At 49.5% G+C, this 66,194-nt stretch overlaps 7 protein-coding genes and 1 non-coding gene across 19 annotated transcripts; 5 read left to right on the plus strand and 3 right to left on the minus strand.

Moving 5' to 3' along the window:
• The first annotated feature begins 5,504 nt into the window (after positions 1–5,504).
• Fosl1 (FOS like 1, AP-1 transcription factor subunit) lies at positions 5,505–11,049 on the plus strand. Of its 5 annotated transcripts, XM_026396616.2 has the most exons (4): positions 5,505–5,606; positions 7,573–7,767; positions 10,166–10,273; positions 10,630–11,049. In XM_026396616.2, exons 1-4 carry the CDS (start codon positions 5,505–5,507, stop codon positions 11,047–11,049), a joined length of 825 nt encoding a protein of 274 aa, XP_026252401.1. The 5 variants fall into 5 exon arrangements, with proteins under 5 accessions (XP_026252401.1, XP_026252402.1, XP_026252403.1 ...); XM_026396617.2 differs by lacking the exon at positions 10,166–10,273; XM_026396618.2 differs by lacking the exon at positions 7,573–7,767.
• A 1,077-nt stretch (positions 11,050–12,126) lies between these two features.
• Ccdc85b (coiled-coil domain containing 85B) lies at positions 12,127–13,219 on the minus strand. 2 transcript variants are annotated; one of them, XM_077797431.1, is made up of 2 exons: positions 13,067–13,219; positions 12,630–12,911 (listed from the first exon to the last, which is right to left on the minus strand). In XM_077797431.1, exons 1-2 carry the CDS (start codon positions 13,122–13,124, stop codon positions 12,712–12,714), a joined length of 258 nt encoding a protein of 85 aa, XP_077653557.1. In that variant the 5' UTR covers positions 13,125–13,219; the 3' UTR covers positions 12,630–12,711. The 2 variants fall into 2 exon arrangements, with proteins under 2 accessions (XP_026252294.1, XP_077653557.1); XM_026396509.2 differs by having other exon boundaries at positions 12,127–13,219.
• A 2,565-nt stretch (positions 13,220–15,784) lies between these two features.
• On the plus strand, positions 15,785–20,055 carry Fibp (FGF1 intracellular binding protein). The gene is made up of 10 exons (XM_026396488.2): positions 15,785–15,953; positions 16,156–16,354; positions 16,552–16,678; positions 17,580–17,680; positions 18,219–18,352; positions 18,689–18,797; positions 18,874–18,937; positions 19,202–19,288; positions 19,375–19,472; positions 19,934–20,055. Exons 1-10 carry the CDS (start codon positions 15,869–15,871, stop codon positions 20,001–20,003), a joined length of 1,074 nt encoding a protein of 357 aa, XP_026252273.1. The 5' UTR covers positions 15,785–15,868; the 3' UTR covers positions 20,004–20,055.
• A 269-nt stretch (positions 20,056–20,324) lies between these two features.
• Positions 20,325–25,952, minus strand: Ctsw (cathepsin W). Of its 2 annotated transcripts, none has more exons than XM_026396625.2 (10): positions 25,819–25,952; positions 23,220–23,304; positions 22,336–22,449; positions 21,783–21,934; positions 21,433–21,529; positions 21,273–21,353; positions 21,064–21,189; positions 20,824–20,888; positions 20,546–20,749; positions 20,325–20,462 (listed from the first exon to the last, which is right to left on the minus strand). In XM_026396625.2, exons 1-10 carry the CDS (start codon positions 25,840–25,842, stop codon positions 20,352–20,354), a joined length of 1,059 nt encoding a protein of 352 aa, XP_026252410.2. In that variant the 5' UTR covers positions 25,843–25,952; the 3' UTR covers positions 20,325–20,351. The 2 variants fall into 2 exon arrangements, with proteins under 2 accessions (XP_026252410.2, XP_026252408.1); XM_026396623.1 differs by lacking the exon at positions 25,819–25,952 and adding an exon at positions 23,756–23,842.
• A 106-nt stretch (positions 25,953–26,058) lies between these two features.
• On the plus strand, positions 26,059–32,825 carry Efemp2 (EGF-like fibulin extracellular matrix protein 2). 4 transcript variants are annotated; one of them, XM_077797388.1, is made up of 11 exons: positions 26,059–26,100; positions 27,214–27,331; positions 27,559–27,607; positions 28,244–28,450; positions 28,990–29,112; positions 29,392–29,508; positions 29,651–29,770; positions 30,996–31,115; positions 31,204–31,330; positions 31,558–31,753; positions 32,523–32,825. In XM_077797388.1, the coding sequence occupies exons 2-11, from the start codon at positions 27,221–27,223 to the stop codon at positions 32,682–32,684; spliced, it is 1,332 nt and encodes a 443-aa protein (XP_077653514.1). In that variant the 5' UTR covers positions 26,059–26,100; positions 27,214–27,220; the 3' UTR covers positions 32,685–32,825. The 4 variants fall into 4 exon arrangements, with proteins under 4 accessions (XP_077653514.1, XP_077653515.1, XP_077653513.1 ...); XM_077797389.1 differs by lacking the exon at positions 26,059–26,100 and adding an exon at positions 26,178–26,551; XM_077797387.1 differs by lacking the exon at positions 26,059–26,100 and adding an exon at positions 26,786–26,910.
• Positions 32,826–33,536: 711 nt separating this feature from the next.
• Mus81 (MUS81 structure-specific endonuclease subunit) lies at positions 33,537–40,177 on the minus strand. Of its 3 annotated transcripts, none has more exons than XM_077797963.1 (17): positions 40,104–40,177; positions 39,025–39,988; positions 38,762–38,936; positions 38,505–38,590; positions 37,933–38,031; positions 37,701–37,769; positions 37,467–37,552; positions 36,265–36,405; positions 36,024–36,119; positions 35,808–35,929; positions 35,621–35,718; positions 34,951–35,067; positions 34,763–34,858; positions 34,482–34,610; positions 34,305–34,408; positions 33,789–33,872; positions 33,537–33,706 (listed from the first exon to the last, which is right to left on the minus strand). In XM_077797963.1, the coding sequence occupies exons 2-17, from the start codon at positions 39,157–39,159 to the stop codon at positions 33,640–33,642; spliced, it is 1,704 nt and encodes a 567-aa protein (XP_077654089.1). In that variant the 5' UTR covers positions 39,160–39,988; positions 40,104–40,177; the 3' UTR covers positions 33,537–33,639. The 3 variants fall into 3 exon arrangements, with proteins under 3 accessions (XP_077654089.1, XP_077654090.1, XP_077654091.1); XM_077797964.1 differs by lacking the exon at positions 36,265–36,405 and adding an exon at positions 36,451–36,501; XM_077797965.1 differs by lacking the exon at positions 34,482–34,610.
• A 353-nt stretch (positions 40,178–40,530) lies between these two features.
• Positions 40,531–45,042, plus strand: Cfl1 (cofilin 1). The gene is made up of 5 exons (XM_077797966.1): positions 40,531–40,608; positions 41,398–41,677; positions 43,574–43,881; positions 44,107–44,183; positions 44,393–45,042. The coding sequence occupies exons 2-5, from the start codon at positions 41,675–41,677 to the stop codon at positions 44,503–44,505; spliced, it is 501 nt and encodes a 166-aa protein (XP_077654092.1). The 5' UTR covers positions 40,531–40,608; positions 41,398–41,674; the 3' UTR covers positions 44,506–45,042.
• A 13,182-nt stretch (positions 45,043–58,224) lies between these two features.
• LOC113188407 (U6 spliceosomal RNA) lies at positions 58,225–58,326 on the plus strand. The gene has a single exon (XR_003301541.1). It is a non-coding gene; the product is annotated as a U6 spliceosomal RNA (small nuclear RNA).
• The last annotated feature ends 7,868 nt before the right edge of the window (positions 58,327–66,194 follow it).

Below are 66,194 nucleotides of genomic sequence, written 5' to 3' on the forward strand. Positions count from 1 at the left end.
CTCTGCCACTGAGCCACAACCCCAGCCCTCAACACCTTGATTTTAAGAGATAAAACATGGGGCTGGGGCTGTAACTCAGTGGTGGAGCACCTTCTCTGCACATGTGAGGCACTGGGTTCGATCCTCAGCTCCACATAAAAAAAAAAGAAATAAAAAATAAAAATAAACATTAAAAAAATAGATAAAACATAGGGATAAATCTTTTTTTTTTTTTAAATATTTATTTTTTAGTTTTCGGCGGACACAACATCTTTGTTGGTATGTGGTGCTGAGGATCGAACCCGGGCTGCACGCATGCCAGGAGAGCGCGCTACCGCTTGAGCCACATCCCCAGCCCCATGGGATAAATCTTCATTATTTTGGACTTGGTAATCAATCATTAGATTTTTCTACTGGAAGCACAAACAACAAAGGGGAAAGTAGATAAATTTGGCTTCACAAAAAATTTTAAACATTGGGGCTGGAGATATAGCTCAGTGGAGCACTTGTCTAGCAGGCCCAAGGCCCTGGGTTCGATCCCAGGCACCAAAAAAAAAAAAAAAAAAAAAGAAAGAAATTAAAAAAAGTTAAACTTTGGCCACATGCAGGTGGTACACACCTGTAATACCAGTGACTTGAGAGGTTGAGGTAGGAGTATTCCAAGTTCAAGGCCAACCTCAGCAATTTAACAAGGCCCTAAACAATTTAGCTAGACCCTGTCTCAAAAAGGGCTGGAGATGCGGCTCATTGATGGAGTGTCCCTGGGTTCAGTTCCTAGCACCAAAAAAAAAAAAAAAAAAAAAAAAAAATTACAAATGGGCAAAAAACTTGAGTAAACATCTGTCCAAAAATATACTGTATACGGGAGACCATGTAACACATGAAGGGCTGGGGTTGTGGCTCAGCGGTAGAGCACTCACCTAGCATGTGCGCACCCTGGGTTTGATCCTCAGCACCACATAGAAAATAAATAAAGGTATTGTGTCCATCTACAACTAACAAATATTTTTTTTTTAAAAAAAAAGAAACACATGAAAAGATGGTAACTGCTAATTCTAGCTTCTCAGGAGGCTGAGCAGGGAGGATTTTGAGTTCAAGGCCAGCCTGAGTAACATAGTGAGATCTCATTCCCCAAATTAAAGTAAAGATATTCACTGATCATTAAGGGAATGTAAATCAAAACACAATGAGCAAAAAAAAAAAAAAACATAATAAGTTGGGTGCGGTTATGCACTTCTGTAATCACAGTGGCTCAGGAGACTGAGACAGGAGAATCAAGAGTTCAAAGCCAGCCTCCGCAACTTCAAGGCATTAAGCAACTCAGTGAGACCCTGTCTCTGAATAAAATACAAAATAGGGCTAGGGATATGGCTCAGTGTGCAAGTGCCCTGAGTTCAATCCCCAGTACAAAAAAAAACCCAAAAACTTCACAGCTCTAGAATGTTTTTAATTTTCTTAGATGTCTTTAATTTAAAAAACTAGGAACCAATAAGGATAGGCAAATATTTGGAGAAATCATAACTCTCAAACACTGATGGTGGAAAAGTAAAATGGTACAGCTACCTTGGGAAATAGTCTGGCAGCTTCTCAGACTGTTAGCTTATGACCCAGCAACTTAGGTAAATACTTAAGAAAAGTGAAAATGTATGTCCACACAAAAACTTGTATACTAAGGTCCATGGCAGAATTGCTCATGCTAGCCAAAAAGTGGAAATAAGCCAATGTCCATCAACTTACAAATATATAAACTATGGTATATTCATACCAGTGAACATGTGTATGTGTGGGTGTGTGGGTGTGTATGTGTATCACACACACACCAGGAATTGAACAGGTGTGCTTAGCCACTGAGCCACATCCCCAGCCCTTTTTTCATATTTCATTTAGAGACATGGTCTTGCTGAATTGCTTAGGGCCTCACTAAGTTGCTGAGACCGGCTTTGAACTAGCGATCCTCCTACCTCAGCCTCCCAAACCGCTGGGATTACAGATGTGTGCCACCACGCCTGGCAAAGAATATTATTCATCTATAAAAAGGAACAAAGTATTGACCCATGCTACAACATGAATGAACCTTGAAAACATTACACTAAGTGAAAAAAAGCCAAAAATGATAGGTCATATATTGTTATGATTCCATTTACAGAAATGTCCAGAATAGGCAAAGCCATAGACACAGAAAATAGATTAAAGGTTACCAGAGGGTGGAGGAGGGGAGAAATTGGGAGTGATTACTTAATGGGAATGGGGTGTTTTTCTGGAGTGATAAAGTTTTGAAACCAGAGAGGTGCTTGCACAATATGGTGAACGCACTAAATGCCACGAAGTGTACCCTTTAAAATGGTTAATTGTATGTTACAAGAATTTCATCTCAATTAAAAAGTACACTTCAATTTAAAAAGAGAATGGAAACTGAAAAACATAAACATCACCTCCAACGCGCCCTTGACCCTGAGAACCTACAAGATGCCTGGCACACACCTCTATTATTTCTTTGGCCTCACTGCAGCCCTGGGAGCAGGGGATTCTCTGGGCTCAGAGAGGAGAAGAGATGGAGCCAGGATCAAGGGGCAGCTGCAGGGTCTTTCAACTCCCCGTGTCCCAGACTCACAGCAACCTCGAGGCCCCCTGGGCTTCTCTTCTGGCTCCCTGGGTAAGAGTTGGTGAGGTCAGGCACCAGGAACGCCTGTGTGGCCACAAAGCAGGAGTTAATGACTGAGGAGCTTGGAATGTGCTGCCTCTGAAAGGGCCTCCTTGTGGCTCCACTGACGGTTAGAGCAGGAAGGGACTTTCAAAGTCATGTAATCACACACACACACACACACACACACACACACACACAATTTGAGACAAGAGCCCTGCTCAGCCAGCCATCCCAGACTACTTGGGGAGGGGCCAGGGTGATATTCCTGTGGCAGGTGGGTAGGTACTGTCAAGGCTGACCCTCTATGACAAGCCTCACATGTGTCAGTGACTGGCTGCCTGTGTCACCCCTGACCTGTTCAGCTTGGGCTCAGCCAAGGAGTCCAGATATCCATATGAGCATGTAGGTGTATATGTGTGGAAACACACATGTGATCAGAGTCCCAAAGGCTGCTCCTGCTGGGGTTTTTTATTCATATATGAATTTATTTTCATAATTATTTGTCAAACTCTTACTATAAACTGTCCTAAGCATTTGACACTATTTTGTTTTTATCCCATGTCTTCATTTTATTTATTTATTTATTGGAGGGGGTGTGCCAGGGACTGAACTCAGGAACACTCGACCACTGAGCCACATCCCCAGCCCTATTTTGTATTCTATTTAGAGACAGGGTCTCACTGAGCTGCTTAGTGCCTCACTTTTGCTGAGGCTGGCTTTGAACTCGAGATCCTCCTGCCTCAGGCCTCCAAGCTGCTGGGATTTCAGGTGTGCGCCACCGTGCCTGGCTCATGTCTTCATTTTACCGATGGGGAAACAGAGGCTCAGAAAGATTGAGTGCTTCATGTAGGTCATACAACCTAGCAGCCTACCCAGATTTCAAACCCAGAACCCCGAGTTCCAGAGTTGTCTGACTTCAGCATTCATGTTCTTCCCATGGGTCCCATTATCTCAAAAACACTATCTCTGTCTGTGTGCCTCTCTGTGTCATTCACACACACAAACACACACACTGTATTTCTCATTCTGGTAAACTGCTGTGTTTTCTTTTTAGAGGAAGACAAGCATTGAGTAGAACCAGGGCAAGGGAGGGGTACTAGGCTGGTAAGCACCTTCTGAGTTCACAGCACTTTACAGCTTACAAAGCACTTTCACATTTGTGATCTCATTTGATCCTACAGCAGCCCTATGAGGTCAGCAGGGAGGCCCAGATGGGACTGGGGCTCAGGGAAGGTAACCTGCCCAGGGTCACACAAACAGAAAATGGTAACCTTGAGACTAGAACCTCAGGGCCAAACTGTCCTCCTGTCTTTAAGTCTTGAGGGCACCCACAGACCCCTGGCCGCTGCTTCCCAGAAAGGCAGCCTGGGACCACCACCACCATTGCTCCCTATGGTCCCAGGCAAGACTGGAGCTGTCAACAGGAAGTATCAGTGGAAAGCAGGAAAGTTCAACTCTCTTTTTGTAGTTGTGTGACCAGGGCAGCTCCTTACTCTTTCTGGGTCTCGATTTCTTTATCTATAAAATGGGAGGAAATAGGGAGGGAGGTTAGGTTGGCCCTTTCAACACTGACATTCTGCACACGTGGAAAGCTGTCCCTGAAGCTTTGAGGGCTTTGAAAACTTGCCTGAGCCTAGGCCTGGAGCTCCCACAGCCCTGAGTTGTCCACCTTACTTAGTGAACAACTCTCAGCCTCAGTTTTCCATCTGAAAAATGGGGATAATGATGGTACCTACCTCCCAAGGATATTTGGCCAGGGCCTCTCATTCGTGCAGACTTTTGACATGCTCCAAGACTGGCTACACACAATTCCAGAATACCATTGGCAGTCAAGAAGTTGGCATTTAGGGCCGAGGTTGTGGCTCAGTGGTAAAGCACTCACTTTGCTCGAACATGCAAAGCCCCGGGTTCGATTCTCAGCACCACATAAAAATAAATAGAAAAACTAAAGGTATTGTGCCCAACTAAACTAAAAAACAAATATATTTAAAAAAATAAAATAAAAAGAAGTTGGCGTTCAGCAGACCTCAGGACTCCTGTGTCCTACTGCAGGTTCCCACTGCCTGTAGGAGCGCTGAATTAAAAAAACGATGGTTGCTCCTGAAATGAGCCTGAGTAACACAATTGTATTTCGTTGTATTTGTGAGCAGATCAGAGCATCACCTTGTTTATTGTAACCCTGGTTTTTCATTTATTCATTTTACAGTAGCTGGAGCCTTAAAACAATGCCAGTGGAGGGGCCTCAAGGTGAAACCCTGCGTGGCGATAGGGATGGTTCCTGGCATAGAAATAAACATCTAGTAAATAATCATTATCATCCATCACATTAGTAATTCACTTTACAGTTTCCAGGCAGTTTCACCTTCTCCGTCCTATTTTATGAAAGCAGAAACCGAGGCCAGCCCAGGCCGGAGCGGACTGGGGGCGCGGGCCGCGGCGCCAGCAGCCGGCTCTGGATCGGTGCTCTGGGCGGGACCCGGCGGGGCGCCAAGCTCCGGGCAGGTGCGTAAATCCGCGGGGGAATCCTCCGCTCCACCTGGGCGCGGCGAGGAAATTGCACCATGTATGGGCAGCTACGTCAGAGGGGGCGGGCCCGCCGCGGTGGCTGGGGGACGCCAAAGGCAGCCCCTTTTCCGAAGGAAAGTCGGCTGTTGACTGTAGGATGGGTGGAAAAGTTCGGTGCCGACCAGCGAAAGGCGGCGCGTCTGGAGAGGTGGGGCCCCGAGGTGACCTGCGCCGCCTCGAAACGCCCCCACCCCCCGCGGTCGAAGTGGTTCCGCCCGAGAACTTTTCATTCATAAAAAGAAAAGACTCTGCGAGGCGCGAGTGAGTCAGAACCCCTGCCGCCGACGCGGACCCCACAGAGCAGCCAGCCCAGGGCATGTACCGAGACTTCGGGGAACCCGGACCGAGCTCCGGGGCCGGCAGCGCGTACGGCGGTCCCGCGCAGCCCCCCGCCGCGGCGCAGGCAGCAGCTCAGCAGGTGAGAGGCGCCGGAACCCGCGGTCCCAGGGTGGACAACGCTTGGGACGCCGGATCGGTTCCGGTACATCCCGGGCTAAGGCCGGGACCAGGAATAGGGACGGGGTTCGGGGGCCAGAGACGAGGATCCTGCCCATTCTCTGCCTTCCAGGGGCCAATTTCCCCCAATACCCAGGGAAACGCGCGCTACGTGCGCGAAGGAGATCTGCGAACGCCCCCTTCGTTCGCCTGCCCCCTGCCCACTCGCTGCCTGTCCCTATCCCTCAGTCTTCGTTACCGTCTTTCTTTCCTCCTGTTCACCGCTATTTTTTTTTTTTTTTCCCACCTGCCTCAGCCTGCCCAACACAGGGTCAACTGAGCTCTCCATCTCAGGCTGAATTCCTGGGATCCCGGGGCTGGGCTGTGGGGATGTCCCGTCCCAGGAGGGAGACGGGGTCCATGAGAACCAGCCTGGACAGAGTGGGAATCCTTGACAGTCTGTCTAGGACCGTCCGTGTGCCTGTCCATTTGTCCGTCCTTCTCTACCGCGTTGACAAATCACTATCCCTTTCTCTGCGTAGTGGACCCCGTGGGCCTGACAGTGGAATATAATGGGTTCTGGGAGAGTGGCTTTCCACCTCTACGCCGGACCCGGCAAATAGCGCGAGGTGCTGGGACGTACACCGGGTCATGCAACTGGCAACTCCCGCGTCCCCGACTCTTGGCACCGACGGCGCCCACTGCCCACTGGAGAGACCCGGGAGGCTGCAGGTGCCCATTTCCTGTCGAGGGGCTATGAGCACGTGTCGCCAAGGGGAGGGAAGAGCTGCGTTCGTTCCGCCGACTCACGGCGGGCGGCCGAGTCACGGCATCTGAGTCACCCCGGGCGCCCCTCCCTTCCTGGCCCCTAGCGGCCCGGGCCTGGACAACCTCAGGAGCAGGAGATGCCGCTGGCGGTTCCTTGATCCCGGAACTAGGGTCACTGGCCCGCTGGGTCCGCACCTCTGAGCCAATGCCACCGTGGTCGGGACTTGCCTGGGCTTGTGGAGCGCTTCCTAGACAGCTGGGCGCCCACACCCAGGACCCAGCCACAGGGCTGGAACCCAGTTTTCTTCACAGAGCATTGAATCCCCATCCCAACCCACTCCTCAGATTTCAGGCTGAAAGGGAATGGTCACAGGCAACAGCGGGGTCGCTAATATGGGCGCCTCCTGTGGTGGTGCTCTCCACCGCATTTACCGTATTTCATAGATTCTAAAACCCCATAGTTAAACAACAACAACATTATTTTGTGCCACTAAATTTTTAAAACTTCCAATTGTGATTTCAGAGCTATTAAAGCTCTGCTGCTTCACATCAATAAAATGCTCTAATCTTTACCTATAATATTTAAAATGAGGAAACTGAGACACATTGAAATCAAATAACTTGCCCAGAATCACAGTCAGTAAATGGCTGTAGAATTGGGACCAGATGAATCCAGAACAGTGGCTATTGCCCATCACAGCCTCTCAGCATTGGACACCTGCCATCTGCCACTTACTAGACTCTGTGACATACATTCCTATAGCCACACTGGGAGCTAGGACTGTAATTCTCCTCTTTGTTCCAGTGGGTGCAGAAGTAGGTAAGAGCCCAGCCACTTGGGCTCAGATCCCGTTTCCTACTTAGTGGCTGTGTAGTTGTGGACAACTGTTCTCCTGTCTGAAAATGAAGATACTATTGTGCCAATTCTATGAGTCACTAGAACAATGCTGAGCAGTTCACGCTTGAAAATTAACTCTGATGGGGAAACAAAGGCATGGAGAGGCTGTGTGACTGCCCAAAGACACACAGCTCATGAACAAGATTTGCCACCAAGTCAGTTTCTCTGATTGCCAAACTGTGATAGTTCTAGTTTCCCAGAACCGGTATGTGCATTGACAGTGGACAGGCCCTCGATACACATAGACCTCATCCCTGAACCTGTGTTTCTTATCCCTCAGAAGTTCCACCTCGTGCCAAGCATCAATGCTCTGAGTGGCAGCCAGGAATTGCAGTGGATGGTACAGCCTCATTTCCTGGGACCCAGCAGCTACCCCAGGCCTCTGACCTACCCTCAATACAGCCCCCCACAACCCCGGCCAGGAGTCATTCGGACCCTTGGGCCACCTGCAGGGGTGCGTCGCAGGCCCTGTGAACAGGTAAGAAGCCAAGGTGTTGTGCTGGTTCTGATTGCCCACAGGAGTGATAGGGTACAGGGGACAAGCTCTTTCTAGAAAGGAGAACTCAGGTTTAGAAGAGGGAAGGCAGTGTCACTGGTGACTTCTGCCCAAGTCAGAGAGTGATAGGAGTCCAGGGGGAGGCTCAGATAGTAAAGAGATCACTTCTGGATCAGGGGATGCTCCCCATGGAGGGCAGCATGCTAGCATGAAAGGAGGGTAAGATTTGCATAGGCAGAAGCCATGCAGGAGCAAGAATGGAGGAGAAAGAGTATAAGGCTTGCCTGTGGAAAGATGGGAGGGTCTCTTCCCTGATGATATACATGAAGAGGTAGGCTAATGCAGTCTATATAGTGGGGCAGGGGGAATGGGAACAAGAAGGTTTGCTACTTTCCAGGTCTCAAGGTTTCCTATCTCATTTAATCCTCACAAAAACCCTTTGGGGGGGGTTACTTTGGTTTTATAATTTTCCAGACAAGAAAATGAAGGCACAGTGAGGTATTCACTTGCCCAAGATCATACAAGTAGTGAGTGATGAGACAGGACTGGCTTTAGCCCCAGGTCTACACAACTCTAGAGTCAGATCTGACCACTGACCCACACTGTGTCACTGGGAGCTGACAAAAGACTCCAGGAAGAGGGAACTAAGAGTTCTGGCTTCCCCAAAATAAATGAATGAGACATAAAGGGTCTTTAAGGAGGCAAATGCTCTTTTTTTCTTCCTGGGCATATGAAACAATAGTGAGGTGAGGTTTCCACATTTAAAAGTCTCCTCTGAACACTGGGTAGAGGATAGGGAGGGAGGGTGGAACCCTGGAAGATATGTGATTTGCCACGGGTGCATGTGACCACACCTTTGTAACCAACTAGGGAAGGGAACTGGAGCATGAGCCACAGAGACAGGCAAAGGTAACCACTCCTGTGCTTCCTTCTTTTGTCCCTGTCCTGAGTGTGACCCTTTGATCCTGGGTACTACTGGGTTGGGGCTGAGCTATGAGTGGGGTCTTCCTGAGGGAGGGGGCCTACATTAGTTGGCTTCTCATTCATTGCAAGTAGTGAGGAAATAGATAATAATTCCTGTTCCAGAACATAAACATATTATTCATCTTCTCTGGGCTTCAGTTCCTTACAAGGGAAATTGGATACGAATATATGTAGGGGACAGGCATAGGGACCCACACCTGTAATCTCAGCAACTAGGGAGGCTGAGACAGGAGGATCTCATATTCAAGGCCAGCATGAACGACTTAGTGAGACCCTGTCTCAGAATAAAAAATAAAAAGGGCTGAGAATGTAGCTCAGTGGTAAAAAGTGCCCCTGGGGGCTGGGCGCAGTGGTGCAGGCCTGTAATCCCAGCAGCTTGGGAGGCTGAGGCAGGCAGAACTTGAGTTCAAAGCCTCCCTCGTTGGGGAGGTGCTAGGCAACTCAACAAGACCCTGTCTCTAAATAACATATAAAAAAGTGCTGGGGATATGGCTCAGTGGTTAAGTGCCTCTGGGTTCAATCCCAGGTACTTAAAAAAAAAAAAAAAAAAAAAAAAAAAAAAAAAAAAAACCACCAACAAAACATCCCTGAGTTCAATCTCTAGTATAAAATGCATACATATCTACATATACACACACATATGCATGCATGCTGGAGGATGTCGCTCAGTGGTACAGCACTTGCCTACCATGCACTAGGCCTGGGTTCAGTCCCTAGATCCCCCCCACCGCAAAAAAAAACAAAACAAAACAAAACAAAACAACAAAAAAAAAACAAGCAAAGCCTACAAACCTAAATAAAGTGTTTAGATGGTATACAGGAAGGCTCCCAATAAAGAGCCTTCAGCAGGGGCTGGAGCTATAGCTCAGTGGTAGAGTGCTTACCTAGCACATGTGAGGCCCTGGGTTTGATCCTCAGCCCCACATACAAATGAATAAATAGAATAGAGATACTAAAAAAAAAAAAGAAAAAGCCTTCAGCAGCACTCATGAGCCCCACTAAGGCGTCACTGTTCCTGCAGGAAGAGATTTGTCCTACCAGAGATCCAAAAGGACAAGGGTCCTGGGAACAGGGATAACCCTGACCTAGGGGCTCAGAAGATAAAAGTTCACTTCTAGCTGGGCTTCATGGAGGCGAGGGCTTCTGAGTTTGGTCCTGGGAGATGAGAAGGGTTAAGTGTTGTGGGAGGCGAGGGCATTTCGGTAGAGAAGTAGGCACTGAAGCTAGGGGTGAGGAGGATTTGCGCCTGAGTACGGAGAACCAGCCCGAGGGTGGTGGTCACTAAATCACAGGTTGAGGGTTGTGACCCCGCGCTGCGGTGCCCTCCGCAGAGGGCGAGTTCCAGGCGGCCGGTGGCGCGCACCGCCTCACTGACGCCCCCATCCCCTCCCTTTAGATCAGCCCCGAGGAGGAAGAGCGGCGGCGAGTGAGGCGTGAGCGGAACAAGCTGGCCGCGGCCAAGTGCAGGAATCGCAGGAAGGAACTGACTGACTTCCTGCAGGCGGTGAGCACTGGTCGATTTAGGGACCCTGATCCCAGGAGTCCGCGGGACCCCAGTACATTAGCCCCCATGCCCCATCCTAGCTCCTTGTCCTGCGAAAAGGACGAGGACAAGGTAATTAAAAATTAGTTGCAGCACGCTTCTCAACAGAGACCAAATGAAGCCAGCTGACAATTTCCTAAGAAGCCCTGGGCCTGATGGGAGTCATGCCCGTGCCCATTTTCTCCCAGGGGCTTATGGGAGTTGCAGTCCAGATTTGCAGGGAACTTCCAAACCCCTACTTCCCCCCAACCTCCCTCCAGGGAAGGCTTTGAGGGTCTTCAGTCCTCATCTTCTCCTCTTCTCCTAACCCTCTATAGGAGACTGACAAACTGGAGGATGAGAAATCTGGACTGCAGAGAGAGATTGAAGAGCTACAGAAGCAGAAGGAGCGTCTGGAGCTGGTGCTGGAAGCTCACCGCCCCATCTGCAAAATCCCAGAGGGAGACAAGGAGAGGGACACAGGCTGTACCAGCAGTACAGGGGGCACCAGCAGCTCACCAGCCCCCTGCCGCCCTGTACCTTGCATCTCCCTTTCCCCAGGGCCTGTACTTGAACCTGAGGCCTTGCACACCCCCACACTCATGACTACACCCTCTCTGACCCCTTTTACCCCCAGTCTGGTCTTCACCTATCCCAGCACCCCTGAGCCCTGTGCCTCAGCTCATCGAAAGAGTAGCAGCAGCAGTGGAGACCCATCTTCTGACCCCCTGGGTTCTCCCACCCTCCTCGCTTTGTGAAGCACCCAGCACCATCCCCTGCAGGTGCTATCCTAGTCAACATCTCCTTTTCCCCCCATTAGTCCAGCTGGCCTGGACCATATCCCATGCCCAATACCAGCAGGTTCTTCTCCATCCTTCCAGATGAGACTGAGCATATTTTGCTTTGCAGTAGAGCCAGCCTGGGGCCACCAAAGCTGCCCACTGTTTCTCTAGAGCTGGCCTCTCCATCACAAGTTGCACTAAATCAGAAACAAAATATTTCCCATTTATGACAGAGAAATTCTGGCAGCTCCTAACCCCTTCTAGACCACACCTACTATACTCCATTATCCTGTAACCCAGCCAACCCTACCCCCTAACAGAAGGTGCTGTTTTACCAGCCTAGAACACTAATTCACCCAGCCCACTGCCAGCAGCTCCAGGTGATTGGACCAGAGCATTCTGCCAGCCCCTCCTGAATGGCACAGCTCAGGAGGTGTCAGAGGCTTCTGTGATGAGCTGACTTGCAGCCCCCAGCTCTGAGAAGCCCTTAGCTCCAGGAAATCCAAGCCTCCCAGAGAGGGCAGCTGCTATTTATTTTCCTAAAGAGAGTATTTTTATACAAACCTGCCAAAATGGAATAAAAGGCTTGAAGCTTTGGCCTGGATGCCTGGTTGGATCCAGATGCTTTTAAAGAGACAATTTGGGGTAAGAAGTTCTAGGTTCTGATCTCAGCTCCTGACTCACTGCAGTGACTTTGGTCATATTCTTGGCCCTCAACTGTCTTATCTGATAAATAGGGTTATGTATGCTCTGCCTCATCTCCAGGACCAAGAGGTGAGAATGACGTGGGGTGCAAGCTAAGATCCTAATTTCTCCCCCTGGGGGCCCACAGTGCTCCTGCGTGCGCCACAGGGGGCGCTGTTATGCCCCCTCCACTTTCCGAGGAGCCGGCCAGTGGATTCTAGGTCCCCAACACCTGCTTCCTGCCCCATTGTCTTGGACAGGAAGGAGCCGGGAAGGGAGCTGGAGCCACTTCAGGGGGCTGATTACGGCCTATCCGGGCAACCAACGGGGGGGGGGGGGGGAGACAGTGGAGTAAGACCTTTCTGCATCCCATCCCAGTGGATCCCCAGTAATGCGGGAAGTAAGCCACCTTAGTTCTGAAGCAGTCCCTCTAGAAGGGAATGATACCCCGTCTTAGCGTTCCCTCCCTCACCCCAACCCCGGCGAGTCCTAGACAGATGCTGCCCAGGCTTCAGGCTCCGCTTCCGTCCGAGTTTATTAGTCCCCACCCAACCCCCAGCAAGTCCCTCCGCTCCAGCCTCCAGTCCCCCTGCTACCCCGCCAGCGAGAGCGGGGGGCCTTCCTCAATGTCAGGGATTCTTAGTCCATGGCAGCGGCCCCTATTACACTGCCGAAGCGACCGTCGAGGTCCGGAGATCCACAGCAGTCCTGGCGCTCAGGAAGCAATTCTGGAGAGCGTCGGCGTAGAAGCAGCGCCCTCAGTCATCCGGGGAGCAGACGAGGGGCAACTGATCGGGGCTGCCCACGCTGCCGGTACTGGAACTCCCGTCGCCTAGGTCGCGGGGACCGCAAGGAGGCAGGGCTAGCTCTGGGGTCGGCCCGGCGCCGGAGCCCCCAGCGCCTCCGGGGCCGCCCCGGGGACCCCACTCTTCGCCCAGCGCCAGGCAGAGCTCCTTAAGCGCCAGGTTCTCCCGCAGCAGCTCCTCCTGTCGGCTCTCCAGCTCGGCTAGCTTCTGCCAACAGCCGCCCAGGTCCTCCCGTACCGCCCGGGATGCTTGGGTCCCGAAGAGCTGCCACTGGCGAGCGGCGCGGCGCCCGCGCTGGCGCTCCGAGTCCAGGAAGCAGCACAGATCGCGCAGCTCCCTGTTCTCGGCCTGCAGGCGCCTGTTGAGCTGCTTGAGCTCCCGAATCTCGCCCAGGTGACCCTGCAGCTGCCGATTCACCTCCTGCATGAGGCGACCGCGCTGCACCAGTGCCGCCAGGCGCGCCGCCTCCTCTCGCCGCAGTCGCCGCACCAGCTCCTCCTTGCCCAGTGCCGCCATCTCCTCGTCCGTCAGCTCCTCCAGGCCGCCTGCCTCGGCCTCCATGGCTGGTCAGGCCGCTGGGGCATCGCCCGCCCGCCGCCGCGGCCCAAGAGCCCGACGTTGGGACCGGCGCCGCTCGGGCTCGGGCTCTAGCTCCGGCTCCGGCTCCGCGGGCGGCCAGCAGTGCTAGAGGTAGCGTAGGCTGCAGCAACCACCCGGGGGTGGGCACGCGGCGGGACGCGCGCCGAGGCGGGGCTGCGTGACGGTACCAAAGGACAACCAATCCGGCAAGCCTCTTCGGAAACGGGCGGGGACTGAGCGCTGAGCGCCTCTTCCCGCCCATTCCGACTGGAGGGATCGCGACCCCTGGCGCCAGTCTTAACTCAATTTGGAGGGGCTTAGTCCTTCCAAGTTCCAGATCTCATCAATCCTGAGCCTAAGCCTCTCAGCTTCATCTGAGAACGAAGATTTGGGCCACCGCTTCTGACTCCTTCCTGCCCAATCCGCGACGGAAACCAGACGGATAGCTTTCCATTCTCTCCTATCTTCTGTGGAATTCTAGTCTTCGCTCTCTAAGCATTACTCCTAGCTCCTCCGGATCCTGAATTCAAATGTCCTGGCTTCATTATCAGTCTACCCTTCCTCCCAGGGAATTGGACATCCAAGGGATTCGTTTATTCAATAAACCTTTATTGTGTGTGAAGCTCAAGCAGAAGTAAATTTGACCAAGATCCTGATCTTGACCTCAAAGAGTCCAAAATCTGGTGAAGAAAACATGCTGAAATTAACAAGAAGCAAAATGTTGGAGGAGGGCCGGGAGTGTAGCTCAGTGATAGAGCGCTTACCAAGCATGCTTAAGATCCTGTGTTCATTTCCAATACCAAAAAGAAGAAGAAACGCTGGCTGTGGTGGCACACGTCTGGAATCTAGCATTTAGGGGGCTGAGGCAGAAGAATTGTGAATTCAAAGCCAGCCTCAGCAACTTTGCTGAGGCCTTAAGCAATTTAGCAAGACCCTGTCTCAAAATAAAAATATAAAAAAGGGCTGGGATGTGGCTCAGTGGTTAAGCACCCCTGCGTTAAATCCCCAAAACCAAGAAGGAAAAATAAAAATAAAAATAAAAAGGAGTGGGCTGGGGATGTGGCTCAAGCGGTAGCGCGCTCGCCTGGCATGCGTGCGGCCCGGGTTCGATCCTCAGCACCACATACAAACGAAGATGTTGTGTCCGCCGTAAACTAAAAAAATAAATAAATAAACATTAAAAAACTCTCTCTCTCTCTCTCTTAAAAAAAAATACATAAAAAGGAGTCCTCAAGTATAGTCTAGAGGATTCCCAAAAGATTTCTCCAAAAAGGTGATATGCAATTTGACCCTGAAAGGTGAATAGGACTTTGCCAAGTAGAGAGAAAACTATGTGAGGGAGAGAGAATAGCAGAGTGAAAGACACTGATGCTCCAAAAAGCCTAGCTGCTTTGGGAACAATGAGAGTAGCCTGATGTTTTTTCAAAGACAGAGGTGTATAGAAAGTGGTGTGGAAGAGTAGGTGGAAGCCAGATTTTTTTTTCTTGTTTTCTTTTTGCAATACTGGGGATTGAACCCAGGGGCACTTTATCTATGAACTACATCCCCAACCTCTTTTAATTTTTTTTCTTTTCTTTTTGAGACGAGGTCTAAACTTTCCCAGGCAGGCCTCCAACTTGCATTCCCCTGCCTCATCCTGAATCCCTGGGATTACAGGCATTCACTACCACATTCAGTTAAAATCCTTAAGAAATTCCAATACTAGACTGGAGAGTTTCCAAAGGCCCACAAGGATTTAAAACAGGGGAGTAAATTTTAAATTATGCACTTAAAAAAGATTGTTCAGCGACTTTGTGTGGGATGGACCCTGTGAGGAGAGAAGGGAGGCAGGGATAGGCAGGGAGATTAGTAACATTGTGTCAGTGAACAAGGAGAGCTAGGCAGACTGGGCTGGGACTGTGTCGGTGGGAGTGGAGGGGGTGAAACAGATACTAAAGATACTCAGGAGGCAAATGCAAAGAGAGGAATCTGGGCGAAAGTCCAGGTTTCTAGTGTGAGAATTGGGTGGATATTGGGGCTGTCACTGAGATAGGGAAGAGATCTGGGAAGAGCAAAACGTCTGTCTAGAATGTGTTGAGCTTTTGAGGGGCGTATGGGAAGACAATACGGAGAGACTTAGTAGACAGGCAACCCTGTGGATGCTGGCTCAAGGCATTCTGATTAGTCCAATAAGATGGTGTGAGAATGAGGATTGTGGTTAAAACCATGGTGGGAGCAGATGCCCTGTGTCCAGGGAAGGTGCTCAATTGCAGGATGATGAGAGGGATCCCCAGAAAGAGCTCTTGGAAGTAGGACCCCACACCCATTTTGCAGAGGAGAGACTTAGGGTAGAGAGAGCCCTGTGATGTTTAGGATGCAGATCAAAGTTGAGAGGCCCCAGGAGGGCAGAGATGGTGAAAGGAAGTGAGGGGAGAATTTGTGGGGCAGGAGAGATGAGCGGGAGGCACTTAGGATGCCCTGCTGAAAACAGTTCGGGTCAACAGAGTAGGGAGAGCGAGAGATCTGGAATATATCCATCTCAGTGTAGGGAGCAGCTACTCTACAGACAGGCTTCCACCTCTTTCCTAGCTGTCCCCGCCCCACCCCCTCCGTTCCGGAAGTGGTCCTTCACTGGCTCCGGGTGCTCGGAGCGTAATCTCTGCGCTCCCGGAAGTGGCCCGGCAACCGCGCGCCGGGCCCGGGCAGTGCCAGCTCCTGCTCGGGGCGCCCCGGGCCCGGGCGTCGCCATGACCAGCGAACTGGACATCTTCGTGGGGAACACGACCCTTATCGACGAGGACGTGTATCGCCTCTGGTTGGATGGTTACTCAGGTTGTGGGGGTCCTTCTGTGGGAACCAGTGGGGCTGAGCAGTTGTTTTGAATGGAACAGGGGGCGGGGCCAGGACTCAGACATCCTTTAGGGAAGTGGTCACCTGGCTTGGAATGAGGCTTGTAGAAGGGTTAGTGCTGGCGTTCCTGAAGGGACTCAGGGGTCAGGGGGGCTGGGTCTTGATGATGGCACCCACTCCCCAGTGAGCGACGCTGTGGCTCTGAGAGTGCGTTCGGGAATCTTGGAGCAGACAGGGGCCACGGCGGCGGTGCTGCAGAGCGACACTATGGACCATTACCGCACCTTCCACATGCTTGAGCGCCTGCTGCACGCGCCACCCAAGCTACTGCACCAACTCATCTTCCAGATTCCGCCCTCCCGGCAGGCGTTGCTCATTGAGAGGTGCTCACCTGGTGGATGGTGGGGACGTCAACCAGTCTGACCCTATACCTGTTTTGCAGGCTGAAACCGAGGTCTGGGAGGGACGGGACTTACTTAAGAACTAAGAAAGTTGAAAGATGAGGCCAGCCCCAGGCCCTGCCAGGACCCCTTTTCCCCTCCTTTATGAAGAGTTAGTGGTGTCTTCTTGCTTCCACAAGATACTATGCCTTTGATGAGGCCTTTGTTCGAGAGGTCTTGGGCAAGAAGCTCTCCAAGGGCACCAAGAAAGACCTGGACGACATCAGTACCAAAACAGGCATCACTCTCAAGAGCTGTCGGAGACAGGTAGGCACTGCACCCAAAGTCCATTTTCAGTCCTCTCCTTTATTCCATCCCTAGGCTACTGTCCCACCTCCAGCCTCTGATTGTGGCAGCAGCTTCATGCCTAGTCTCTTCCCCCAATCTTTTTGTTCTTTCTAAGTCATCCCCTCCCTATGGCCAGGATGACCTTTCATAGGTACACATCTGACCTTGGCTCTCCCCTGCTCATAAATTTTCATTACCTCTTGGGTAGAAACTGCACTTTTTGCCTTTAATCTTCAGCCTCTCCTGCTCCCTGCAGACCTCTCGAGGCTTTCATTTCTCAATTCCCAGGATTTCTTTTGTTCATGTTGCTTTTACCTGGAAGGTACTATTTTTGACCTTATCTGTCTTCCTGAAATTAAAGTCTTCCGCACAAGACTTTTTGTCAGTGCCAGGGAGAAGTAAGCTTTTTGAGCCTTTGATGCCCTTCTTCTGTGGCTTCCATGAGCTCCCCAAGTATGGCTTTGAATTCCTAGGACTTAGGAAAGTCTGTTCCTGTTTAAGTTCCTGAAGACTCAAGAGAACATGATGGTGCAAATTGGGGTTACATTTAGAGAGAGGAGTAAGGGTGGCGGGGGGCATCACTCATTGGTAGAGCACTGGCCTAGCATGCAGAAGGCCCTGGGTTCCATCCCCAGCACCACGAAAAAGAAAACAAAAGTGAGTAAATATTAATTATTCAAGGCAAGATGACAAAAGCTGGCAAACATTTGTTGAATTGATAATAGCTACTAATAACTAGTAGTTTGTGGAAGAACTGGCAAGTGCTAAATCAGCATCTGCCAACTGAATAGGCGGTTAGGAGAGAGAGGGATGTTCACTAAGCAGTTCATTGGGTGAGCACATTCTAACCAGTTTCTTTCCTCCCCTAAATGCCCTCTAGTTTGACAACTTTAAGCGAGTCTTCAAGGTGGTGGAGGAAATGCGGGGCTCCCTGGTGGATAACATCCAGCAACACTTCCTCCTCTCTGACCGATTGGCCAGGTGAGGGGCCGGCCATCTGTCCTTCTGCACACACCTTCCCTGGGCCCTAAGTCTGACCCTTGTTGCTCATCTCAACTTCTTCCACCTCCTAGCTTTACTAGGGGGATGGCTATCCCACTTCTGGTCTGTACTTTGGATCAGACTGACCTGGATTCAAATTCTGTCCTGCCATTTTGCATCTGGTCTGATATGAGGTGACACATGAAGGTACTTAGGAAGTGCTCAGTAATGGTAGCTGGTACCCTTGTATTCTTCCACATTATTCCTTAATAAACCTGGGCTGAATGCTTCTCTGTGCACAGATGAAGAGTCCCATAGAGAAGTGACATGAGACATTTCACACAATGAGTTAGGACAGAAAGAGGCCAGAATTTGGATGCCCAGCTGAGGTTGCCTGTGGGAGCTTGTTGCTAAGAAGGAATTTTTTTTTATTCCACACTAAACATTTATCTAGTAAGCTTAATATTCAGGACATTATTGTAGGCACTGTGAAAAGGAATTTCAAGCACTGAGAGGACCTGCCTCCTCCTCCCTGCAGGGACTATGCAGCCATCGTCTTCTTTGCCAACAACCGCTTTGAGACAGGGAAGAAAAAGCTACAGTATCTGAGTTTCGGCGACTTTGCTTTCTGTGCTGAGCTCATGATCCAGAACTGGACTCTTGGAGCCGTTGGTGAGGCCCCCACTGACCCAGGTGCCTGGATACTCTCCCTACCCTCCTAGGGCCTGGTTCCCACCTGCAGTTCCTCCTGTAGGCCCAGTTTCCAGCATCCTTTTGTCTTCAGGTCCCCACCCAGGCTACCTCTGCTCATAGTCTGCTTTCCCCCACACACCTTATCTGCAGAGCAAGAGCCCACTGCTTCTACAAAGTGGCACCTGTCACTCCACCTTGAGACCTCATTTTCTCTTTTGTTCCATGGGTTGCAATGAGGTAGTGGGTGAGGAATGCTCAGCATCTTATGGGATGGGTTTATTACCTACCCCAACTCCCTTCATGGGCCTCACACAGACTCCCAGGTGGACGATATGGATGTGGACTTAGATAAGGAGTTTCTCCAGGACTTGAAGGAACTCAAGGTGCTAGTGGCTGACAAGGACCTTCTGGACTTGCACAAGAGGTGACCTTGGGAGTCCATGGGCAGGGCCTGAAGTGGGGGCTGAGATGGCTCTAGGCATAACCCTTTCTCCCTGTAGCCTGGTATGCACTGCCCTCCGGGGAAAGCTCGGCGTCTTTTCTGAGATGGAAGCCAACTTCAAGGTCTGTGGCCCTGTCCAGCCTCTCCCCTGGCATCTTCAGCCTACCCCTCCCGGCAATTGTGCTATTGCCTGAGGTTAACTGGCAGGTGGTGATGTTGCTCCCTCTGCCTGCCTGTGAGGAGGGACAGGCTTATAAACTGAAGGGACCTGGTTGATTGAGGGAGGTGGATAGATTTGAGGAGGGGCCTCTCCCCCTCACCCTATAGCCTCTGTGCCCAGCTCCTTCTGGGCAGAAAGCAGAACTCCCAGGGTCCCTGCCCCACAGAACCTGTCTCGGGGACTGGTGAATGTGGCTGCCAAGTTGACCCACAATAAGGATGTCAGAGACCTGTTTGTGGACCTCGTTGAGAAGGTGAGATGTGCTTCCTGCCACCCTAGGATCCCTGACCCAGCCTATCTCTGGATGGTACTGGTGATACTGTTCTTTTTAACCCACAGTTTGTGGAACCCTGCCGCTCTGACCACTGGCCACTAAATGACGTGCGGCTCTTCCTGAATCAGTATTCAGCATCTGTTCACTCCCTGGATGGCTTCCGGTGAGAGACCCCAGACCTTGTGTCTAGCTTAGCCTTGATCCAGCTGGCCACCTGCCAGGGTTCACCCTCCTGCAGACTCAGGGTTCCCTATCTTGCTGCCTTAGGGATTCCTCTTAGAATCTGTATGACCTTAAGCAAGTTATTTAACCTCTCCATGCCTCAGTTTCCTCACATAAACTGAGGATAATAATTAGAAGAATCACAAGAATTTATGAGGACTTGTTGGGTATGGTGGTGCACACCTTAATCCCAGCTACTTGAGAAGCTGAGGCAGAAGGATCACAAGTTCAAGGCCAACCTGGGCAACTCAGCAAGACTCTATCTCAAAATAAAAAATTTTAAAAGGGGCCAAGGTTGTAACTCAGTAATGAACAAGCCTGGGCTCAATCCCCAACCCCCTCCCACCCCCCCCCCAAAAATATATATGTATATATGAAGACTTGTTGCTGCTTTCGTTACAGGCACCCAACCCTCTGGGATCGGTACATGGGCACCCTCCGTGGCTGCCTCCTGCGCCTCTATCATGACTGAGGCTCCTCTTCTATCCTGAGCACACTGAAAATAAAGTTGCCATAAGTTTGAAGACTGATCTTCACTCTAGGGAGAGGAGCATTTGGGGACATGTGCCATGTATACCTGTGTATACCTGAGTGTCATTGGTGTATGCCAGCCCCTCTGGGACTGGGGCAGGTCAGGGGTACTGTCTGTTATCTCCCCCACATGCCATCTCCATGCCCCAGCTAAGTATACCGAGGAGCCAAGAGTTTTGTCTTGGTTTATTCAAGTTGTATAGAAGATTGGGAGGATAGGCAAAAACCTCAGGCAGGGCCTATGTAGAGGCAGCTGCATGCAGGAGGGGCCAGCAGGCTGCTGACACGTTCAGGGAGGGCAGGAGACTGGCTGCTTTTTAGCTGGTTTTCCCACACGGGCTGTGAGTGGGTATTTGGTGATGCCACAGGTATTGCTTCCTCGGTGCAGTCGGAAGTAGCCCTAGGAAGTTAGGGGACATCAAGGCCAGAAGGTGGGAGAGGGCCTGTTCTACCTTGACCCCTCTTGCAATGGATCCTACTCACCTTCTCACCCCAGTTGTCCCCCCAGGAGTTCTTCAGAATCCAGTAAGGGGTGGAGGGGCGAGGACGGCAACAAGATGCAGAAGAGGCTGATTGTATCCCCTCTTCCACCTTGCTCTTGCCGAAACCCAGCAGCAGGACAGAATGATTCACAACTCGGGGGTCACAGGTGGTGGGTGTGGCCTTGAACACACCATTCCGGTAGTGCTACAGGGGCAGAAGTGTTAAGTCTGAGCCCACCCATCCCATATGCCCCACCTCCCACGTCCTACCCTACCCACCTGCAGTGGCTTCATGTTGATGGTCACTGTGATGGGGCCTTGGGTAGCCAGGTACCAGGCAATTGCTGGAAATGGAGGGTGCAATCAGGTCCTGCCTGCCCTGGGGTTGCTACTCTTGTCATAGGGGTGTCCCTTTCTCCCCCTACCCCCCACCTCTGTCTGTGGCCAGTCTGGGTGCCTCCATCCTAGTTTCTGTCCCTCAGCCCCTCCATCCCCTGCCCGTGTCCACCCTGGCCGCACTCTGCTCATTTTCCTGCAGCATGATGAAATCCTGGATCCAGGCCACCTTCTTAAACTTCTTGGCCAGGCACATGTGGGCCCGGGTGTGCCCCTGGAATGGGTAGTCCTTTTCACTGGCCAATCCACCTGAAGACAAGCAAGATAAGGAAGGAGCCTCTGCTCCTGAATCTCCCCCAGCCCTGTGCATGGCTAGCGATGGGGATACTCACTGTTGTTGAGGACAGTTATGTATGCATCCCAGACGAAGCCACCCTTGCAGCCGTCCCCACAGCGGCCACAGTCAAGCAGTTCTGGGGCAGAAAGGGTCAGTGTGGGTGACCAGGCCCCTATCTCTCTTTTCCCTGTCATACACCCCTCTCCCAGCCATACCCTGCACAGAAACTTCCACGGACTGTCCGTATGTGATGCCCCACAGGGCCTCGATGTTGCCTGCAGCAGCCATGGCCCAGCAGCAATTGCAGTTCCCCTGGGAGGTTAGAGGGTAGAGCACCGTGGGTGTTCAGGCCTATCCTCCCTTCTCCCACCCTTGGGCTGCATACGGATAGACCTATCCAGGTGAGGGCAGATACCTGGTTCTTTTTTTTAAATTATTTTTTAGATGTAGTTGGACACAATACCTTTATTTATTTATTTATTTGTGGTGCTGAGGATTGAACCCAGGGTCTCGCACGTGCTGGGCGAGTGCTCTACCACTGAGCCACAACCCCGGCCCCAGATACCTGGTTCTTGATAGATGAGATGATGCCATCTGCGTTCCGCCAGTCACAGGTGGAGGGCAGAGGCTTCCCTGCCTCTTCATGCCCTGCCTTTCTTCCCATGCTAGGGCTCCCATCTGCTTTCCAGTGTCCATAGATCTTTCCAAACTCCTCCTCTGGGGGACAGACAGGGCCACAGAGGTCAGTTTTGACCCCATTTTCTCCATATTCTGCCCCTTCCATCCTAGCCATCCACATCCTTGGCCATTTGGGTCCCTCAGAGGTGGCAAGATAAGGGTACTGGCCACATCCGCCACCTTCCTGCCAGGCCACATCCGCCACCTCCTCTTCACACGAAGCTCTTTGCTGGTACCTTATGCTTCACCTGCTGCCTCTAGCCCTTGAGCTGGGCTGGGACAGGTTGGCTGAGTTCCTGCCCTTGCAGTCTGAGATTTGGGACAGGCACCCTCTGGTCTTCAAAGTAGAAAGTCTGTTCTGTTCGTCTGCTCTACCAGTATATCCTACAGGAGTTCCAGCTTTCCCACCCGCCACTTGTTGCCCAGGAGGGTCCAGGTACCTGTGAGGTCGCTGAATGGTGTCACCCCAAACTCAGCTGTGCCCAAGTCCTCCTCCTGTAGTTGCTGAGCCTTGGCCAGGTTCTGGGCAAAGATGTCCAGGCGGCGAGCATACTCTACACCAAAAGAGAGTTATCTCAGGCTGACTCCCAAGCCCCCTCAGAGGCAGGAAGTGGGCACTGGCCGGGCATGTTCCTACCTAGGTGGGCACTGGCTCCTTTCCTGTAGCCCCTACAGGCTCTACGGTAGACAGTGGGCGAGGAAGTGGTTACCCAACCCACCTAGAGTTAGGACTTTCCCAGAGGCAGCAAGAGGAGCATCTTCCCACCCTGGGGAGGCTGAGTGAAGGGCAGAGTGACTCAGAAGGGAAAGTGAGTGGCTGGAGACCGGCTTCCTGCCAGGCCACATCCGCCACCTCCTCTTCACACCTCTGACCACAGATCAGGAGCTGGAACAGGGTAGGGTGGAAGAATGGGGTCCAGATAGCCCCCTATGGAAGAGGAGATCCAGGACAGAGCGGACAGGAGCTGGGTTGGCAGCTCATGGGGAGAGAGGGAGAGAGGGACCTTGGGGACAAAATGGGTATGTTTGGGTGCTTGTTCAATGAACTCATGACTAGATGGTAGTTCCTTTTCCACTGCCTGGAATGGCAGGGAAATCAACTGCAGGGCTAGGAGAGATGCCCAACAGCTGCCATCTTCCCTTCAGGAACATGGCAAAGGATGCTCCTTCCTGTACCTACATGTGCATTTGGAGAACCAAGTAGTATATCCCCAGCCCTGCTGAAGTGAGTAGCCTGGGCCAAGCTTATCTCCCACCATGAGCCTCAAGTTCTTCATCTATTTGGAGTGGGGGCTAGACTGGAGATTTATATGACCCAAGATACCTGCTGGGTTCAAGTAACTCCGATTGAACTGGATTTGGAACAACTTGAAGACCTCTTTCAGCTCCAGTGGCCAGGGACCTAGATTCTGGCAAGGAATCGAGATGAAAGAGAAAGCACAGGTGGAAAAGTCATTGCTGGGACCCCACCTTAGCTCCATCTCCTAGGACTGGGCTAAGGTGTCAGTGAATTATCCTTCTTGGTCTTCCTTTGTGAGCCTGGACACAGCAACCACCTTTCCAGTCTCTGTTACTCCCTCCGAGAAATAGGCATGGCAAGCCAAGTCCACCCTTCCTTCCTTCTTTCCTTCCTGTTCTTTTGATTAAATCAGTTGAGCTTTACCACTGAGCCACATCCCTGGTCCTTATTTATTTATTTTGAGACAGGGTCTCTTTAAATTGTTGAGGGTCTCATTAAGTTGCTGAGATTATAGGCTTGTGCCATCTTGCCTGGCGACAAGTCAGTTGTTTCTGAAGGGATGATCCTGGACCTGGTACTGGTAGTGGGGAGGGTACGGGGAGCAAGTTGGGAGCACTTACCTGGGCTCCATGGGAGCCTGTGATGTTTTGGGTTAGGCTTGCCAGTAACAGGGCCAAGATGGCGAAGAGGCAGGTAGTCAAAGCCATGGTGGTGCAGCCCCAAATGTGTGCATGGGCAGGAAGCTGTCCAGACCAAGCTGGAGTGGGTGGAGCTGGAGAAACCACTAAAGGAAGCTGGGCTTGAGGTAGGGGTAGACCCCTAGAGCACACAAGCTGCCTCGGGCATTCATGTTTTTGTCCCTCTATCTGCCTGGCTGTTCCCCACCCCAATCCTTTTTCTTTATTTAACAGTGCTCTAGGCCACTGTTCTGGGAAAATCTGGGGATACAGAGATGGATCAGAAAGAGACAAGGATAGATACTGAGTGGGCAGTGACAATAAAGGCACCGCTGCCATGATGGGAGACCCAGGGGATTATAGGCCTCAGACACATGGCAACCAGGTGAGGATAGAGGCTGGTCAGTACCCCCTGGGGAATCATTCTTGCTTCTCCTATGAGTTAGTCAATACAAGGGCTACCTCCTTCAAGAAGCCTTCCCTGCTCCCCTGTCCTGTGGTATAACCTTCTTCAGCCCCATGAGCCCCTGCTGCTCCTGTGCCCACTTGGCATCTGCCTCCCAATCATACCAGAGATGTCCAATTTACCTGTCTTCAATGTTCAGGACAGGCCTACAGAGAGTAGGCTCAATGTTTGTGTTTGTTTGTTTGTTTGGTACTGGGGATTGAACCTGGGGTGCTTAACCACTGAACATATCTCCAGCCCATATTTATATTAGAGACAGAGTCTTGCTGAGTTGCTTAATATATTAACATAGTTATGCAACCATCACTACTAATTTCAGAACAGTTTCATCATTCCAGAAGAAATTCTGGGGGCTAGGGTTATAGCTCAGTGGCAGAGCACTTGCCTAGCATGGGTGAGGCACTGGGTTCAATCCTTAGCACCACATAAAAATAAATAAAATAAAGGCATGCTCTCCATCTACAACTACAAAACATCTTTAAAAAAATTTTTTTTTTATAATTGTAGATGGACAGAAATGCCTTTATTTTACCTGTTCATCTTTATGTGGTCCTGAGGATTGAGCCCAGTGCCCCATGCATGTCAGGCAACCACTCTACCACTGAGCTACACCCCCAACCCCATATAAAAACATTTTTTTAAACAGTTTAAAAAATTCCATATCCATTAGCAGTCATTCCATGTTCCCCCCTTACCTGGAAAGGTAAACCATTAGTTTCTCTTTTCCTATTTTGAATATTTTATATAAATGGAATATGTGTTTTTTTGTGCCTGGCTCCTTCACTGGGTGTATTATTTTAAAGATTAATCCATACTATAATGTATTTCAGTATTTCCTTTTTAAAGATTTTTTTAATATGTAGATAGGCACAAAATCTTTATTTTGTTTATTTATTTTTATGTGGTTCTGAGGATCAAACCCAGTGCCTCATAACTGCGAGGCAAGTGCTCTACTTCTGAGCCACAACCCGAGTATTTTATTCCTTTTTATGATTGAATAATATTCCACTTGTGCGGAGGTACCACATTTTGTTTACTCATCAGTTGATGGACATTGGGTTGTTTCTACACTTTGGCTTTCATATACAGTGAAGAGTGTGTTTAGTTTTTTTTTTTTGTGTGTGTGTGTGTGTATACATGTCTTCAATTCTCCTGGGCATACATACACCTCCCATTCTCCATACCGTTGTCAACACTTTGTTATTGGCTGTCTTTTTTATTTTAATGAGCTATGTTTTAGGGTTGCTTTTCTTTTGTTTTTTGGTGGTACTGGGGATTGGAACCAGGGGCGTTCTACCACTGAGCCACATCCTCAGCCTTTTTATTTTTAATTTGGAGAGAGGGTTTCTCAAAGTTGCCGAGGCTGGTCTCAAACTTGCCATCTTCCTGCCTCAGCCTCCGAATCACTGGGATTACAGGCTGCACTATGAATGTGACTTTTAAATGCTCATCCCAGAGGCTGGGAAGAACGGTGGCAGGAGCGGGGAATTAACCCTCAGCCTTTCAGCCTGAAGCTCACAGGGCTTACCTCAGGACTCACCTGCTCGTTCCCTTCTCGGTACATCCCCTCCTGGCAGCCACACTGGATGCGATTGTGGGGATATACAGGGATGGGAAAGGGCAGGGAGGAGCGACTATTCCCGCTCGCAGCCTGGCCCCAGGGGGATCTCTGGACACGCGGCCCTTTCCCGTCTGGTCCCGCCTTGAGACGTGGGCAACGCGAGGCCCCGCCCCTTCCTGGGAGCCAGATCCGCCCAGACTCCGCCCCCAAGGCATGCTCTGTGCCACGGGCCTGGGCTGGAGGAGGGTCGGGGAGCGGCTGGTACTGTCCCCAGTCACGTTGCGCTCCCGAGTTCAGGCTTGCCCGCCTTCTCAGGGGGTTCCATTCATTTTGGTCCAAAAGGGAACTTCCGCCCCAGCCCCCAAACTGTTGTAGTTTTGCGGACGCAGGGCGCGGGGAAGGCCGTGAGGAGTGAAGAGACCACCTGGCTGAAGGCGGGCCTGGGGTGGAGGGCAGATGAAGACATGGACAGTTTTGTGCCTGGGAGCGTCTCATGCCTGGATGAAGTTTTGGGACTGCTTAGTGTGATGGTCTGGGGGCACAGAATAAAATTCTGGAGCGAGTTAGAGTGAGGATGTGGCAGACCAGTATCAAGTGGGGGTCCAGGTGCCCAGTTACCCTGGGAGGCACAGAGTCAGCCTGCGTGCTTCGCGGGACTAAGGAGTGGGTGCATAGGATGGGATTCTGGAGGCACAGACTGGGTAGAGTCTAGGTGCGCAGAATAACATTTTTGATGGGGCCCTGGCATCAAGGCCAATGGCCCCAGGACTTAGCACTGGGGGACCATGGCCGGGCGCCCGGAGTAGGCTCCGGCTGACGCCGTGGGGGATCGGGTGGGGGCCTGTGGCCGGCCGGGGGCGGAGAAGCGGGGGTCGGGGTCCCTCCCCCTGGCGCGGGCTCAGGAATCCGCCGAAGGGCGGGCGGAGGCGCCGGGGTGGGCCGCGCCGCGGCGGGCGGGCGGGCGGGGGGCGCTTCCTGGGGCCGCGCGTCCAGGGAGCTGCGCCGTCCGCCTGTCCGTCTGCCCGCAGGCATTGCTGGAGTCAGCTTAGTAGCTGGTCGCTGCGGGCCCAAGTAAGTGGCAGTCGTGGAAGGAGGGCGCAGGCCTGAGTGTCCGTGGAGTCGGCGCAGCGCAGAGCCGAGAGGCCTGTGCTCCTCGGCCCACACCGATAGGCACTAGGCGGGGGCGGGGCGGCCCCGGGCGGTGGGCCTGGGACCCTGGCCTGCGAGAGGAGTCAGCCCCCAGCTCCGGAAGGCTTTCAGGGCCCTAAACATGGTCCTGAGCTGGAGAAGGCTGGGACCGGGGTTCCGAGTCCCAAGACAGAATATGGGGGGTGCCATGGCCGAGGCCCCTGACCCCTGCCCACCACCTCCCAGCCCCAGGATGCTCCCCTTCGCCTCCTGCCTCCCCGGTTCACTACTGCTCTGGGCGCTGCTGCTGTTGCTCTTGGGGGCAGCGTCTCCCCAGGATTCCGAGGAGCCGGACAGCTACACGGTGGGGACAGTGGGGCCACTGGCCTGGGATGGGATGGGCAGGGATAGAGAGACCAAGATCTTGGGGTGGCTGCTGCTGGGGAAAATTCTCCTTTCCCCTGGTTGGTGGAAGACCTGGACACCATTGTTTGGAGCAGGCCGGAGGGTGGTGGAGCTCAGGCCCTTGTCTTGGCCTGGCCGATTGGAAGAAATCTAGGGTGATCAATGGCTACCTCTGGTTCCTTCCAGGAATGCACAGATGGCTATGAGTGGGACCCAGACAGTCAGCACTGCCGGGGTGAGTGTGCCTGGGGGACAAACCACCCCTAGGAACCGGAAAGGGAAATTCTGCTTCCCAAGGACACCACCACCTTCAAAAGCTGCAATAGGACCTCAGGGTCCTGTTCTCAGCCCAGTCCTGTTGGACCCAGGCTGACTCTGATTCCCTGGGAGCCAGCTCACCTAAGGCTGGCCCTTTCCTCTCCAAAAAACTCAGGAAATTCTGCCTCTACCCCTCCCCACAATAGACCAACCAGCAATAAGGCCCTGCCAGGAGGGGCCAGGTTGTGTACATCCTCTCTGAACCACTCTCTTGTGCCAGCTCTTTGTCCCATTGAAATCTGGGAAGACAGTGTCCATAGGGGTGGGTCAGAGGCCTGCAAATCTCTCTTGGTCCAGGCGAAAGCTAGAGCTTTGAGAAAGGATGAGAGTCACTTGGAGGTGGGAGAATGTGGGCAATAGTGGGAACAGCTGTCCTACCTCCAGCCCTGGCAGAAACTGGGGAGGGGTCCTGAGCAGGCAGCTTGGCTTGTTGAGTAGAGAGAAGGCCTTACCCAATCACAGTGCAAAGGTGACTATGCTAGGCTCCTTGCCTCCCACTCCCTCCAGAGCCAGCCCAAGAGACTGGCTGTGTCTAACAGGTCCCTCTCTGCAGATGTCAATGAGTGCCTTACCATCCCTGAGGCCTGCAAGGGAGAAATGAAATGCATCAATCACTACGGGGGCTACTTGTGCCTGCCCCGCTCAGCTGCTGTTATTAATGACCTACATGGCGAGGGACCCCCTCCACCAGTGCCCCCTGCTCAACACCCCAACTCCTGCCCGCCAGGCTATGAGCCCGACGAACAGGAGAGCTGTGTGGGTGAGTGGGGACCACTCTGCATCCAGGCTTCCTTTCTTCTCAGCAAGCTACTTCAAAACTCAGACCTCATTTTCCTCCCTTGCTCAAAGACTCTTCAGGGAGCCATCCATATCCTTATCCACGTCCTCACCGTGGCAGGCCCTGTGCGTGTCCCACTGTCCCGCCAGGATCCTGCCTTGTTTCCTGCAGAGACATGCAAAAACTCTGCCTCCCAGTCTCTGTCCCTGCCCTCTTTCTGGTCTGGACCCCACCCCTGGGAGCCATAGGCCTGGGGGGGGGGAGGATCCTGGAGTCAGTGTTGCCCCGAGGAGGGTAGAGTATGGACGAGGTCTTGTTTCCTGAGCTTCCCTGATGGGTGTCATAGGTTAGGGATGCCCCCACATGGACTCTTACTTGCTGCTTGAACAGTCTAATTCATCTGTTCCTCTTTTGGGGGTCACTCATCACCCATGTGTCCATGTGAGTGGCATGTGACTTGTGTCACCCTCCCAAGTTGAGGTGTCTCACTCATGATTGATGGCATGTGGGATCTCCTGCAGATGTGGATGAGTGTGCCCAAGCTTTGCATGACTGTCGGCCCAGCCAGGATTGCCATAACCTTCCTGGCTCCTACCAGTGTACCTGCCCTGATGGCTACCGCAAGATCGGGCCTGAGTGTGTGGGTGAGTTCAGGGAGCAACCTTTCTCTGTCTCTCTGGCTTGGCTCTCTTCCTAGCACCTGACTCTCACCTGTCTCTTGTCCTAGCACCTGACCCTTATTCCAGCCCACCCCTAGGCCCCTGTCACCTGTGCCCTCCTGTTATCAGACACGGAAGATTGTATGTGGGTGTTTCCTGGCTGACACAATCCCCCTAGACACAAACAGGACTATGGGTGCTGAGCCTTTAAGTCCCAGCCTGCTTGGGCCCCACCTGACTTCTGTGCTCTTCCCTCCTTCTCAGACATAGACGAGTGCCGCTACCGCTACTGTCAGCACCGCTGCGTGAACCTACCTGGCTCCTTTCGCTGCCAGTGCGAGCCAGGCTTCCAGCTGGGGCCCAACAACCGCTCCTGTGTGGGTGAGGCTGGGCCAGGCCAGGCTTCTGGGCAGGGAGGTGTGAGGTCAGGGAGCTTCCTTCCTGACCAGCCTAGGTGGAGTGGGGGCTCTGGACCATTCTTTGGCTTTCACCCTTCCTGTTTTTTCCTTCCTGGAACCTCTAGATGTGAACGAGTGTGACATGGGGGCCCCATGTGAGCAGCGCTGCTTCAATTCCTATGGGACTTTCCTATGTCGCTGCCACCAGGGCTATGAGCTGCACCGAGATGGCTTCTCTTGCAGTGGTGAGAATCCCACCCCTGTCCCAGCTCCTACATTGGTTCCCCAGGCCTTGCAGCATCTGGCCACACTGTCCTTTCTTTAATGTCCTATCCTCTGTAGCCACATATTTCCTATGTACTCTGGGCTAGGCTGGTGGGGAAGGCAATTAGGTCCCTACTGAAGTTCACTGGGGAAACAGAAGGATGTGGGTGCTACTCTTCCTGGGAGTCATGCCCACTTGGGTTTGAATCTGCACTAGGGCAAGTCACTCTTCTCTCCAAGCCTGTTTTTTCTATACAATGGGTTGTATGGAGGGTGAAGTCAGACAATAACAGGCTTCATCAAATCTTAAAAAGTGAACCATTTACTGAGAACTAGGCTGTTCTGGGCACTTTCCTCATATACTTGGCCTCTTTTCATCCTGTTTTTAATCTAGGAGGTGGGTATGATTTTTTCCTTTCTCCAAAATGAGGACATTGATATCTCTCTCCAGGTTTGTGGGAGGATTGCAGAAAATAAGCATAAGTCCTGGGTAAACAGTGACTTTCATTTTCCCACTAAGAAGTTAAGTAACTTGCCGAAGTTCACACAGCAAGGGTGAGATAGTGCCAGGGTTCTATCCTGGATTTCTCACTCCAGGTCACCTGGCATGGTCTCTGTTTATATTATGCTTCACTGTGGAATACAGCCTTGTTGGTGCCTGGCAGCATGAGGGGAACAAAGCCAGAAAAATGGTACCCTGCCTGTGTAGTTCACAGTGTGCAGAGGTGACTGGGTGCTTGGCTTGATTGTGGACTGCAGGAATTATGATAGATTACTGAAAACTAGAGCAGGCTGCACTTTCAGGACTTGTTTAACTGCTCATTTTATTGACAAGGAAACTGAAGTTCCCCCCAAATCAGTAGGATTCATATCCAAGCCTCCAGATTCCCAGGGTCCACCCCACTTAGTGTACGAACAGTCCTAGGGTGAAGAGACAGCTGTGAGCCAGAAGGCAGGAAGACCTTTCTTTTTTTCCTCTTTTTGGTGGTGTAGGGGATTGAATCCAGGATCTCACACATGCTGAATTCTTACCACAGAGCTATACCCAGACTTTTCTTTGAACCCTCTACCTTCCTCTTGAGATCTGCAGAGCTTTTCTTGTCCTCTCTTCCCACACTCAGCCTAACTTGGGAATGGGCTCTCAGTACACCTTTGTGAGACTCAGTTATGAGGATGGCCCGAGTCCTCATCCCTGCCTTCCCTCAGATATTGATGAGTGCAGCTACTCCAGTTACCTGTGCCAGTACCGCTGTGTCAATGAGCCAGGCCGCTTCTCGTGCCACTGCCCACAGGGCTACCAGCTGCTGGCCACACGCCTCTGCCAAGGTACAAGTTCCCCGGAGGGGGGTGGGCAGAGTAATGTCAGGCCTATGGTCTAAAGCCCCCGATTCTTAGCCCCCCTCTCTTGGCACAGACATTGATGAGTGTGAGTCTGGAGCACATCAGTGCTCTGAGGCCCAAACCTGTGTCAACTTCCATGGGGGCTACCGTTGTGTGGACACCAACCGCTGTTTGGAGCCCTATGTCCAGGTGTCAGACAAGTAAGTAAGCTCAATGCACTGCCTTCACAAAAACTACAAACTCCCAGAGGGCTGTGGAGCAGACTGGCATCTTATTGGACTGGTGAGTGCCCCTGAGGACTGGTGGGAGTTGTAGTCTTATAGCAGAAGTAGGCAGAGCCTCTTGGGAGTCCCTCCTTTCCGGGTTGGGCAATATTGGGGGATGGGCCAGGAGCTCATTCATATTCCCCCACCTGGGGGGTCTCCAGCCGCTGCCTCTGTCCTGCCTCCAACCCCCTGTGTCGAGAGCAGCCTTCATCCATCGTGCACCGCTACATGAGCATCACCTCAGAGCGGAGCGTGCCGGCAGATGTGTTCCAGATTCAGGCGACTTCTGTCTACCCTGGCGCCTACAATGCCTTTCAGATTCGTGCTGGAAACTCACAGGGGGACTTCTACATTAGGGTAAGGCTCTCCTCTGCTCCCACCCCTCAACTGACATGCATACTCCAAAGTGGAATTCCAGGAAGCCCTCAACAGAAACTAGATTGTACTTATGCCCAGACTCTCCTCTCAAAGCTCCCCGTTGGGAGGTAGGACTTCTTGGGAAGCCAGGGGGCATTCTACATTCCTAAGGTATAAATTATAGATGTTAAAGGCAATTCTAACAGGCCCTTGGGCACTGGGGTTTGAGACCTTGGGACTGGCTTTCCTATTTGGCCACAATTTCTTCACCCATGAAAATAGGACAGAGGCAGAGTTCTGTGAAGGGGTCCAAAAATCCATCTCTGTTAATAAGCTGTAGGGGTGGGGGTCTGTGTGTGGCTCACTGAACAGTGAGAGGGTCTCAGACCCACGGTCCTCGTGCTGTATTCAGCATGATGAGGCGATTGGTGTTAGAGCTTTTCTTTTTGAAACTTCGAAGGGGAATCTGCCTGCTCTGGATCACCAAAGGTCCCCATCAGTTTCAAGTCACACCTGGTCTTGAATCATCAGTGTGAACCCTTGTTAGGTAATTTTACCTAAAAGGGCAGGGAGAGGAGAATCTGAGGGCAGGGTAAAGGAGAGAGGAGACAGTCAGGGTGTCAGAGCCAGATGAGAACCTGGGTTATAGCCTGATGGCCAGGACTGTCTCCCCACCTCTCAGCCAGAGGGAGGGAGGTGATGCTGGGGTAGGGTCCTGGCACATGGGCTGACACAGTCTACATCTCCTGCCACCCACTGTGCCCTGCAGCAAATCAACAACGTCAGCGCCATGCTGGTCCTCGCCCGGCCAGTGACGGGCCCCCGGGAGTACGTGCTGGACCTGGAGATGGTCACCATGAACTCCCTCATGAGCTACCGGGCCAGCTCTGTACTGAGACTCACCATCTTCGTGGGGGCCTACACCTTCTGAGGGGAGGGACCTGCAGCAAGGGAGGAGGAGGAGCTACCCTCCCTGCAGCCAAGGAGCTTGGGGCTCAGGAATGACTGTTCTGCTAAAAGGGAGATGTTGTGAAGGGCAGAAAGAGAAAGGCAATAAAGGGAGAAAGAAGGAGTCCTGGTGGCTGAGGTGGTGGGTAACCTCAGCCTGGAGGAGGGGCTGGGCTTATGGGAGGCAGGCCAAGCCTACCTAGAGGGGGATGGGGGCTCTGTGTTCAGGCTGAGGGGCTCCACTGATGGGAGCTGGGAACTCTGTCACAGGCTTCAGTCACCCTGAGGGAGAAGAAGGTAATAAGGCATGCAGATCCTGGGCCCCAGCTGAGTTTTAGATCTGGCTGAGAAACCCTGGTCCAGACAGTAACAGAATGCCCAGGGTTCCAGTCCTAGCTGTGCCTCAAACTAGGTATGGAATAAGTCCTAGGTAGCTTCCTGGGCATGTTTTCTAATCTATAAAATTAGGCAACCAGTGGGTAGTTTTTCATCTTTTCCAACTTGCAGAACCTCTTACCAAAGGAAATTTTGTATGGTCAGGGACCATCTGATTATACAGACTCAAAATTGCAATGCCCCACTGACTCCATCTCCCTAACCAGGGAACTCCAGGTCCTGAGAAGCTTGCTTTAAAATACACTAGACAGGCTGGTGGTGTAGTTTAGTGGTAAAGTGCTTGCTTAGCACTTGGGAGGCCCTGGGTTCCACTCTCAGCACTGCATAAGGAAAAAAAAAAAAAAAAAAACAACCCAGGACCATATGGTTTCATCTACTTGCTGCATATTTCACAAGGGCCCTGGAGCCTAGTGTCGCCTCCATAATACATAAGTCTGCAAACACATCAAGATTTTTATTGTAGCCCCAAAAGTCCTGGTTAAAAGGCTGGCTAGTTTGGGGGTGGGGGGGAGAGCCAGATGGCTTCTGGCTCTGGCTGCAGTTCAAGTCAAGGGGCTGTAGGTGCAGTAGAGCTGAGATAAAGTCCTGCTCAGAACAGGTCCCAGATTCCTACAGGAAGAGAATGGCAGGGTTGGCTGGGATCTAGCGTGACCCAGGCCCCAGACTCCCTCAGATTCTCTCCCACTCTCACCTCTGCAGACGCCCACACTTGATGGTGCTCAGCAGCATCTCCTGCTCCTTGGGGGTGGCACAGGCATCATAGGCAGCCAGGAGGCTGGGGATGGGGTATTTGAAGGCTGACTATCTGAGCCAGCACAATGAGAACTAAAGCAGGAATAGGGTCAACCTGGGGTGGGGAGGTCCGGACACAGCAGACTTCCTGTGCCTGGCATTTTGGTCCTGCTCCATCCTGCCCTGCCCGCTTCCTGGGAACACTGGGACAGAATTAGCAAAAGCTCCCCCCCAGCCCTCTCCTCCAGGAAGCATTCTTTGCTGCACCATATGTACCCTCCCCCGTATCTGGGACATCATCCAGTCCTGGCTGACCAACCTCCATAAGCAACCCTGGGTTCAGCTGAATCTGCCCAACTCTGGCTCTGCACAGTCCAATGGAGCCAGGCCCACTCTCCAAAAGCACAAGTTAAGCTACATTCCATGCAAGGAGGGCAAGGGCTGAGGACCCCTAGAAGGCCATCCAGGGATGTACCTGGCAGGGGTGCTGTATCGGTCCACCAGGGCTGCTGCCTTCTCCCCACTGATTCCACGAACCTGCATCAGCTGCCTGGCGAACACCTCACGCACAGACTGGGCCTGAGGTTGAGGAAGGCATGTGTCAGGTGGTGGGGGCCAAGATGCCTAAAGAAAAACTGAGCAGAGGCAGTACCTTGTTCTTGATGGCTCCCGTGTTGAAGTCACTGAAGGTGAGGAGTGAGCAGAGTGGGCTTGGGGAGGGCCTGGCCCCTGACTCAGGGTCCCCTGGGGTTCCCCAGGGACGGCTGCGTAGGGTGTGTCCCTGAGGGAAGAGGGGACTAAGGCCAGGCTAGAGCTCTAAGGGTCAGCCCCCAGCAGTCTTTCCCAGTCCTAGGCCTCAGTGAGCCAGCCCTTCCTCCTTGGGGAAGTGATGGCCCAGGTAAGGGACCAGTTGAGACAGGTGCATCTGCTTACCTGGTAGAGTCTCTCCAGGCCCCTTGTCAAAAGGGCAAGGTAGGCAGCTGACTCCTTAATGTCTATTGTGCGCTTTACAAAGAAGCCATCAATGACCTGGTGAAAAGGACCCACAGGAAGTGGCAGATCCTGGCCTGAACCACCATAGACCATATCCCCTGAAAGCCTGGCCCTGCCTCGTGGCTTACCTGGGTGTTGGTGACAGCCTGCAGCAGTGTGCTCTCAGGAAGGCTAAGGTTGTGGACTGAGCCATACTCCTCCACCAGGTACACCCGATGCCCCAGACCACAGCGCTTTAGTCGGAACTAGGGAGGAAGACAGGAGCAGATGGTTAGGCCTGTAAGCCCACGTGCTTGGGCTGTCTATCACGTCACATTTGTGTGACTGTCTCACCAGTTAGCCTCCTCATCTTTGCTATCTCAGAGAGCCTCTACACCCGAGCTTGTGCTGTGACTTGTGGGAAAGCCCTTCTCTGTTTCTGAACACTGCCCATCCTTCAAGCCTCCCTTGGGTTATGTGGCCTCTGATCTAGGATCAGTGTAGCAGCAGGGACCAAGGCACAGTCTCTGCATTTCTATTTGCAGACATTTGGGCCCTGTTTAACCAAGACTGCAGGGGCTAGGTACAGAGGGGGTCATTAACGTGCTCCTTGGCCCAGCTAAGGATCCTCTATTCTCACTATATTCCTGGTGGCCTGAGGGGATCTGAACCTGGAGCTGCCTACAGCAGCTTTAATGGGGCGTGGCTGCATGCCATGAGGGCTCTGCCTTGAGAACACGCAGCAGTGCTCCCCAGCTGCCTTTGGGCCGAGGCAGTGACCCTGGTGCAAAGCAAGGCGAGGAGGTCCAGCAAAGGAACCTTCTGTTCCCGGAAGCGGCCATCGATGATGCTACTGCACAGGTCGTCCAGGCGCTTGCGCTCCACGATGTGATCCAGGACTAACTCTCCAGGTCTGGCTGCCAAGAAGTCAAAGAACCCATTGGCTTGTGTCCCACCTCTCTCCCCAAGGCCTGCCTCTAATGCCTGCCCATCCACAGCCATTTACCTGGGTCTCTGGGCCTGATCTCCTGTGCCACCCACACAAAGTCCCCAACGTGCAGCTTGCGCACTGTATGGGCCACATGCATCCGCTGTAGCTCTCGGAGCAGCTCTTGCCTATGTCCTGCCCTGAAATAACAGGGAGGGAGACCAAGATCAGGCCAGTATGCTCTACCCTGCAGCATCTTCTGATCATCTTCATGGATTTCCCCCCTCTACTTACCCCCTGGTCTCGCTGATGTCCACACACAACAGCACCCTGTACTCTCTAGGCCTCAGCTCCAGCAGTGGCTGATGGACCCCTCCTTCACTGGCACCACTATGGAGGGGGTGGCTCTATGTGAGGCTAGAACTCCCAGGGCATCCCCCTACAACCCATAGAAGGTAGGGCAGCAGGTGTAGATCATAGAGATAAGGGTGTGGTGTTGGCTTCATTTCTGCCCTGCCCCCCCTTTCTTCCTCACAGCTCAGCTGAGGCTGCTCCTGGCACTGCTGACTCCTCCCCAGAGGGCTTCTCAGGTCCAGTGCCCACATTCAGTAAGCTCAGGCTTTCTGACTCAGCCAACTTCTGGGCCAGCTCCAGGCCCTCTGGGGTCAGTGAGTACCTGGGAGGTGGAGGAGACAAACATAGCTTTCCCTTCTTCACTCACATCTGGCAGGCTGTCACCCAGCTAGGCGGGCCTCTCTCCATCTTGGCAGCCCTGTGCAAAAACAAGTCCACTGGCTCCCTGTCTTCTTGTCTCTCAGATCAGTTTCCTGGGGGCCTGCCTACTGTTATTTGCCCTGTGTAATACATGTCACAGGCAAAAACTTTTTTCTCCTTGTTTGCTCGTTCTGTTCCCTCCTACCTGCCTATGAGTCCCCTCCCAGTTTTTTTTGTTTTGCCCTGGGGATTGAACCCAGGGACACTCTACCATTAAGCCTCATTCCCAGCTTTTTAAAATTTCTGAGTCTGCCTCTTGCTAAATTTTAGAGTCTCACTTCAACCTACCAAGTAGCTAGGATCTCAGAAAGTGGGATATGGTGGTGGAGGCCTATCAGCCAGATTTTAATACATGCCATGCCTGTAATCTTAATAACTCCAGAGACTGCGGCAGGAGAATCAGAAGTGCAAGGTCAGCCTCAGCAACTTAGAGAGGACCTGAACTACTGAGTAAGACCCTGTCTCAAAATAGATGCAATAAAGTAAAAAGGCTGGGGGATGTAGCTCAGCGATAAAGGCCCTCTGGTTTAATTCCCACTGCCAAAACCAAACAAACAAGAAAAGCAAATTTTAAGACATGCTAAATGCCCTCTCCTTGGCAAAGGCTGAGCTCCTGTAATAACTCTGGCACCCATCCTCCATCCCCTGCTGCCCCCCATTGCTCACATGCTCCTGGTACTCCAACAGTGTGGGCTCCTTTGTTGGTTTGATACTGGAGACTGAATCCAGGAGCACTTTTCTATTGAGCTACATCCCTAACCCTTTTTATATTTTGAGACAGTTGCCGAGGCTGGCCTTGAACTTGCAATCCTCTTTTCTCAGCCTCCCAGCTTAGTGTAGGCTCCTTGTGGGAAAGGCCAGTCTTTCCCTGCCTCAACAGCAAATTGTGCAACTGTAGGGACTCACCAAGAATATCACATGTATCCTGTCCCTGCCTCCTGTATTCCCTGAATCTGGTCTCACCTGGCTGGCTGGCGTGTCCTGAGGACCAGGTTCCTATGCAGGAGGGAACGGAGAGCTGGCCAGGATTGAGCATTCCCAGGGACTACCTGTTGATAGAGAAAGAGACCCTCAGAGAGCCTGTAGTGCTACAAATCTAAGCTGGCTGCAGGTGCTGGCCAGGACCCATGCCACTGCTCACTGCCATGAAGTGCAGTTTGATGGGCTCCACCTGTCTTCCTCCACCTTGGTGCTCACCTTGAGGGCCTTCTGGGCACACCTCTGCAGCAGTTCCTCCTTGGTTAGGAAGCTGCGGCCTGCGGGATTCTCAAACAGAAACAACAGGGTAGGTTCAGTGCTGAGGCTCCTCCTCACTCTGCCAAAGTGACAGGGATGTTCTCTGCCCACCTTACCCAGAAAGGCACTTCCAGGAGCCTCCCCTCACCCCCACTGCCTCTACTAGCTATTACCAGTGTGTCCAGGCACTAACCAAGTGTTCCTGGTAGAGCTCCAGCAGAACTGCTCGGGCTCCCGAGTGCCGAGCTGGCCAGTAGCCACCTGAGCCTCCTGCTTGGGGCTGGGCAAGAACCTGAAAGGAACATAGGGACTCTGAACACAAATGCTGGCAAGTCACTGACGGCTCATTTCCTGGCATGGCTGTTTCAGCTGACTTCATGGTGCTGAGCAAGTCCCTCAGTTGCCTCCAGTTTTCTTGAATAACCCCCTGCAAATCTGGATGGGACAGTGCAGAGTTGCAGAGCAGGGGGCAGCTGCCTGGCCCAGCCTCAGTTCTGCCACCCACTGCAGAGCAGGAACACCAACAGCAGCCCCATTACTTCCTGGGCTGGGCCCCCTTAAATAGCTTAGTTAAGGAATTTCCTCTACAGCTGTTGTCAATATTCCCATTGCAGCTAAATCGCAGTCTCAGAGAAGATAAGTCATTTGCCCTAGGCCAGGCATCACCCATGAGATTTGGACTAAGGCCTGTTAACATTCTCAAATCAAGAAATCCTACTAGCAGTACTCCCATTTCGTTTCCCAGTCCCCTTGCCGTTTCCTCACTGGCATGGAAGAGTCCTGGACATGGGCAGGTGACCCTTTCTGGGTTGGACGCATCTCTCCAGATGATGAGCCAGAAGCTGGGTTATCTGTGGGAACAAAAGAAAACGAGTCCCGCATCACACGAAATCTGGCAGTCGCGAGGTCTGGGATGCAGTCTGCTTGTGTATGTGAGTGCCAATCACTAGCCCCAAGTCAAACAGCAACTAGGACAGGAGTTGGGAATCTCGAAATTTAAGTATTCGAGATAGAGGCTGCACCTGGGGGAAACGGAGGATCTTCCCATTCCTGCCGGAGGCGATCACCACCTGAAGCTAGGTGCTGCTGCAGCCGCTCATCTAGCCTACGACAGAGCCCATCTCCGAAGTGCTGGAGTATCTTAGCTTCCCTCCCGCTTTGCAGGGGCAGAGGGTACCGCCTGAGGGAGCGCAGCGCCTGGCAGGGGTAGGGGAAGGGAACTAGGTCAGGATAGGCCAGGTCGTCTGGTTCCGCCAGCACTTGTTCCCAGTTGACTGGAACCCACCTTCTGAAACACGAAACGCGTGCGACGCCCCCTGCTGGCCGCCTCATCCCGCCACTCGGTCAGCCAGCGTACGAAAAGCGGGTTGGGGCAAACCGGCAGCGGCCGTTTTCGGCCCAGGCGGACCGGCGCCGCCATGAGTCCCAGGGCGGATCCTCTGGCGCCTCGAGCCCGTGAGACTGGGGCACCTCCAGTTCTGGGGTCGGGAATGGAACACCTGGCTGGGGGTAGTGTGAGGGCGGGACCTGTCTAATCACGTGGCCCCAGAGGGTAACTAGCTGGAGGGTAGCCTCCTGCCGCCCTCCCCGCCCCTGCACTACTGGAAGCGACTAACTGGAGAGCGGTCACTATCACCTTTCGCTTAAGCTGCCTCCCCTCCCCCAGTCCACGATCAGCCTTCAGGACCCGCCGTCTCCAGGCCTTGGAGCCTTGACACGCCCCTTCCTCCCACCCCTCTCCAATGAGTGAGCAGGGGCATCTTGTGCAAGCAATAGGAAGACCGACAGCGCCTCCTGCGACGGGGAGGGCAGACTGAGGCGGCGCTTAACGGAGCAACCTTAATTTGGCTGTTCCAAGGTCTGAGTTTCAGCCTCACCTTTGCAAAGGAGGTTGGACAGAGACTGGACTTGAAAAGATTTGTAGGGGGTGTGGGCAAGTGAGTGTAATTATATTTGTGGGAGGGACATCTAGGAAGGCGTGCAAGGGATGAGGACCCAAGGGTAAGGCAGAAAGAGCGAAGGATCTGAGGAAATAGTGATCCGGAGCCGCGGGACCCTGCGTGTGCAGCGTGTGCGGCGAGTGAGTGTGACTGGGGCTGCGAAGTCGGGGATGTGCACAGAAAGCCCAAGCTAGGTGGACCGAGGGAGAGGAAAAGTAGGAGAAAGACAGTAAGAAAGAGATGCCGCCAGTCCTGGCAAGTAAGTGGGGAGGCCTCAGGTGGGCACGTGGTCGGATCTCGCGTAGCCGGCTGTAGACAAAGGTAGAAAAGAACACTCGTCACTTCTGTGGCTCTCATTCGAAGTGGGGGATCCTCGAGTGGATTGAGGACCCTTAGAAGAGGTTCCGGGTTGACGGACACTTACAATGGAGCAGGACACGGGTCGAAGCAACCCCTCCCGCTCCCCGCCCAGGCCTCTAGCTATCTTGCCGGAAGTCGGGAGGTGCGGGCCTGCTGGGAGAGAGGCGGGCGCCAGACCTCAGGTCCGCCCCTCAGACTCCGCCTACCAGCCGTGTAGCATCCCCAGCAGGCTCCCGGCTCCCTCCCCACCAGGCCTTATAAGGAGCCTGAAGTCGGCTTTCGGCCTGGCCCCACCCCCTCTGGTCTCTTGTCCTAATAAGGACATCTAGGGCATCCCGCGGTCGGGGGCGGGCGGAGAGCTCTCCAGGGTAACTGCGAAGCCCCCTCCCCCTCCTCGTTGCTCTGGGAAAATGCTAATTTCTAAAAAGGCGGTGCTAGTAGCCTCTTGAAGCGCCCCCGCTTGGGGGAGGCGGAGTCGAACTACCGCCTCTACCTGAAGCTCCAGGAGTTTGGCTCGTCGGCGGTGCGTTTGGGTGTCCCCGACTACAACCCCCGGCATGCTCTGTGAGGTACCCCACTCCCTGGCACTATTCTCCATTTACACTCTTTATTCTGCTAATGGGATTAAGGTCGCCAATTCCCCTTGCTTCTGACATGTTCGCGACCTTGCCTTCTTTTCCTGCAGAATGTGAAGTCATGGCCATTGTTCTAGGCTAACGAAATTTTCCCAGAGCTTCCCACTCTAATTACCCTTAAGGTCCTGCTCCTTTTTGCGAGTATCAGAATAGCCATAACCCTATGAACTAGGTTCAAATCTAGCTTGGTATCTTTCCCCTCTTCTCCCTATATGGTGAAAGGCACAAGAATTCTTGAATGCACAAATCCTCGCCTCCCCTCTTTTTTGCCTAATGGATTTTACAAACATCTTTAAGCAAGAACAAAGCTCCCCTTTCAAATTTTTCCTAATGGCCTTTCTCCCTCCTATTCTTATTTTGTTGAAGTTGCATATGACCTTTCCTCCGGAGACCACAGTGGCTTCGCATACGAAAGGTACTCAAATATTTATTTAGGACACCTTTATACTTGCGATTCTCCTTGCTTTAGGACGAGATTCCAGGCCAATGAATAGTTGCTTCGATTCAGAGAAGCAAAATTCTATTCCAGATAAAAACTTAAGACTAAGGGATTCAGAAAGTGACAGATGGGTCGTAGAAAAACCGTTTCACTGGGGAACGGTTTAGTAGGGAAAGGTTTTCAGGTCATTTTACGCAGCGCCGGGACTATAGCTCAGATCAGAACGTTTCCTGGGAAATTCCACCAATGGGCTCACTTTCCGCGCCATGTCTCCACCCCTTCAGCTGCCTCGGCCTACATTTCCACGCATGCACTGCGGAGCAGGGTGGTGGGCCATGCGACAGACTATTACCCAGAGAACCCCACGACGGCGCAGGACCCTTGGACTCCATTTCCCGTCGGCCCGCTCGGGGAGCGCCGGAAGCTCGCCCCGCCCCTCATTGTGCGGCTCCTACTAAACGGAAGGGGCCGGGAGAGGCCGCGTTCAGTCGGATCCCGGCAGCAGCTGCGGCGGCTCTCGTCTTCGTAGGCTCTTCTTGTCTTCCTTTCGCTTCCGGAAACATGGTGAGCGGCAGGTCACCGTGCCCGAGGGGAGGCGGCTGCGGATCGGTCGCTTGCGCGCGGGGGTCACCGGGGATTGATGTCGGCAACCCCTCCCCCAGCGCCCCAGGCGGGATGAGGGTCTCACACTGAGGGGCGGGCGGCGATGGCCCGCGCGTGCGCGCCCGTGGGAGCGAGGAAGGGCCGGCTGGGACGTCGCTCGCGCGCCCCCTGGACTCCTTTCCCCTCCCCCATCCGCTGGTGCGCCCGCGCGGACACCGGGCGTGGGGGAGGGGGCTCGCGGGTACGCGCCCCTCGCGAAGCTGCCGGCGTAGCGCGTTTCACGAGGGCGCGCCCCCGGCAGAGCACGCGGCGTCCAAACCTGCCCCGGGGGCGGCCAGAGAAAAGCGCGCGAGAGGTCTCGGCGCGCGCGCCCCACCCAAGGGCTGTTCCTTTCTCTTAGTTACCCTCCCTCGGCGGGCGGGTCTGTCTCGGGAGCAGGTGGCAGGGAATGCCGGCTCCCGGGAGAGGCGGGGGCGCGGTGCCTAGGGGGATGCTATGTCGACGGCGTCCTGTTTGGGGCGCCGGGCCCACGGTTAGGGGCTTGCACTGTAAGGCTTGGAGTGGATCTTAGAGGCCGTGGACCTACTCGGGAGCGAGCGAGCGCGCACTGCGAACTGGGTTTTCGTCTGTACCGCCGGCCAGAGTTGGAACAGCACTGTCGACCGGCCGGCGCGTGCGCATACATTCAAGCCTGTCCACCGGGGCTGAAAGCTCCGGACAAACGGGCCTTTGGCTTTGCCGGATGGGGCCTGAGGGTGGAGCCGAGTTTAGGGAAGTGACCCAGGCGGGCACCGCCCGGAAACCGTCCCGCCCCCTATATTTAGCCCGAAGGCTTCGAGAACTAAGGCTTGTGTAAGCTCCCAGATTACAGCCTGTAGCTGACAGGCCTACAGTCTTGTCCTTAAAGGCGCTTTCTGGATGTTGAGGTCCTGGAGGTGCCACTGCCTTTCCCGAGCGGGTTTCTCTCTTGGGGAGGGGGCCGGACCTAGCCCATCTCTTCTCCGCCTACTCCGGAAGTGGCCGAGTCACGTGGCCAGCTTCCGCTGCAGTTCCGCGGGCGGGGGAGGGGTGCCGGATTTCGCCAGGGACTGTCGCTGCCTCTCCTTAGAGCTTCCTCTAGTACGATCCAGCATAGTTTAAAGAGGGCTCGAAAATGCTGGGAACTAGAGTTATGCCTGGTATTAGCAACTCTGGGACCCAGAACCACTCCTGGAGGATAGGGAGTTGTCCAGCAGGGTCCTAATTGGGAGTTAGAATTCCTTTCTTGTTTGGGGAAGATCTCTGAAGGGAAGAGTGTCGTTTTGTAATAACTGCATAGAGCCGTTCTGATGGGCTTGCCAAAACTAATTGTATACCTGTTGGTGACCCATCTGGAGTATTGTAGAATCTTGGTTTCCTCTTTGGAGACTAGGGCCCAGGTGTTTGGTCCTTCTGCCTGTGAAGTTCAAAGGCATCCCTTTATCCAAAGACTGAGATGGAGTACCAAGAGTAGGAACCAAACTCTTAGCCCATGGGTTTTCTTAATTCTGGGTTCACAGTGCAGCCAAGGCTTTGCTTTTTACAGGTTTTCAGTTGCTATCCTATAAGATGGGTGACAGGGGATTTTGAATTAGGTAACTGAAGGTCTTTTCCATGGCTGCCATGCAGTGGTTGTATGCTATTTGGTTTTTTGGTGGTGACTTGAGTGGGAAAGTATTGACTTGCCTTGGAAAGAGAATTAGTGATCCCTTGAGACTAGGGCTAAGGACTGTACTTGGCATCCAGACAGAGATCTCTTGAGAACAGAAAGGAGGGACTGTAAGGAGCAGTTCTACAGAATTCTTTTTCTTATGAGGTGTGTCTGGTTTCATTTCTCAGGCTTCTGGTGTGGCTGTCTCTGATGGCGTCATCAAGGTATTCAATGATATGAAGGTACGCAAGTCTTCAACGCCAGAGGAAGTGAAGAAGCGTAAGAAGGCAGTGCTCTTCTGCCTGAGTGAGGACAAGAAGAACATCATCTTGGAGGAGGGCAAGGAGATCCTGGTAGGTGATGTGGGCCAGACTGTGGATGATCCCTACGCCACCTTTGTCAAGATGCTGCCAGACAAGGACTGCCGCTATGCCCTCTATGACGCTACCTATGAGACCAAGGAGAGCAAGAAAGAGGACCTGGTGTTTATCTTCTGGTGAGCTTCTCATTCAGGCAGTTTTGTCTTCTCCTTTCTCAGAAGAGCTTGACTTTTGTCTTACTAGTTAGAGGGGATTTGGAGGAGGGTTTGTAAAATAACACTTGTTAGTGGGGAACTTGACAAACTTCCTCAGTGCTGGAGGTTAGCTCAAGTGTTTCTCTGGGTTGTGCAGAGCCTGAGGGCAGCTGGTGGCAAGTTTCCTGACTCTTGGTTTGTCTCTAGGGCCCCTGAATCCGCACCCCTTAAGAGCAAAATGATCTATGCTAGTTCCAAGGACGCCATCAAGAAGAAGCTGACAGGTAGAGACCACAATGTGTACTTTTCTGTATCAGCTGCAGGTGGGGTGAATGACATGGCAGAGGGGGTTTCCCCTCCCATCTTCACTCCTGTTGGGTGGTTTCTTATCTCGTCCATCTGCTCTTGATGGCTCTTGATTTCTCTTCCCAGCCACAGAAACCCCCTACCCCAGTGCTTCCTGTTCACAGATGCTCTTTTTTATTCCCCACAGGGATCAAGCACGAATTACAAGCAAACTGCTATGAGGAGGTCAAGGACCGCTGCACCCTGGCTGAAAAACTGGGGGGCAGTGCCGTCATCTCTCTGGAGGGCAAGCCTTTGTGAGCCCCCTCCACCCCCCTGCCTGGAGCATCTGGCAGCCCCAGACCTGCCCTAGGGGGTTGCAGGCTGCCCCCTTCCTGCCAGACCGGAGGGGCTGGGGGGATCCCAGCAGGGGGAGGGCATTCCCTTCACCCCAGTTGCCAAACAGCCCCCCCACCCCCTGGACCTTCCTCCTCCCTCCATCCCTGACGGTTCTGGCCTTCCCAAACTGCTTTTGATCTTCTATTCCTCTTGGGTTGAAACAGACCAAGTCTTCCCTCAGGCACCCAGTTTGGGGGGAGCCTGTATTTTTTTTAATGACACCCCTATTTCCCACCTGTTCCTCCCTCATCCCATGCTGCCAACTCCTAACCGCAATAGTGACTCTGTGCTTGTCTGTTTAGTTCTGTGTATAAATGGAATATTGTGGAGATGATCCCTCCCTGTGCCGGCTGGTTCCCTCCCTTTTCTCTTGGTCTCATGGAAGCAGGACCAGTAAGCGACCTTCAATTAAAAAACAAAAAACAAACAAAAAAAGACAACAATAAAAAGGCTTGTTAATGTGGTGTTTGTTTTAGTTGAGGCTTGGCAGTGGGGTGTGCTGAAAGGAACAGCCTCTCTCCTCTGCACCCCACCCCCTTGTCTTCCTGATGACTTTCTGAGGCTCCCTTCTAATAGTTGGTGCTCTTAATGTTGCAATTGTTACCAGGTGGGTGGCAGAGCACATGGTATGTCTGCTATTAATGCAGGGACACTAACAGAAATAGCTTCACACCGGAATTAGTTGCCCCTGGAGCCTTATTGAGGTGGGGTGTCCCTGGTCTGGTGTGCGTTGCAGTGCAGGTTACAAGTGCTCTGTTGAACTACTTTGTCCACCCTCAAGGTTCTCTTGGGTTATCTTTCCTCTCCTCATCCTTAGGATGGCTGATTAACATAATTTATGAGTGCTGAGTGGCTGCTCTGAGTCAGAAAGCTAAGTTAGCCTTTGGCCTTCTCTAGATTTGGCTGGAGTCCATGCAGGGTGGGGCCAGCCAGGTGGAGCCCAGGACTTAAGACTCGGGTGTCTGTAGCCCCACCTCTCTGTATATAACCAAGGTCCTTAGCCTCTTGCCAGCATTGCTGTGGGCTCTTTCCAGCCTACACTTCGGGCTTTCACTGCCTAGCTGGCACAAATAGCTAAGAAGCCTGGCCCAGGGCAGAGTGAGTTGAGGTAATATGAAGTTTAAAACTACCCCAATCGAGCTGGGGACAGTGGCATGTATCTATAATCTTGACAACTTTGGGAGACCCCAAAAGGGGCTGGAGGATGTAGCTCAGTGGCATAGAACTGTCAAATCCCCAGGACCAAAAATAATAATTATAATAGTAATAATACCCTAATTGGCTGGAGTGAGAAGGAAAATTCTGGAGTTAATGCCTTAACTTTGCAAGTTCTGGGAGGGAGGCTGGAGATGTTCCATTTTCTTGGTCAAGAAAATATGATTAGTCTGAAGTATGGTCTTTCCTAGGATTTGTGAGGCAAACCTTGGCTGTTCTGGGTCTTACAGGTTCCTTTGAAGAGCCTGATACCATCCTGCCCTGTCCTAAGGTGTGCATTGAGCTGTGAGAAGCAAAGACAAGTAGGTCCCCTTGTTGCAAAGTCAGGCTCTTTATTAAGAACGAAGGTGGGGCAACAGTGTCTAATGAACTCCAATGATGGGAAAGTTGGATTCAGGATGAGGCTATGGCTTTGTGACCATTTTTAGGGAAGGAGGAATTGAGGCCCTTATTATTTAAGGTCCCAGGGCAGGGTCTGGCTGCTGAGTCTCCAGAACAAGGGTTTTCTGGAGGAGTAGGGTGCTGACCTGCAAAGGAGAGATCCTTTAATTTCCCTACTCCTTCCTTAGGCTGGGAGCTTTCCTTTTCACACCTCAGCTTTTGTGCCCTTTCTACAGGGATGGGTCCTGGCCCCTGCCCAACACAGGCACACACTTGGGAGAAGCTGGGGGCTCTCACCTTCACATGTTGAGTTCCAGCTCTACCAACTTTTTTGTGGAAAGAGGAGACCCAGAAGGATCTGCAGTCCACAGGCTCTTGCAAGGCCGAGGAGGACTGGGAATAGGCAGTATAGCTGGGTAGCAGTTTAGGGACTGTGGACTGTGGGGATCACCCTGCTTGGCAGAGTCAGGCAATCAAATCACTGGCAACACAGCTGCTGGTGGCTCTCAGCTGGCCATCTCCCAGTTCCTGGTGCATGGTTTATCCAAATCCTTACTGGCATTCTCATGGTTGCCGGTAGCTGCTGGTACAGTAGGTCCTACAGCCACCAGTCACAGGGTAATCACTGCTCACAGCCTTTGCCTGCCCACCCTCCCCACATTGACTTCCAGCTCTGAGGGTGCCCTGGGGCTGCGCCTGACCTAGACTGTCCATGAGTATGTAATATCTTAGCATGTCTGACAGGCCACCTGGCCCTCTAACTTGTGCATCAGGTTGGTGGGGACTGGGAAGCAAGTTCTCCAAAAGGGCAGCTAAGGTGTGGGAGTCCCCCTCTTCCTCAAAATATCCAGCAGAGACTCACTTGGTAACCACTACAGGTCAGAAAACCCTCATGCTCAAGGGAGCCAGCCAAGGAAGACTTCAGAGTGGAAGTGGTCTCTGGTCTGGGCCTTTGCAATGGAGTTAGCCAGACAGAGGCAAAGGCTCTGCAGATGTGTAAGCTTGGTATGTGTCAGAGGACCGTCATAGGTTGGAGGGGCGGGCATGTTGGACAAAGCTGAGAAAGGCAGCAGTGGCCTGATCACAAAAGGCTTGAAAGTTAAGTTTAAGGGTCTGGGGTTGTAGCTCAGTGGTACAGCCCTTGCCCAGCATGCATGAGGCCCTGGGTTCAATCCCAGCACCACATAAAAATAATCAAAATAAAGGTATTGTGTCCATCTACAACTAAAAAAAGTATTAAAAGAAAAAAGTAAAGTTCAGAGGCTTTGGCTTTGTATCTTGGGTAGGTTCTGAAATGGGGAGGGCCCCTGTGCAGGCCTCAGGTGGGGAAGAGATGAAGTCCAAAAGAAGAAAGGTTGACATACTCCAGTGACTTCCTTGGAGACGAGTTCAGGAAGTGTATCTGGGCAGGATGTTAGTGGCTCATGGTAGCCTGCCAGAGGCACGTGGCACATCCTTGTGCCACACCAAGCCGACTTCCTACCCTTCCCTCATCTCATACACACCCTTGAGGATCCTTTCTTTCATTCCACATCTCATTACACTAGTCTAGTGGGAGTCCAGAGTGCCACCAGGCCCACCTATCACTAATGTTTCAAATTGGCCCTGCAGCTTTGCCCTCTCCCAGGACTCTTCTTCCTGACAGAGGCTCATTGTGAAAGCCTTTGAGCATAACAAGGCAGTATTCGCCTTCAGTTGTTCAAAGAGCTCTGCCAATTTGGGCAAGCTTCTAGGTGATGGGAAGGACTTAGGACAGGGGTCTGGTGCAGTTCAAAGCCTCCCTGCCCTCAGCCCCTCCTTGGGAGTCTCCCCTTTCTCTTCCAACTAATCCTCTGTGGGAACTTGTGTACCTCCTACCTAGAGCGAACAGCAGCCTTCTACAGAGTGACCTTTCAATGGGCACGCAGTTTACAGGCATAGACAGGGCAAGAGAGGTTACGATTCCTCAAATCTTTAGTTGATTGACTTCTTGTGTTCCCAGGCTGCACAGTGCAGCTGAAAAGGATATAATAATCTGCTGGGTCTGTTGGGGAACAACCCGCCATCAGAGCCTCTACGTCGGAACATCAAGCCTCATCCTTGGTATTCATCATGATGGACAGATGCCTCTCCCCCAAGGAGTGAACCCACTAGGAGAAGGCAGGTGTCCAGGGCCCCCTGACCCTGTGTCCACTGTGGATAGGCATGAAACAGTCTGCCCAGAGATAGGCATCTCAGGTGCAGGTATGGTATTCCAACAGGAAGGTCCTCTCATGCTCAAAGAAGTCATCCATCTTCTAAGTGAGCCAGACAAGATGCTTACCTAGGTTACCAGAATAGGAACACAGGCCCCTAGGGTGGCAAATCTTGCCACCCAGCCCAGTCTGTCCATGGCTTCCCTCCCACAGCCAACCTTGCCATAGGCTTGAGGACTTGGGTTGAATCCAGAGAGGGGCTCCAGGGTCACCTTGAGCCCTAACATACCAGTGATGAGGCTTCATCTGCAAGCCTCGTGATATACTTCAGAAGCCCCATGAGCTCTTTCCTGTTGTTCCCTCTGACACTCAGCTGGGGCACACAAAAGGAAGATGAGATGCTGGGGTGGGTGTTTGAATTGCCCATCCCCAATCATGAGATAGGGGCTTGAGCCTAGTGGTAGTCTTCTTTAGCTTGACAACTCCACCCAGAAGGTGACCATAGTACTCTGGCCTGACTCACATCCCAGCAGTGTTCCAAAACCACAAAGTTGTGGTCTTGATGCAGGCTGGGTGGGTTACCAGTGTTGCAGAATTCATGCATTGCAAACTATCTTAAAGATGGCCAGGGACTTCTTGTAGGAGTGTAGGCAGCTCTGGGGCCCTGTTGGGCTCCACTGCCCTGCCCATCTTCCCCTCAGGAGTCCTGGGGCCAGAGGAACTTTCACAGGGGCATAGGTAAGAAATCATGGAGTTCTGGGAAGAGTGGGGCTGGGGCTTGGCCACCAGAAGGAGGAGGAGGTGGCACTCATGCTTCTAGCTCCTGCTTCATTTTGGCAGATTCTTAATTAGGGTTAGGGTTAGTTGTCCAGCTCATGGAGCTTCTGCAGATTTTCCTTTGAAGACTCAGCCTGGCCTGGGAGGAACTGGGGCGGGGGGAATCTCCTCAAAGGAGGAATAGGTTGCTGAGGAGGCCACTCGCCCATGCATCTGGCCTGCCTCTCACAGCCCATCCTGGTGTAGTCCTCATTCCCTGTATAGGTGTCATGTAGCCAGATGAATTTCTCCATGCTGCCATAAAATTGAGAATTCGGTGTGGGTAAAATGAGGGAGGCAGCTCTGGAAACCAAAAAGACACCCTCCCCGCCCCATTTAAAGATGAGTCTAACAGAGAAGTGAAGTCATTTGTCCAAGGGCACAGAGCTGCAAAGTAACAGGGTTATATTTGAACTCAGTTTCTTGATTCCTAGACCTACCCCTTTCCCTGCTGGTACTTCAGGGACCCTTCACCTGGGCATAAGAAATAAGTTCCCACCTTACCTTGAGGGCTGCCAAAACCATCCCAATCACTACTTTTGCTATCAAGAGGCAAGAGACTTCAGGCATAAACATTTCTCCAAGTGAAAAGGTCCAGGAAGCATCAAGCTATCAGTTCATTTTTTTAAATTTTATTTTTTAGTTGTAGTTGGGCACAATACCTTTATCTTATTTATTTTTATGTAGTGCTGAGGATTGAGCCCAGCACCTTGCACATGCTAGGTGAATGCTCTACTGCTGAGCCACAACTCCAGTTCTATCAGTTCATTCTTGCTTTAAGCTATCCAATGTGTGTTTGTGTGTGTGTGTTGTGTGTGTGTTGTGTGTGTTGTGTGTGTATTTGTGTATTTCTTTTCCATGTGCACTTAATTGAATATGTCCACACCACTGTGCCAGATGATGCCAAGGAGAAGGGAAGAGCCTTCATCAATGAAGCTGCCCTTCCTTTAAGCACTGCTCACCCACAAATGGGCACCTGTCCCTACAGACCTCCTCACTCTCCTCTCATTGATTTTGGCACGCTTTGGAGACGCCTATGATGGGGATCAATGATCTATGGGTCCCAAAACAGACCAGGCCCTGCCTAACAATGGCACATCTGTGGCTGGTCTAGTGATTTCTCCTCGACACACAGAGACAACCACACCTTTCCCCTCCTCTGGCTTTAGCCCATGAAGGAACTGACCCTGAGGTCACCAATTATGGAGTTATCTGTCTCCTTTTTATTATTACTATTTTTATTTTTTAAAAAATAAATATTTGTTTTTTAGTTGTAGTTGGACACAATACCTTAATTTTATTTATTTTTATGTGTTGCTGAGGGCCTCGCATCTGCTAGTTGTGTGCTCAACCGCTGAGCCACAACCCCAGCCCAATTATTATTTTTTAATTATTTATTTTTTAGTTATAGTTGGACACAATACCTTTATTATATTTATTTATTTTTATGTGGTGCTGAGGATCGAACTCAAGGCCTCACACATGGTAGGCAAGCACTCTACCGCTGAGCCACAACCCCAGCCCTTCCTTTTTATTATTTATTAATTTTTTTTCAGTACTGGTAATTGAACCTGGGTGCTATATCACTGAGCTACATGCCAGCCCTTTTTTTTTTTTTTTTTTTTGAAACAGGATCTAAGTTGCTGGCCTTGAACTTGTGATTTTTCTGACTCAGCCTCCTGAGTGGCTGGGATTACAGGTGTGCACCACTGCACTTGGCTCCTTTTTATTTTTTTAAATTGAGACATAAAGTGTACAAATCTTAAGTGTAAAGCACAGTTAATCTTTACATATGTATACCCTTGTGAAACCACCATTTAAATCCAGATATTCAGCTATTTCTTTACTCCAAAAGGCTACCTCTTATCTACAACCTAGTCAGTTACTCCCCAACCCAGAGCTAATGAATATTCTGACTTCTACCATGATAGATTAATTCTCTAAAATCTTGAACTTTACATAAATGTTATTATTCCATGCCTTCTTGTGGCCCTGTTCTCGAGTGAGATCCACCTATTACTGAATAGAGCAGTGGCTATTTTAATTACGGTGTCATATCCCCTTATGTGATCATATCATAATTTCTGTACCCATTCTACTGGGAATGGGCATCTGGATTATTTCAAGTTTTTTTTTCTTTTTTTAATTTTTATTGGTTGTTCACAACATTACAAAACTCTTGACATATCATATTTCATACATTAGATTGAAGTGGGTTATGAACTCCCAATTTTACCCCAAATGCAGATTGCAGAATCATGTTGGTTACACATCCACAATTTTACATAATGCCCAATTAGTAATTGTTGTATTCTGCTACCTTTCCTATCCCCTACTATCCCCCCTCCCCTCCCCTCCCATCTTCTCTCTCTACCCCATCTACTGTAATTCATTTCTCTCCTTGTTTATTTTCCCATTCCCCTCTCAACCTCTTATATGTAATTTTGTATAGCAATGAGGGTCTCCCTTCATTTCCATGCAATTTCCCTTTTCTTTCCCTTTCCCTCCCATCTCATGTCTCTGTTTAATGTTAATCTTTTCTTCCTGCTCTTCCTCCCTCTCTGTTCATGGTTGCTCTCATTATATCAAAGAAGACATTTGGTATTTGTTTTTTAGGGATTGACTAGCTTCACTAAGCATAATCTGCTCTAGTGCCATCCATTTCCCTGCAAATTCTATGATTTTGTCATTTTTTATTGCTGCATAGTACTCCATTGTGTATAGATGCCACATTTTTTTTTTATCCATTCATCTATTGAAGGGCATCTGGGTTGGTTCCACAGTCTAGCTATTGTGAATTGTGCTGCTATGAACATCGATGTGGCAGCATCCCTGTAGCATGCTCTATTTCAAGTTTTTGACTATTATATTCACAGCGCGACCAGCACACTGGTTTCATACAAGAGGTTTGTAGCATAGAAGTTAACTAGTGAGATCAAAGTAAACACACAAGACTCAATTACCTTTTTTTTTGACCAGGTCCCAGACGTAGCTCTCACCTCGAACCACCTGGTGGGGCAGCAAGGCTTACTCAGGACTAACAGGAGAGAGAGAGAGAGAGAGAGAGAGAGCACGCCAGGGAGTGGCCTTTTATTGGGGAACAAGAAATTCAGGGGAAAATTCCATCCAATGAAGGTCGAGGGGGGCAGCATTCCAAGGTCAGGATCAGTGATTGGTCTCAGGGTCAATGGTCAGTCATACCCCCACATGGACAGGCTCTAGCACCTGGAGAGGGTGGGGATTAGCTCCAATACAGTTTGGCCAGAACGCCTCGCACCCAATCAGGGAGGTGCCCAATCACGTGCGAGAATGGCTCCCCACATATTATGAATAAAATTGCCATGAATACTTCTGAATATTTCTTTTTTTTGGGGGGGGGGTACTAAGGATTGAATGCAGGTTCACTAGACCACTGAGCCACATCCCCAGCCCTATTTTGTATTTTATTTAGAAACAGGGTCTTTCTGAGTTGCTTAGTGCTTAGCTTTTGCTGAAGCTGGCTTTGAACTACCAATTCTCCTGCCTCAGCCTCCTGAGCTGCTGGGATTACAGGCATGCACCATGGCACCTGGTTCTGCATATTTCTTTTGAGATACTGAAGGCCTTATTTCTGCTGGGTAGGAGAATCACTTTGTAATGGGGCAGGCATACATTTAAAATGCTTTTGTAGATACTGCCATTTTTTCAAGACAGTTGAACCGACTTACACTTTCACCAACATTGTCTGAACATTCCAGTTGCACCACCTGTTTACTTTTGCCATGTTAGTACAGGTGTGATACCTCTTAAGGAATGATATGGGACTGTATTTTGTTATCAGCCATCTGCATGTCTTCTTTTGTAAAGTGCCTATCTCAGGCTTTTGCTCCTGTCTTTTAAAATTAGAACATCTTTTCTAAACCCCCCTTGTTTCTTTTGGAGACAGGATCTCATTAAGCTGCCAAGGCTGGCCTTGAACTTTCCTTGAACTTGTGATTCTCCTGCCTCTGCTTCCCAAGTTGCTGGAATTACAGTAGACTGTGCCACCATGCCTGGTTATATCTTTTATGGTTAAGTGCCATGAAACTCTAAATTAGTCAGGTCACTACTTGTGAATTGGATTGGCACGAAATAATCACACAGACACAGAAAGTACCTTTTTCTTGGGGTTCAGTGATGGCTCTTCTGCCCCAGCTCCCACAAGGGAGGCTAGGGAGTCTAGCAAAAAAGGGAGAGCACATGCCTGAAGCCCTATTTATTGAGGGAAGACACTGGAGAAAATTCCACCCAAATGAGGCAAGGGATTGGGTTTCAGGGGGGTGTAGCTCAGTCTCATTGGGTGACACCCACTCTCAGAACTTCATTTCCCTGCTGAGTGGAGATGAGATCTACCTGTTTCCAGGGACAGTCTTACACCTCCATGGCTCAAGGCTAAGGGTCCATGCTCACTCCTATGTGGCAGCTCCTGACAGTTAAGTCTTTTTGTGTCCTATTTTCTTTTTCCTTTTTAGTGGTGGGGAGTCAAATCCTGGGCCTTGAGTACACTAGGTACCCATTCTTACCAGAGCTACACCCCCAGCTCCTATGTCCTATTGAAGGAATCTGACTATCCCAAGGTCCTGAAGATATTCTTCTATTTATTATTATTCTAGAACTTTTACAGTTTTAAGTTTTACCTTTCACATTTAGGTCTTATGTTTTTGTTGTTGTTTTCAGCACTGGGACCGAACTGAGGGCCTTGTGCCTGCTAGGTAAGCACTCTACTACTAACTTATATCCCCAGCCAGGTAGGGTCCATTTTCAATTAATTTTGTATATAGTGTGAGGTATAGATTGTGGTTCATTTTGATTTTTTTTAATTGTAGATGGACACAGTACTTTCATTTTGTTTATTGAGGTTTTTTGTTTGTTTTTAATGTGGTGCTGGGGAACGAACCCAGTGCCTCATGTACGCTAGGCAAGTACTCTACCATTGAGTCACAACTCCAGCCCTGTGGTTCATTTTTGCTGGATATCAGCCAGATATTTTAACACTATCTATTAAAAAAGACTTTCTTTTCACTATTAAATTGCTTTGGTGCACATGCTGGTAGAAATTCAAATAACCGTATAAGTGTGATCACTTCTGTTCCATTGATCTATAAGTGTATTCTTTTTTATTTTTTTGGTTTGTGCTCAGTTTTTTTTTTTTTTTATATTTATTATTTTTTAGTTTTCGGCGGACACAACATCTTTGTTGGTATGTGGTGCTGAGGATCGAACCCGGGCCGCACGCATGCCAGGCGAGCGCGCTACCGCTTGAGCCACATCCCCAGCCCGAGTTTTTTTAAACTTTATTTTTTTTAATTTGAATATCTATATATATTTTCACATATATATTCCTACATGTTTCTATCCATTCATGTGTATATGAATATACCCAAATGGCAACCAAATTCCTGTTCATACATTTTTATGTCTATTCTTATGACATTCTCTCTTATAGTCTTGCATATGGTAAACTGATATGCAAGCTTTGGAATCAGATAATGTAAAGTCTCCAACTTTGTTGTTCTTTTTCAAAATCATTTTGGCTATTATAAGTCCTTTACATTTCCACATCAATTCAGCTGGTTAATTTCTACCCCCAAAAAACTTACTGGGATTTTTTTCCCCCTCTCTACTTGTCTATTTTAAAATTTATTTATTTGTTTATTTATTGGTTATACAGGACTTTAGAGTGTATTTTTTTTTAAAACTTTTTTTTTTTTTGGGCTGGGGATATAGCTCAGTTGGTAGAGTGCTTGCCTAGCATGCACAAGACCCTGGGTTCAAACCCCAGCACCACAAAAAAAAAAGAAAAGAAAAGAAAAAAAAAAAACTTTTTTTTTTTTGGTAAATAGACACAATACCTTTATTTTTTTTCTATATTGGTGCTAAGGATTGAGCCCCAATGCCTCACACGTGGCAAGTACTCTACCACTGAGCAACACCACCATCCACAGTAGAGTGTATTTTAACATATCATACATAGAACATAACTTCTCATTCTGTGGTTGGACATGATGTGGAGTTACACTGGTCATGTATTCGTATATAAACAAATTATATAGGAATACATGACCAGTGTTATATCAAATTCATTCATTTTACTGTCTTTCCTATTCTCATCCCCCTCCCTTCCCTTCATTCCCCTTTGTCCAAAGAACTTCTTCTTGCCTCCACCCACCCCTTATTATGTGTTAGCATCTGAATATCAGGGAAAACATTCAGCCTTTGGTTTTTTGAGATTGGCTTATTTCATTTAGCATGATAGCCTCAGTTCCATCTATTTACCAGCAAATGCCATAATTTAATTTTTCTTATGGCTGAGTAATATATTCCATTGTGTATATATTCCACATTTTTTTAATCCATTCATCTGTTGAAGAGCACCTAGATTGGTTCCATAGCTTAGATATTGTGAATTGAGCTGCTATAAACATTGATGTGGCTATTATCACTATAGTATACTGATTTTTTTTTTTTGGTAAATATTTTTAGTTGTAAATGGACACAATACTTTCATTTTAATGTGGTACTGAGGATCAAACCCAGTGCCTCACATGTACTAGGAAAATGCTCTACCACAATCCTAGCCTGTATGCTGATTTTAAGTTGAGATTTTTTTAATATTTAATTTTTAGCTGTAATTGGACACAATACCTTTATTTATTTTTATGTGGTGCTGAGGATAGAACCCAGGGCCTTGCAAGTGCTAGGCGAGCACTCTACTGCTGAGCCACAACCTCAGCCCCTTTAAGTTGGGATTTTTAAAAAAACATTTTTTAGTTGTAGATGAACACACAAGATTTTTTTTTATTAATTTATTTTTTATTTGGTGCTGAGGATCAAACCAGTGCCTCACACATGCTAGCAAGTGCTCTGCCATTGAACTATAGCCCCAGCCCCTTAAGTTGGGATTTTGATTGAAATTATATTAAATGTGTAGATAAATTTGGAAAAAAACAGATATCTTTGAAATATTAAATCTTATAATCAATGAACATGGAATATCTTCTAATTTTTAAGAAATTCAATTTTTCTTAGTAATGTTTTGTAGTTTTCTGTCTAAAGGTCTTACATATCTTTTGTTAGATTTATTCTAGATATTTGATGATCTTTTTTTTTTGCTATCTTAAAAATTCTTTTTCTTTTAAAATTTTCTTTAAATGGCATATTTTAAAATTTTACAATCATACTGATACACAGAAACAATATATATTTACCTTGTGTCCAGGTATGTTTGTTTATTATTATTTTTGCAGTGCTGGGGACTGAACCTAGGGCCTTGTGTATGCCAGTCAAGTGTTCTACCGTTGAGCTACAACACCTACAGCACCTACTCTTTAATTTTATAAATTACTAAAATACTTTGCTAAATTTACTGGCAGACATTACTACCCTATATACATGTTTGATTACACTACTGGTGTAACTGCACCATGTACAGCCAGAGGAATGAGAAGTTGTGTACCATTTCTGTACAAAGTATCAAATTCATTCTACTGTCATGTATAACTAATTAGAACAAATTAAAAAGTAAATAAATAAATTTACTTATTAACTTCATAGTTTATAGGTTCTTTGGTTTCCTACATATACAATCCTGTAATCTAAAATGATATTTTCCCTTTCCATTCTTTATGCTTTCAGTTCCTTTTCTCGCCTTACTGCACTCACTGGGAAATTAGTACAAAACAGAAGTAACTCTATGGCGACAAAGGAAAAGTCTTGGTTTTATTTCCTGAGGGGGGGGATAGGGGTACCTTGGATTGAACCCAGGGTCACTTAACCACTGAGCCACACCCCCATCCCTTTTTTATACTTAGAGACAGGGCCTTGCTAAATTGCTGAGGCTGGCTTTGAACATACTCTCTCTTTTTTTTTTTTTTTTTTTTTTTGGTATAGGGAATTGAACCCAGGGGATGCTTAACCACTTAGCCACATCCCCAGCCATCTTTTTTATATTTTATTTAAAGACAGGGTCTCGCAGAATTGCTTAGGGCCTCACTAAATTTCTGAGGCTGGCTTTGAACTTTCGATCCCCCTGCCTCAGCCTCCTGAGCCACTGGGATTACAGGTATGCAACACTGCTTTTAAAATTCAATGAAGATATTCCTAGATATACTTTCTCAGATTAATGAAGCTCCCTGCTATGCCTAATTTGGCCAGAGTGTTGATTTTTACTTTCTACCTTTTTGAAATAATCATATGGATTTTCCTGTTACTCTGTTTATATGCTAGGAATTTATCAATTTTATTGACACTTTCAAAAATCTACATTATTGTTTTCTCTTTATATATGTTTATTTTCTAATATCAATTTCTGCTATCACTTTCTTCTCTTATCCTTCACATTGCATTGACCGATTTTCTTTTTCTTTCTTTCTTTTTTTGGTACTGGGGGTTGGGCCCAGGGGCACTTTACCACACTGAGCTACATCCCAGCCCTTTTTAAATTTTTATTTTGAGACTTGCTGAGGCTGGCCTTGAACTTGCAATCTTCCTGCCTCACCCTTCAGAGTTGCTGGGATCACAGGCATGAACCTTTGTACTGACCTCTGTGACTGATCTTCTAATGTTAAACCATTGTATTTTGGAAGAAGGCTTGCTCATTAAATGCTATCCTTTTATATTATATTATCAACTTGACAATATTTGGTTTATAATTTGCATCTCTTCATGAGAGATTGTATTTTTTTTCCTTTCTTATGTTCTTGACCATTTTTTTGGGTGAAACATACATAAATTTAAAATTTACCATTTCAACAATTCTTAAGTGTATAATTCAGTGGCACAATGTACATTCACACTGTTGTGTAGTTCTTGCCACAATTCATTGCTCTCTTTTATTTTTTTTTCAGTACTGAGGATCAAATCCAGGGCCTCGCACATGCCAGGCAAGGGCTCTACCACCGAGCCACATCCCGGTCTTTGCTTGTATCTCTTCTTGAAAGATTTTTGTATCAAGGTTATGCTGTCCTCCTAAAGTAGAATGAGAACTGTGCCTTCTATTTCTGTTTTTTGGAAGGATTTGTGGAAGAATGGTACTATTGTGCTCACTTCAGCAGCACACATGCTAAAATTGGAACAATACAGAGAAGATTAGCAAGGCCTCTGTGCCACATTATTTTATTTATTTATTTATTTATTTTTTGAGAGAGAGAGAGAGAGAATTTTTTTAATATTTATTTTCTAGTTATCGGTGGATACAACATCTTTGTCTGTACATGGTGCTGAGGATCGAACCTGGGCCGCACGCATGCCAGGTGAGCGTGCTACCGCTTGAGCCACATCCCCAGCCCCCTCTGTGCCACATTAATTCATGAAGTATTTCATGTTTTTCAAAATAACTAGAAGAGTCTTGAAGGTTTCCAACCCACAGAGATGACAAATGTTTGAGAAGATGAAAATACTAATTACCTTGATTTGATTATTGTACATTATATACACCATATTAAATTATACTATACCCCATAAATATATACATATATGTGTCCATTTAAAAAATTTAAAAAAGGCATTTTTCCTTTAAGTCTTTCAAGAATTCACCTATGAATTTATCTGTATATAGATATTTTTAGAAAAGTTCAAATTCCATAATCAATTCATAAAAAAATGATAAAACCACAGACTTCTATTTCTTGCTTATCAGGTTTGATAAGTTTCATTTTTTCAAGGAGTTTGTCTAATTCATCTAAATTATCCAAGTTCTTTGGCACATATACACTTATTACCTTTTTAAAAATATTTTTAGTTGTAGATGGACACAATATCTTTATTTTTATGTGGTGCTGAGGATTCAACCCAGTGCCTCACATATGCAATGCAGGTGTTCTACCGCTGAGTTACAGCCCCAGCCCTTATTACCTTTTTTTTAATGTCTGGAGCATCTTCAGCAACGTACTCAATATCATTCCTAATATAGATAATTAGTATTCTCCCCCTACATCCTGCTTTTTCTCTCTTCCATGTGTACTTTTAGTCTTGCTAGAAATTTATCAATTTCATTGACATTTTCAAAAATTTACCTTATTATCTTCTCTTTATATATATATATTTATTTTTAGAGAACTTTTTAATATTTATTTTTTAGTTCTCGGCAGACACAACATCTTTGTTTGTATGTGGTGCTGAGGGTCGAACCCGGGCCGCACGCATGCCAGGCGAGCGCGCTACCCTTGAGCCACATCCCCAGCCCTACATATTTATTTTCTACATATCAATTTCTCTATCACTTTCTTCTCTTATCCTTCTAATTTCCTGGGGTTTAACTTTCTCTTCTTTTAGCTTCTTAAGATTGAAGCTTAGATCAATGACTTCTCAGCCTTTCTTCTTTTCCAAAATGTGCATGTGCCTGTGGATGTATCAGCTTCCCTCTGGACACTGCTTTAGCAACATTCTGTAAGTTTTGATGTGTCATGTTTTCATAGTCATTTATTTAAAAGTATTTTCTAATCTCCATTATAATTTCTCCTTCTACCTATGAGTTATTTAGAAGCAATGTCTTCAAATAGTTTAGAATTTAGTTTTTTTGTTTGTTTGTTTTAATTCCTAATTAATCCTGGGTCAGAGAATGTATTCTATATTATTTCAGTCTTTTAACATTTGTTGATAACTATCTTTGTAGCCTAACATATAATATGTGCACAAAAATGTTTTCTGCAGTTGTTAGGTACAGATTCCTATATAGGTCAATTAGATCAAATTGATTAATTATGCTGTTTAAATCTTCAAAATCCTTACTGATTTTTTTGTCTGTTTGTTCCAGCAGTTATTGAGATAGCTGTGTTAAAATCTCTAACTAAAACTGCCTATTTCTCTTTTCAGTTCTGTCACTTTTACTTTGTATATTTGGAAGCTATGTTATAAATGTGTACATATTTGCAAATATAAATTTATGCATATAAATTTAGGAATGTTTTTCTGTTGAATTGACTCATCATTAAAAATGTCCATTTTATTTCTAGTAATATTTCATAATTACAGTCTATTCTCTTGGAAATTAATAGCAACATCAGCTTTTTTTGGTTAGTGTGTGCATGGTGTACATTTTCCTTTTATCCTTTATTTCAATCTTTTTTGTGTCCTTACATGTATAGTATGTAGTTGTGTTTTCAAAATCCAATGTGAAAATGCTTTTTTTTTTTTTTTAAGTATTGGGGATTGACCCCAGGGCCTTCCACATGGTAGGCAAGTGTTCTAACACTTGGCTATATCCCCAGCCCTTTTTAAATTTTTATTTTGAGACAGAGCCTTGTTAAATTGTCTAGACTGGCCTTGAACTTGCTATCCTCTTGAGCAGCCAGGATTACAGGTGTGTATTACCATGCCTAATACTTGCTTTTCTTCTTTTTTTTTATTTTTTAAATTGCCAATGGACCTTTACTTTTATTTATTTATATGTGGTACTAGAGTCGAACCCAGTGCCTCACACATGCTAGGCAAGTGCTCTACCACTGAGCCACAACCCCAGCCCTTGCTTTTCTTCTAATGTCTCTGCATTTAAAGAAGGAGCTTTAGGAGGCAATGTTAATCTAGAGGATAAGTGTTAAGAGTGGAATTTCAGAGTGTGTGGCTCAGTACATCCTCAGAAAACACAACATCCCATATGATAGCACTAACAACAGGAACAACAATAATATTAATATAACGGCTAATACTTGTATTTGTCTTTACAGTACGCTAGGTACTTCATACACACATTAAGCTCTGAGATATATTTTGTAATCTATTTTAACCATGAATATGAACATAGATAAACACTAAAACAGTCACTTGTTGTTTTGTTTTGTGTCTATCAGTCCCTCCAAATTCCACTAGAATCCCCTCCTCACTTCTGTAACACTCCCAAGACAGGCTCTCCTAACTCCCCTTACCAGCATCCCGCTCCAAACACAAGCAGTCTGGTTCACTGATACAGTAGGCCTCCTAGTCACCTGCCCTGCTTCCTGATATCTTAGTATCCCTGCTTTCAACTACACTGCTGGGTAGCTGCTTGGGGGAGGTGGGACCTTCAGGGTGTACCCTAGCTGCTCCATTCTCAGCCTCAGCCACAGCCCACGAAGTGTGCACATCTGCATGCCTTAACCATCTTTGGCACAATGTAGATGCTCAATGACTATTTGTAGAATGAGACTGAAAGGAAAAATGAATGGTCTTATGATTATATGAACATAGATACACAGGTGAAGCCATGCGTGCTTTCAGGATTCCCCCACTGCGGGGGGGGGGGGGGAGAAGAGGACACCAGCCCCTTCACAATCCCTCACATCCCTTCTTCCTCTTCTTCCCCATCTAGCCAGTGCGAGTCAGTCCTAGGGAGGAGTGACAGTGATGAATCCCTTTCCATTTGCGCAGGCAAAGGTAAAACCCTGTGTCTCTTGGCATCCTCACCAGTCGCCATACAGCTATGCAAGGGCCACAGAGGCGCCCCATCCCCTGGTCCACTGTGCGCTCGCTCTCTCACTCTCCTTGGATATCAATCGGGTACCAAGGAGTGAGGTGGTGGTTGGAAGAGGGTTTACATCTTTTCTTTACCTTACTCTCCTTCCCAGCCTCCAGATGCTGCTCCTTCGCGCTACTCAGCTGCAGCACACACATTCCGTGGATGGACGCTGCCCGCGCGCTCCCGCAGCTTCGTCACTGTAACTCGCCCGGATGAAGGGACCGAGTGGGGATCCCATCAATTGCTGGGGACACCTCCCCCTCCCGGCCTGGGAGTTACCTGGGGTCCGGGTGATTCCCACCCTGTCCCGGGCAGCTGCGCCTTCCGATTGGGTAGCAGGTCGAGCTTGCGAGACTCCATTGGCAATAACGCCCAAGTCTTTTTTTTTTTTTTTTTGTGTGTGTGTGTGTGTGTGTGTGTGTGTGTGTGTGTGAGCGTGAGCGAGAGAGAGAGATCCCAAGCCGGGCTTTTAAGGGGCAGCGCGGAACCGAAAGAGGGCGGGTGATACACGAGCACTTCAGGGCCTCGGTCACCTCGGTCACACTTCAGGGCCTGGGACGTCACGAGTCACGGCCACCGCCCCATCCCCCGCCCCCGGGGCTGGTGGACTCCGGCTCGTCGCGGTTCCCGGCCCGGCTTCCAACGGCCACGCGCACGTTTTGCGCGTGCGCACTAACTTGGTCTCGCGCCTTCCAGGCGGTGGGTGAGGCGGCGGGTGGGGCGGCGGGCGGGGCGGCCTGGGGTGGGGCGGGGCGGGGCGGCCTGGGGTGGGACGGGGCGGGGCAGGCGGGGCGGGAGGGGCGGGAGGAGGGAGGGTTAGGGAATGATTCCCCGGAGTGGAGCCAGTGGGCCACCGGCCAGGGCAGGTGGCGATGTCTGAGCAGAAAGGGATTCCGTTAATAATTTCGCTCAGGGGCGCGAGGGAGCGGCTGAACAATCAGTTGAGGCGGCTCAGCAAGGCCCTCACCCCAGGAGGCGCCGTTCAGGCCTCCATCCGCTGGCATTCGCCGGAGCGGGGCTGCAAGAGGGCGCAGGTGCAGCGAGAGAAAGTGAAAATGTGGGTACCCTGGAACGGGCTAATCGTGATTGGAAAGAGGGTGGAGCTTCTGGGCAGAAAGACGCAAAAGCCTAGAACGCGGGACCCGAGGGTTGGTCCTGAGAACTTGCGACCAGAAAGTGTGGGAAAGACCGTCTTGAAAGAGAAGGCAGGCCTGAGTCAGGAAGGGACCGGCAGTAGTACAGCAGATGCGTTGCAGGATTCTGCAAGAGAGATTTGGGGAAAACAAGACGTCAAACGCAAAATTGGAGCTGAATCTAACGCTGCAGGGATGACCGCAGAGTCTAGGAAGGGGTCTCTGTCTGAAGAGATGCCCACGTCTACTGGGAATAATGTGGGGACCAGTGGAGAGGACTTGCGATCCAGAGAATATCAATTGCAGCAGAACGAGGGGCAGCAGTTGAGTGGAGAGAAGCGGGAGTCCAGGGGAGAAAAACGGGGGTCCACTGTAGAGAAGCAGGAGTCCACTGCAGAGAAGCGAGGGTCCACTGCAGAGAAGCGGGGGTCCATTGCAGAAAAGCGGGGGTCCATTGCAGAAAAGCGGGGGTCCACTGCAGAGAAACGGGGGTCCATTGCAGAGAAGCCAGTGTACAGCGGAGAGAAGCGGGGGTCCAGTGGAGAGAACCCAGTGTACAGGAGAGAGAAGCGGGGGTCCAGTGGAGAGAAGATGAGGTTGAGTAGAGAGAAACTAAGGTCCAGTGAAGAGAAACCAAGGACTGATGGAGAGGATTCGAGATCCATTGGAGATAAAGTGGGGTCAAATGAAGAGAAACTGGAATCTAATGGAGAAAAACTGAGCAGAAGTGAAGAGAACATTGAAAGAGTGATAGAAATTACAGGTGATGAAAGAGGGATAGAATTTACAGATGAGGAGATGGAAATTCCTTCTGAAAGTACAAAAGTGAGAGATGAAGAACTAGAAGGGATTGAGGAAGGAATAGAAATTGATGAGGATAGCGTTCATGAAGTGAAAGATATTACTGGTGAATTCGATTATATGGAAGAGAAAAATATTACAGGGGAAGGTCCCAGTGGATGAGGCAGATGAAGGATTGCAGCTAAAGAAAGAGATATCCAGGTAGGGGAACTATTGAAAGTCAAAGAGGAGACATTAGAGTCATTATTAGAGACATTATTGATCTTGAAGGGGTAAAGAAGAGTGAAGAAAGAAGAGTCTAGAAAGAAGGATGTGGGAATGGAGCAGAGCTACTGGGCATGAAGGCAGAGCCAGTACCAGTGGAAGGGAAAAAAAAAAAGTGGTAAAGAGGAAAATAAGAACATTCTGAGGAGAAAGAATAGATTTGGTAATGATAGAAGAAAATTGGATTTGGGGTTCTTAAATAGCTCTTTGAGAAGTGGCTTTAGGATGGGCTAGAAGGATTTCATCTGACACATAATTAGGGAGACAATATGCAGGCATGGCCTGATGAGAAGAATTACAACAGGATAAAGGATAGATATCGAGGGCTGTGGAAGAAGCAGCAGGCCTGGAGTAAGCAAAATGAAAATGGATCCTGAAGAATGAGTGGCTCCAAAGTTACAAAAGCAAGTGAAGAGGAGATGAGCAAATGAAGGGGAAAAAACTCAAAAAGTAAGACGCCATATTCCATAATGATGGTTATGTTTGTTGGTTTTAAATTTACTTCCTTCACTATTTCTGTACTGGCCACTCCCATGAAGCCAGTTTTACCATCTACTGTGACAGGCCTCTTGCAGGATCCTATACACATCTGGATCAAATTCATCCTTATGGATCTTCTAAATAGCACCAGAGTTGTACCCAGAATAATTGCTGGGCTGCCTGTTTAACCTACTTTAGCAGGGCCAGTATGTCCACGGGGTACCCCGACCTCCACCCCAAATTTGAATTACCCATGCTTGAGATGGGGTTAGTTCAATTATTTGTACCTGCTCTTTCTTTCTTTCTTTCTTTCTTTCTTTCTTTCTTTCTTTCTTTCTTTCTTTCATGTGCCATTGTGTCCAGCAGAATATTTAATTTTTTTTAATATTTATTTTTTACAACCTGTACACTCAGAAAAATGAGAAATTATATCCCATCTGATTCAAATGTATGATATGTCAAGATCATTGTACTGTTATGTGTAACTAATTAAAGCAAATTAAAAAATGCAAAAAAATTTATTTTTTAGTTGTAGTTGGACACAATACACTTATTTTATTTATTTATTTTTATGTGGTGCTGAGGATCGAACCCAGGGCCTTGCACATGCTAGGCGAACGCTCTACCGCTGAGCCACAACCCCAGTCCCCTGCTTTTTGTTTCTATCTTTGACTTCTTATTTATTTATTTATTTTTTTAGTTTTAGTTAGGTGGGCACAATATCTTTTTATTTTTAATTTTTATGTGGTGTTGAGGATCGAACCCAGCTCCCTGCGTATGCCGGGCGAGCGCATTACCACTTAAGCCACATTCCCAGCCTTTTGACTTCTTTTTTAATATTTATTTTTTAGTTGTAATTGGACACAATACCTTTATTTATTTTTATGTAGTGCTGAGGATCGAACCCAGGGCCTCACATGTGCTAGGCAAGCGCTCTACCGCTGAGCTAAAACCCCAGCCCCTATCTTTGATTTTTTTTTTTAATATTTTTTTTAGTTGTCAATGGACCTTTATTATTTTTCTTTATTTATATGCAGTGCTGAGAATCAAATCCAGTGCCTCACACACGCTAGGCAAGCGCTCTACCACTGAGCCACAACCCTAGCCCATTGATCTTGACTTTTAATTATTTATCTAATCACATGAGGTTTTCCACAGCTCCCCTGTATCTCATTAAGGGTCTTCTTTTTATATGTCATACACTCTCTGCTCTTATCCCAAGGAGGAGAGAAGGTCCCCTGAGTGTCTAATGTGAAGACTTCAATGTTAAGTCCAAGTCTTAACTTGGTATGTTGGATTGTTTGTCTCTTGGGCAAGAATGTAAGAGGTGGCTAAAAGCAGAAATAGGATGAAAGAAACACTTTACCATTTTTCTCCTCTGTGTACTTTTAAAAGTCTGCCAAATTTCTGAGTAGAAACTTTATCCTAACACAAATATCATAACACAAACATGTAATAGCTGGTGTTATTGATTATATTTTCTGCATACTCTTGGGTAATTTGTCCCAAAGACTCCAGAAGATCATTAAACCCCTTGCCATATTTTTGTTCATGTAGTCTAATCTAATAGAAAATCAATAGTCCTTGTTTCCCCCTCTCTCCTCTTCTTCCTCCTTTTCTTCCTTTCTTTTTCATCTCTCCCTGCCCCCTCCTTTCTTTCCTTCCTTCCTTCTTCTTTCCATCCTTCAAAATGTTATTTTACTCCCTTATTCTTAGTCAACTGCATCATCTAATGGCTTCCAAAAAAGGGACCATGGGAGGTAAACTTTGTGATAACTGAATCTGTCTGAAAATATTATTCTTTTCTCATATTTGATTAATAGTTTAGCTAGGTATAGATTCTAGGTTAGGAATATTTTTCCCATAGAATTTTAACTTCTAACACTATCTTCTAACTCC

This window comes from Urocitellus parryii, chromosome 4 (genome assembly GCF_045843805.1).
Source record: "Urocitellus parryii isolate mUroPar1 chromosome 4, mUroPar1.hap1, whole genome shotgun sequence".
Lineage (NCBI taxonomy): Eukaryota > Metazoa > Chordata > Mammalia > Rodentia > Sciuridae > Urocitellus > Urocitellus parryii.

What these genes read in the sequence shown, in the direction of transcription:
- Cfl1 (XM_077797966.1), top strand. An exon ending in GACCTGGTGTTTATCTTCTG is followed by an intron (nt 43,882 to 44,106) that starts GTGAGCTTCTCA and finishes GTTTGTCTCTAG; the next exon opens with GGCCCCTGAATCCGCACCCC. An exon ending in CATCAAGAAGAAGCTGACAG is followed by an intron (nt 44,184 to 44,392) that starts GTAGAGACCACA and finishes TATTCCCCACAG; the next exon opens with GGATCAAGCACGAATTACAA.
- Fosl1 (XM_026396616.2), top strand. Translation starts at nt 5,505, where the DNA reads ATGTACCGAGACTTCGGGGAACCCGGACCGAGCTCCGGGGCCGGCAGC. An exon ending in CGCAGGCAGCAGCTCAGCAG is followed by an intron (nt 5,607 to 7,572) that starts GTGAGAGGCGCC and finishes ATCCCTCAGAAG; the next exon opens with TTCCACCTCGTGCCAAGCAT. An exon ending in GTCGCAGGCCCTGTGAACAG is followed by an intron (nt 7,768 to 10,165) that starts GTAAGAAGCCAA and finishes CCCTCCCTTTAG; the next exon opens with ATCAGCCCCGAGGAGGAAGA.
- Ctsw (XM_026396623.1), bottom strand. Translation starts at nt 23,842, where the DNA reads ATGGCTTTGACTACCTGCCTCTTCGCCATCTTGGCCCTGTTACTGGCA. An exon ending in CAGGCTCCCATGGAGCCCAG is followed by an intron (nt 23,305 to 23,755) that starts GTAAGTGCTCCC and finishes ATTCCTTGCCAG; the next exon opens with AATCTAGGTCCCTGGCCACT. An exon ending in ACCATTCAGCGACCTCACAG is followed by an intron (nt 21,935 to 22,335) that starts GTACCTGGACCC and finishes TCTGTCCCCCAG; the next exon opens with AGGAGGAGTTTGGAAAGATC.
- Fibp (XM_026396488.2), top strand. Translation starts at nt 15,869, where the DNA reads ATGACCAGCGAACTGGACATCTTCGTGGGGAACACGACCCTTATCGAC. An exon ending in CTGGTTGGATGGTTACTCAG is followed by an intron (nt 15,954 to 16,155) that starts GTTGTGGGGGTC and finishes CCCACTCCCCAG; the next exon opens with TGAGCGACGCTGTGGCTCTG. An exon ending in CACTCCCTGGATGGCTTCCG is followed by an intron (nt 19,473 to 19,933) that starts GTGAGAGACCCC and finishes CTTTCGTTACAG; the next exon opens with GCACCCAACCCTCTGGGATC.
- Efemp2 (XM_026396629.2), top strand. Translation starts at nt 27,110, where the DNA reads ATGGTCCTGAGCTGGAGAAGGCTGGGACCGGGGTTCCGAGTCCCAAGA. An exon ending in CGAACAGGAGAGCTGTGTGG is followed by an intron (nt 28,451 to 28,989) that starts GTGAGTGGGGAC and finishes GATCTCCTGCAG; the next exon opens with ATGTGGATGAGTGTGCCCAA. An exon ending in GGCCACACGCCTCTGCCAAG is followed by an intron (nt 31,116 to 31,203) that starts GTACAAGTTCCC and finishes CTCTTGGCACAG; the next exon opens with ACATTGATGAGTGTGAGTCT.
- Ccdc85b (XM_026396509.2), bottom strand. Translation starts at nt 13,124, where the DNA reads ATGGAGGCCGAGGCAGGCGGCCTGGAGGAGCTGACGGACGAGGAGATG.
- Mus81 (XM_077797963.1), bottom strand. Translation starts at nt 39,159, where the DNA reads ATGGCGGCGCCGGTCCGCCTGGGCCGAAAACGGCCGCTGCCGGTTTGC. An exon ending in TCCAGGACTCTTCCATGCCA is followed by an intron (nt 38,032 to 38,504) that starts GTGAGGAAACGG and finishes TGTTCCTTTCAG; the next exon opens with GTTCTTGCCCAGCCCCAAGC. An exon ending in GGAGCAGCCTCAGCTGAGCT is followed by an intron (nt 36,120 to 36,264) that starts GTGAGGAAGAAA and finishes CCCCCTCCATAG; the next exon opens with TGGTGCCAGTGAAGGAGGGG.